Raw genomic sequence first — 71,901 nt, forward strand, 5'->3', positions numbered from 1 at the left:
TTTTGCGTTAGAGGCACAGATTTGCTTCCTCGAAAGGCATGGCCATGCTGTTGGGGATCGTTGCAGAAATTAAAATAATTCTACGCAACACCAAGATCAATCTATGGAGAGACTAGCAACGAGAGAGAGAGGGGAGTGCATCTTCATACCCTTGAAGATCGCGATGCGGAAGCGTTACAAGAACGCGAATGAAGGAGTCGTACTCGTAGCAATTCAGATCACGGTTGATTCCGATCTAAGCGCCGAACGACGGCGCCTCCGCGTTCAACACACGTACAGCCCGGGGACATCTCCTCCTTCTTGATCCAGCAAGGGGGGGAGAAGTTGAGGGAGAGCTCCGGCAGCACGACGGCGTGGTGGCGGTGGAGCTCGTGGTTCTCCGGCAGAGCTTCGCTAAGCGCTACGGAGGAGGAGAAGGTGTAGGAAGGGGGGAGGGCTGCGCCAGGAGAAGGGGTGCGGTTGCCCTCCCACCCCCCCCCCACTATTTATACAGGGAAAGGGAGAGGGGGCCGGCCCCCTAGATCAATCTAGAGGGGGGGCGGCCCCCTTAGGGTTTCCAACTAGGGGGGCGCCCGCCCCGGGTGGGGGCAGCGGCCCCCTAGGGTTTCCAACCCTAGGCACCTTGGGCCCTTGGGGGGGCGCACTAGCCCACTAAGGGGCTGGTTCCCACCCAACTACAGCCCATTAGGTCCTTCGGGGCAGGTGGACCCTCCCGGTGGACCCCCGGAACCCCTTCGGTGGTCCCGGTACAATACCGATAAACCCCGAAACCTTTCCGGTGCCTGAAACTGGACTTCCCATATATAAATCTTCACATCCGGACCATTACGGAACTCCTTGTGACGTCCGGGATCTCATCCGGGACTCCGAACAACTTTCGGTAACCACATACAATTCCCATTACAACTCTAGCGTCACCGAACCTTAAGTTTGTAGACCCTACGGGTTCGGGAACTATGCAGACATGACCGAGACATCTCTCCGGCCAATAACCAACAGCGGGATCTGGATACCCATGTTGGCTCCCACATGTTCCACGATGATCTTATCGGATGAACCACGATGTCAAAGATTCAATCAATCCCGTATACGATTCCCTTTGTCTACCGGTATAGCACTTGCTCGAGATTCGATCGTCGGTATACCGATACCTTGTTCAATCTTGTTACGGCAAGTCTCTTTACTCGTTCCGTAACACATCATCCCGTGACCAACCCCTTAGTCACATTGAGCTCATTACGATGATGTCTTACCGAGTGGACCAAAAGATACCTCTCCATCATACGGAGTGACAAATCCCAGTCTCGATTCGTGCCAACCCAACAGATACTTTCGGGGATACCCGTAGTGTACCTTTATAGCCACCCAGTTACGTTGTGACGTTTGGCACACCCAAAGTACCCTTATGGTATCTGTCGTGGAGTTGTCACGGCAGATGTCCTTGTGAAAGGACTTAGTCGTGGAGCCATCGCAACTAGGAAGCTTAAAGGGGTTAATGTGGGACAAAGGACACGAGGGTTTATACTGGTTCGGCCCCTTGCGGTGAAGGTAAAAGCCTAATCCAGTTGAGGTGGAATTGCTAGGGTTTCGATTACCAGGGAGCAAATCTGCTATGCCCGGTTCTCGATTTGATGTTCCTTGCCCTAAGCCGCCGGCGGGTCGTCCCCTTATATACACGGGTTGACGCCCTGCGGCCTACAGAGTCCCGATGCCGGCTCATAAATAGTGTCCGGCTCGGTGACTAGTTAATCTTGCCTTACAACACAAGTCATGCCATTACGGCGGTTTATCACTACGGGCCTTAAGTCGCCTGCGGGCTTTAGGCCCTTTATTGAACCGCCATCTTCAAGCTTGATATTGGGCTTCATATGATGAATCGCCATAGCATAATCCGGCCCCTCCTGGGCGGGTCACACCAGTAGTTATATCCCCAATATTAGGCCCCAGATTGAGTTGAACCGGTTCATGTCAATCCTCAATGCCTTAAGAAAAAAGGCATTTTGTCTTCTATCTGTGCAAAAATTATAACCCGCCATGACGTCATCTTCTGGATTCATGATAACCCGCCATGACGTCATCTTCCATTAAATTCATATTTTATTCTATCATATCCCAACGGATCCTTATCTTAATGACCATCCCGAAAATCGAGGCGTCGGAGTAGCTGGATGACCACGTCTGGCCTCCTCGTTTCTCGCGCCCGCTCTGTCTGTCTTTTCCTTATAAATAAGCATGACCTTTAGGTATTTCTTCATTCTCCCCCTTTCTGTCGTCTTCTTCCTCTCGCGACTCCGCTGCTGCTCGAGCTCCGCCGCCGCAGAGCACCTCATCTTCGTCGATCTTGGCCGCTGCATCAACCTAAATCGACCAGAGAACGGCGGTGTTCCTCCGCAGTAGATCTGCAGCTGTAAGTCTTCACCTTCCCGCACTTTAGATCTTCATTTAGGGTTTTCAAGTTATTCTGTGTTCTTCATGGTTCTTCATCGTTTCTTCGCGGCTCCTCCACCGCAGCTTCTTCTGATCCAAAAAGAACATATAACTTGTGCGGTAACCGTTTCGCATCCATTTCAGATGCTAGTAGATTCCTTTCTCTAGTTCAAAGGCCTCATTAGAACTCTTGAACTCATCTGTACCAGTTTTTAGATCTAGAATATTTTCTTTTCTGAACGATTGTTTGATCCAAAATAACAGCTGCAACCTGCGAAACTTGTTTGTGCGACACTTAGGCAAAAAACGTATCTGTTAGCCATGGCGACTCTTATCGCCGGCTTAAAAAGGAAATGCTCAATCAATAATCTTGACCACTCAGTGGTTTTAAATAACTTAACTACTTTTGACGCCCATGGCGGCTTGAATAATCTGACACAATTAGCCATACGTCATTAGGCCCCTTCATAAGCCGCCATCTTGAATATGAATTGAAATATTTTCTCTGGCTTAAATTTGAGCCGGAAATTTTTATTTTGTCATAGGCTTCCAACTCCATAATGCCGCCCAAGGATCCCAAAGCACCCGTTACATGCAACTGGGTTAAATCCATCGTCACAGATAACACCTTTAAAGAGTTTGTGAAGACGGGTTATCTTCCGAAGAAGGAAGTCATGTCCTATCGTGCTCCTGATCCGACAGAAGAAAAACCTCAACCCAAGGAAGGGGAAGTTATTGTTTTTACTGATCACATGAACCGGGGCTTTTCTCCACCTGGCTCAAAGTTTTTTAGAGATGTCTTGCACTTTTTTGACCTGCGACCTCAAGACATCGGGCCTAATTCGGTGTCAAATATCTGCAATTTTCAAGTGTTTTATGAGGTGTACCTTGGAGAAGAACCCAGCTTGCTACTCTTTAGAGAGTTATTTTATTTGAACCGTCAAAATGAACGTGCCAATGGGCCCAGCTTGGAGCTTGGTGGAATCTCAATCCAGCGACGGAGGGACTGTCTCTTCCCGTATGCCGAACCGCCGAGTCACCCTAAAGATTGGAACCAGACGTGGTTCTACTGTCAAGACACTTCTCCGACTAATGAGAACCCTCTGCCCGGCTTTCACGCCCTGCGCCTGGAGTCAACTCACCCCTTGCCAGATAAACTGTCTCCGGCTGAACGTCAAACACTTGCCCCCACCATAAGCAAGGTCAAAGCTCTTCTGGGGAATGGCCTAAACGGCATTGATCTGGTCCGGGTTTGGCTTGCCTGGCGGGTTATTCCTTTGAGCCGCCGCCTCGGCTTGATGTGTGATTACACAGGCCAAAAGAACGTTCCTCTGCGGCACAGCCCTGATGACTTACCTGAGGACGTTCTTGATGATATGACCAAATCTCTTCTGAATGAGAGCCTGGCAGATTGTGGGAAAGTAGGCTTAAGTCCCTTCTGCAATGCTAACCCGGCTCCAGCCGTAAGCTATTGACTTGAGCATTTTTACCTTCAACTTTAACAATTTTGTCTTTACTCAAAAACCTTTGTTATAATTCACAGGCTGATGACGAATTTTGGAAGGTCAAGTATGACCATGAGGCTGCCAAGAAAGCCAGAAAAACTAAGAAAGCCGCCAGGAAAGTTGCTGCCCGGAAAAAGGGGAACAAACCTAGCGCCTCGGATATGCTTCATTTGGAGGATACCTCCGAGTCAGAGGTAGCTCTTGACTCTTTAGGCTCCTTTTTTAACCATCTTATTGACACTGATTATCATCAGGAGGATACAGGAGCGAGTCATGTAGCGATTGAAGAGGTGACTATAATTTCCTCCGACTCCGAGCCTTTGCCGAGACAGAAAGTCTGAAGAGTAACCCAGAAAGTAAGATTTTCACATCCTTTAGCTTACCAAGATCCTCAATTTCTTTTGAAGCGACAGATTCACGAGAGCCGAAGGCAGACCCGGACTAGTAAAGATGCAGAACTCTCCTCCGGCTTACCCGATGTAACAAGAAAACGTCGTACTGAGGTCATCTCCGATTTACACTCTTTGTATCCTTTGGCGGGTTTCACTCGTCAGCCACTCAATTCTTCTGACTCAAACTATCAGGGAACTTCACCTTCCTCCGGCGAATCAATGCAGTCTAATATGTCGTCTTTCAAAACCGCTCCAGGGTAATGATAATATGTTTATCTTGTGCTTATCTTACTCATGTTTTTGCACTAACCTTTTGATTTTTCACACAGCGTACAAGTAAAGCCCAGCAAGAGGGCGAAGAAGAATAAGCCGGCCGAAGAGCCGATCTTGACTGAACCGGAGCTCAGAACGGCTGCTCCTGGTAACTCCGCTCATGAGCCGCCGCCTAAACCAGCCCACGATATTCCAACGCCTACTGCTGATCCGCCTGTCGAGCAAGCCATTGACGGTTCTGAGAACCCGGAGATCCCTAGCCCGGCCAAGGCGGATGACCCGGACGTCGAAATCATCAAAACTGACTTTGTTGAGCCGGGGAGACCCACCGTGCTAGCCAAGTGCTCCGCCAAAGAAGAACTTCTGGAACGCCGCAAAGCCAAGCTGGATGTCACTGATTATACTCATCTGAGTATTGGAGAAATCGTCTCTGGTTATATCAATCAAGTGCACAACAGCCGTGACATGGAAATTGACATGGTGAAACAGATACACCAAAAATCTTAGGTATAACTCTTGTTGCTATATTTTATTTATCCTTACTATACCAGCCCCCAAGTCTATTGCTTATGATGAAATATGCTGTAGACTTAATGCCAGTTTAGTAATACATGCAAGAAACCCGGCTTATCCTGTAGCACCCAAGGGCCGGCTTAGACAGCCTGTTTGAACCGGTCCTTATCATGTTTTAATCAAGTACTTGAACAGCAATATGCATTAGCCCCCAAGTGCCAAGTACCTTTGCCTGCAAAGTGCTTGGGACTTATTTCCATGAACCGCCACTGTAAATAGAGTTCTTCAGCATACATTAGCCCCCAAGTGCCAAGTATCTTTGCTTGCAAAGTGCTTGGGACTTAATGTTGCATTATGATGATCCTGACTATAACCCGGCATTTATACAGGCCACCATTAGTCAATATGAATCAGAGATTTCTGACTTGAAGAATCGCCTGGAAGCCCAGAAGAGTGAGACCCAAAAGGCCAACTCCAAGTTTGAATTCAGTGTACCTGAACAAGAGAAACTGGAAAAGAACTTTGAAGCAGAGAAGAAGGCCTGGGCTGATGAAAAGATCGCTTTGATCAACCGGGCTCAGAAGGCGGTGGCGACTCTTGCAGAGACAACCGCCGAGTTATCCGGTTTAAAACGCCATGTATCCCAGATGGTCTCAGCAATCTTTGGTAAGTTACTCTGCAAGTGTTAGATATTTTAAATCGTTTTCAACAAGTATCTCAATTGTCATCAACTCACCTGACTTTGTAATGCAGGCCCCAGGAGTTCTAATCTTAACCAAAGCATGCTGATAAAGCTGAAGGCAGTTTATACACTGGTGGAACAACTCTACACTAGGTCATAACGTGCTTTAGCCGTCGTGGCTTTGTCAAATGAAGTTCCCACTCTCCTGGCGGATGTACTAAAACGGCTTGCCGTGCTACCCCAGCGGTTCCAGGAATTAAGACGAGCTTCTGCAAGAGTCGGAGCCATAGCCGCATTAAGCCGGGCCAAGGCGTGGCTACCGGAGCTAGACCCGGCCGACATCGCCCTTGGGTATCCAAGCCTGAAGGAGGACGACACCCCATTTGACCAGAAGAATTTCGCCGCTTGCGTGAAGGAAATACGCCTTGTGGCCACTCTGATCGGTAACGACACGGATCTTACCAAGTACCAACCGGGTTATGACACCGAGAATCAGAGAATCCCAATGCCACATTATGAAGCAATCAGCCTGATCCCTCCAATTCGTAAGCATACCTTCGCCCCTGAAGTTGATCTGGCCGGGTTAATTGATGATGAAGCTGAATTTGAAGCTTTGAGTGGCATTGACTGGTCATCATCAACCTTCCGGGACAGGGAAACAGACGGAGGAGCGGAAAGGGATGAACCGGAAGCTTCAGGCCAACAACACATTTGATCCCTCAGGCGGCCCATTTTTATGCCTTGCTGAAAACAATGTTTCATTATTTGGACTCGGGGAGTCATGTAATAGGGTAGAAAAACACTTAGTTTTGTCGTTCCATCGCGCACGTGTCTGGCGCTCAAACATTGTTTAAGCCGCCATCTTATATTCCTCCGTATTATGCTGATCTTCTGCTTTCCTTATGTTTAAAGAGCTGCTTTAATTGTCCTGCATAGAGAACAAATCACAAGTCCCTTGGCGGCTTACCGCATGGCGGGTCATATATTTTACATATAACCCGGAATATGAACAAAAATCATAAAGAAGCCGGTTCTCAATTATATCTTTGAGACATAACCATAACAGCATACCTGTGATCCTTTGATTACGCTGCCGGTTTATGTGATCCGAACAATGAGGGTGAGAACCCAATTCTGTAAAAACCGGCACATATGATGTTTGTTATGTGCTAACAACTTTATTGATCAAGGTTAAGCCGGTGGAATAGAAACCACCCCATAAACGCTTTCAAATATGATCAAAAAGGTATCAAGACAGTCAAATAATTGTGATTGCAAAACTTTTACGAGAAACAGACAAAATTTTGAGGCTTCTGACACGAATACGATCAGTAAACCGTTCCAAAGGGGTTAAGCTAAGATTCGAATACGATCATATAGCCCCCAGTGGTTTTGGCATTGCCGATCAAGAGGGTATCGACAGCTATGTTCTCTTTGGTTCGAATACGACCTATGTTTGAACAGGAAGCCCCCAAATGACCTTGAAAGTTGTTTAATGATGCTAATTCGAATACGATCCACGTCAGACTCAAAAGGGGTTGAGCTATGATTCGGATACAATCAAGAAGCCCCCTACTGGGTTTGGCAGTATGCCGATCAAGAGGGTATCGACAGCTATGTTCTCTTTGGTTCGAATACGACCTATGTTTGAACAGGAAGCCCCCTGATGATCATGGCTAGATTCAAATATGATCATAAGCCGTACCAAAGGGAAAGCCGGATTCAAATATGATCCGCTCCCTGTTGGTTTTTTTAACAATATAACAATGAAGACATATAAACATTTGAGGATGAAAAGGACAGAGGTCCTGCTTTATTACTTTTCATAATATATACATCGTCAAAATAGGTACATCCTGAGAACCGGTGGCTCAAGTGTAGTAAGGCCGAAGATGAGCGACATTCCACGGCCGGCGGGTCTCCTCTTCCGACTTACGTGAGTCTTTGTGCTCTCGAACATCGATGAGGTAATATGACCCGTTATTTAGGTTCTTGCTGACCACAAAGGGTCCTTCCCAAGGCGGGGATAGCTTGTGCATATCGGACTGATCCTGGATGAGCCGGAGCACTAAGTCACCTTCTTGAAAGGTTCTGGACCTAACCCGGCGGCTGTGATAACGGCGCAGGTCCTGCTGGTAAATCGCCGAGCGGGCTATTGCTAAATCACGCTTCTTATCCAACAAATCAAGTGCATCCTGACGAGCTTGTTCATTATCAGCTTCAACGTAAGCCGCCACTCGAGGCGAATCATGATGGATGTCACTTGGTAGGACCGCCTCTGCTCCGTAAACCATGAAGAAAGGCGTATAACTCATAGATCTGTTAGGTGTAGTATTGATGCTCCAAATCACAGAAGGCAACTCCTCCACCCAACAACCTGGCGTCCGTTGTAAAGGGACCATGAGCCGGGGCTTTATACCTTTCAAGTTCTCTTGATTGGCTCTTACAGCTTGACCATTGGATTGAGAATGAGCTACTGATGAAACATCAAGCCGGATATGTTCTCGTTGACAGAACTCTTCCATAGCGCCTTTGGACAGGTTAGTACTATTGTCAGTTATGATGCTGTGTGGAAAACCAAAACGAAAGATCACCTTTTTCATGAACTGAACCACCGTGGCTGCATCACACTTACTGACCGGCTCTGCCTCAACCCACTTTGTGAATTTATCAACCGCCACTAGAAGGTGTGTCTTTTTATCCTTGGACCTTTTGAAAGGCCCAATCATCCTTAACTCTGGAGAGGGCACGTGAGCTCGTTGCGAGAATTTTTTACAACCATCACATTTACTGACCAGATCCTCCGCGTCTGCATGAGCCGTCAGCCAATAAAAACCATGATGGAAGGCTTTGGCCACAAGAGATTTTGAGCCGGCATGATGACCACAATCCCCTTCATGGATCTCACGAAGTATTTCCTGACCTTCCTCGGGCGACACACAACGTTGAAACGCCCCAGTAACACTGCGATGATGCAACTCACCATGAACAATTGTCATGGACTTAGACCGCCGGACGATTTGTCTAGCTAAGGTCTCATCCCCAGGCAACTCGCCCCGGTTCATGTAAGCCAAATACGGCACTGTCCAATCTGGGATGACGTGAAGAGCCGCCACCAACTGTGCTTCTGGATCTGGAACAGCTAAGTCTTCCTCTGTGGGCAACTTGACAGAAGGGTTATGCAAAACATCCAAAAAGGTGTTAGGTGGCACCGGCTTACGCTGAGATCCCAGCCGGCTTAAAGCATCTGCCGCCTCATTCTTTCTTCGATCGATGTGCTCCACTTGATAACCCTTGAAGTGCCCAGCTACAGCATCAACTTCATGGCGATAAGCCGCCATGAGAGGATCCTTAGAATCCCACTTGCCTGACACCTGTTGAGCCACCAAATCTGAGTCGCCCAAGCACCTTACCTGGCTTAAGTTCATCTCCTTAGCCATCCGAAGACCATGGAGAAAGGCCTCACACTCAGCTGCATTGTTAGTACAGGGAAACATCAACCGGAGCACATAACAAAATTTGTCACCTCAAGGGGAAGCTAAAACAACTCCAGCCCCCGAGCCATCCAATTGCCTGGATCCATCAAAGTGAATAGTTCAATATGTGTTATCCGGCTTTTCCTCGGGCGTCTGTAGTTCTGTCCAATCGTTGATGAAGTCCACCAGTGCTTGAGACTTAACAGCAGTGCGTGGCACATACTTCAAACCATGAGGCCCAAGCTCAATGGCCCACTTGGCGACTCGTCCTGTAGCCTCTCTATTCTGAATGATGTCTCCCAAAGGAGTAGAACTTACCATAGTGATGGGGTGACCCTGGAAATATTGCTTAAGCTTCCGGCTCGCCATGAACACCCCATAAACAAGCTTCTGCCAATGTGGATATCTTTGCTTAGACTCAATAAGCACCTCACTGATGTAGTACACCGGCCGTTGAACCGGATGCTCCTTGCCAGCCTCCTTATGCTCAACCACAATTGCAACACTGACAGCACGCGAGTTAGCGGCCACGTACAACAATAGCGGCTCTTTATCAATGGGAGCCGCAAGGACCGGTGGCTCAGATAACTGTCTCTTTAAATCTTCAAAGACAGCATTAGCAGCATCACTCTAGACAAAATTGTCTGTTTTCTTCATCATCTGATACAGCGGTATGGCCTTCTCACCTAACCGGCTTATGAACCGGCTTAAAGCAGCGATACGACCCGCCAGTCGCTGAACATCATTGATGCACGCCGGCTTAGCCAAAGAGGTGATTTCCTTGATCTTCTCCGGATTAGCTTCAATGCCTCTGTTAGAGACCAGAACACCCAAAAGCTTGCCTGCTGGCACGCCAAACACACATTTGGCCGGGTTAAGCATCATTTTGTAGACCCGGAGATTATCAAAGGTTTCCTTCAGATCATCTATCAAGGTTTCCTTCTCTCTGGATTTCACCACAATATCATCCACATAAGCGTGAACATTGCGCCCAATCTGATTGTGGAGACAGTTCTGTACACATCGCTGATAAGTCGCTTGGGCACTCTTGAGCCGAAATGGCATAGATACATAACAGAAGGCTCCAAACGGAGTGATGAAAGCCGTCTTCTCCTGGTCCTTAACTGCCATTTTGATCTGATGATAACCAGAGTAAGCATCCAAGGAGCTCAAACACTCACAACCCGCCATAGCATCAATAATTTGATCAATACGGGGAAGAGCAAAAGGATCAGTCGGACAAGCCTTATTTAAGTCCGTGTAATCCACACACATCTGCCAGGTGCCGTTCTTTTTAAGTACAAGCACCAGGTTAGCCAACCACTCTGGGTGAAAAACTTCAACAATACCCGGCCGCTAAGAGCCGAGCCACCTCCTCACCAATAGCTTTCCGTCTTTCTTCGTTAAACCGCCAAAGAAACTGCCTGACCAGCTTAAACTTTGGATCAATATTAAGAGTGTGCTCAGCGAGTTCTCTCGGTACACCCGGCATGTCAGAAGGTTTCCATTTAAAGATGTCCCGGTTCTCACGGATGAACTCGATGAGCGCGCTTTCCTATTTAGGATCCAGATTGGCACTGATACTGAATTGCTTAGATGAGTCGCCTGGAATAAAATCAACAAGCTTGGTGTCATCAGCCGACTTAAATTTCATCACCGGGTCATGCTCTGTGGTTGGCTTCTTCAGAGATGTCATGTCCGCCGGGTCAACGTTGTCCTTATAAAACTTCAACTCCTCTGCTGCACAAACAGATTCGGCATAAGTAGCATCACCTTCCTCACATTCCAGGGCTATCTTCCGACTCCCATGCACAGTAATGGTGCCCTTGTGACCCGGCATCTTGAGCTGCAAGTAAACATAACACGGCCGCGCCATGAACTTGGCGTAAGCCGGCCGTCCAAACAGAGCGTGATATGGGCTCTTGATCTTGACCACTTCAAAGGTTAATTTCTCAGCCCTAGAACCATGCTCATCTCCAAAGGCTACCTCCAGCTCAATCTTACCAACTGGGTACGCCGACTTACCAGGCACCACTCCATGGAAAACAGTGTTGGATGTCTTTAAATTTTTGTCAGTCAACCCCATACGTCGAAAGGTCTCATAATAGAGGATGTTGATGCTGCTACCTCCATCCATGAGTACTTTAGTGAACTTATATCCACCAACCTGAGGTGCTACCACCAAGGGTAAGTGACCCGGATTGTCAACCCGGGAGGGTGATCTTCCCTGCTCCACATAATAGGCTGCTCTGACCACCTTAAATAACAGGGAACTGCCGGCTCAACAGCGTTCACGGCCCTTTTATGAGGCTTCTGGTCTCGTTTGCACAAGCTAGTGGTGAACACATGATACTGTCCACTATTCAGCTGCTTTGGATTGCTCTGATAACCCGATTGCTGCTGACCTCCCTGACCAGACTGCTGATTATAACCACCTTGATTTCCCTGAAAGCCGGAATTTGAGCCGCCACCCGGGCCATGAAAACCGCCTCCACCTGAGCCGCCACCAGACCCATGGTTGCCATCGAACATGTTGGAATTCTTGAAAGCCTTCATGATTGCGCAATCCTTCCACAGGTGAGTGGCTGGCCTTTCTCGAGTGTCGTGTCTTGGACAGGGTTTGTTGAGCAGTTGCTCAAGAGTAGGACCTGACCCGCCGGACCGAGGAGACGCCCCCCCCTTGCGTCGTTGATTGCTACCTTGTGAATTGGTGTTAGCCACAAACTCCGGGTTACCGTCGGCCTTACGCTTACTGCCTCCTTGATTCGCCGGGTTATGCTGCTGACCCTTTCCGTTGTCATTCTTCTTTCCCTTCCCTGTCTTCTCTTCATCAGACGCGGGATCCTTGGTACTATCAGAATCGACGTATTTGACTAGAGCCGCCATCAGCTGGCCCATGTCATTACAATCACGCTTGAGGCGCCCCAGCTTCTGTTTCAGAGGTTCAAATAGGCAATTTTTCTCCAACATTAAGACTGCAGAGCCGGCATCCATCTTGTCAGACGAATGTATAATCTCCTTGACCCGGCGCACCCAATGAGTGGTGGACTCACCTTCCTCTTGTTTGCAATTAGTTAAGTCCACAATTGACATGGGCTGCTTGCAGGTGTCCTTGAAGTTCTGGATAAACCGGGCTTCTAACTCTGCCCATGAACCAATGGAATTAGGTGGCAGCCCCTTCAACCAAGTGTGGGCCGTTCCGTCCAACATCATGGTGAAGTACTTGGCCATCGCCGCATCACTGACCTCCAACAGCTCCATGTCCATCTCATAACTTTCAATCCACGCCCCGGGCTGTAAATCAGCTGTATAATTTGGCACCTTTCGTGGTCCCTTGAAATCCTTGGGCAAACGCTCATTACGCAGAGCCGGCACCAAACAAGGGACGCCGCCAGTTCTGGTGGCCACTCCTGCCTCAACAGAAGTCGTTGGATAATCCAGGAAGGTTTGGTGAGCCACCTGCTGAGCCGCCTGGTGAGCCGCCTGCTGAGCCGCCCGCTCATCTTCTCGATGTATCCTGTCTTCTACCGGATTATACCCACCTGGCTGGTTACGGCGCTGGGCGTTGCTTGACAAGGCCTCCGAATCCATATGTCTGCTGTAACTTGGGCTCCGGCTCGGGCGAGGAGTCGAATGAATCCTGTCTCGACTATAGGAATAACACTACAAGAAGTATGTCAACTAGTGACCTTCTGTCAGTGACCCTGGAAGAATTGGTCATAGATCTATGACCAATTGAGACCAATTGGTCAAAAGCTGTTCGGGGGGCTCCAAACCCTAAACCATTGCGACCATTTTGGTCAGAAAGGTCATAATTTCCTTACACGAAATAGTCATAAAGCAAACAACGCTAGTCCGCTGCCTTATTTCCGGTTGTTAACGACCAATATAGATGGTCATAGCCTTGTAAATTGTGGTGGGTTGCGATGACTAGGCGCCATCTCATCAGTTTTGCCTATGTGTCATGTCCATGTGTCAATTTTTGCCCTAGGTTGTGAAGCAACCTATATTTCTGTTATTCCAAAAATTCCCAAAAAAATTCTCATAAATTGTTTGGATCATATCTTCATCAAATATGTCAAAAACCTTCCTTGCCTAGTTCAAAAATAATTCAACAATATTCATTTTCCTATTCTGTTCAGAGCAGCACTTTGTGAAGGAAGTACCACTTTGGCATGTCCAAATAGTATCCATTTTCTACAGTGCTTTCCTATGCCCAAATAATCATCCTCCACCAAATGCCAGCTCAATCCATTCATTATTTTGAGCCTAGTTTCAACATTCGTATTTATGTCCAGTGTGATACTTTGCAAAGCAAGTACCACCTAGGCTCCTCCTTTTGAGCTGAAAATTTGTGAAGACGGTCTTCTTAGTAACTGATCATCCTCAGCCAAAACTCACGCCCATTAGCCATGTACATTTCCCGTACCGCTAATCAAACACTTAGTTGCTAATTCATGTTTGAGCATCGATCGGTCTCCTCGTGAGAATCTTATGTTGTAATTTTCTTCCTAGCACCTACCTGGGGAGTGCCCAACCCACTAGACATGCCTAGGCCGCCCAGAACACATGGCAACGCCACGGTCACGCGGTGACCACGCGGCAGGCATGAGAGTTTACGCGCTCTAGAGTTGGGGCCCTCGGCCACCGCCCAAACCTCGACGTATCGCCACCAAACCATGTATTTATGATTAAATAGGTACTTATGTAACTAGAAATTATTTTTGGAAAAAATAAATAGCAAACTATGAGGCACCTGCAGTTCAAATTTGACCCGCTTCCAACTGAATCGGCGGAAATTTGTCTTTTTCACGAGAGGTGGATCAAAACTTTTTACACCCAACCATTTTGTCAATTATGCATTAAATATGTCCTAGTATTTTAGAAAATTGATTTGGTCCAATTTTGCAACAATTATTTGGGAGGTCCTTCACAAAAAAACCTCCTTTTGGGCACTCGAAAAATGGAAAATGATTTTTTCGTCCAAAGAAAACGAAAACTTCCTTAGGAAACATTCTTTGCCATTCCAATATGCACCCTTGTGCACAATATGATATCATTTGAACAAACTATGCCATGAATGTGGCCATAAGATTGATCATTTGGCTTGAAAGCCATTGATCTCCACACGTGATAGCTCGTTTCTGAGAACACTTTTTTAAGATAATTGCCGTATTACAAGTTTGTTATTTTTCCTGGGAACTTGGCCACATACAATGTCACAATGCGAAGGTTTCCCAGTTTTTTTGATTTTTTTGAATTTTTTATGCCCGTTTCAAAATGCGGTCAAAACGGCGGGAATGACCGTTCCTAGCTAGTGGTTGAATCTTGGAATTTTTTTGGTGTTTCTCTGATTAAATAGGTACTTATGTACCTAGAAATGATTTTTAGAAAAAATAAATAGCAAACTATGAGGCAGCTGCCGTTCAAATTTGACCCGCTTCCAACTAAATCGGCGGAAATTTGTCTTTTTCACGAGAGGTGGATCAAAACTTTTTACACCCAACCATTTTGTCAATTGTGCATTAAATATGTCCTAGTATTTTAGAAAATTGATTTGGTCCAATTTTGCAACAATTATTTGGGAGGTCCTTCACAAAAAAAACCTCCTTTTGGGCACTCGAAAAATGGAAAATGGTTTTTTCGTCCAAAGAAAATGAAAACTTCCTTAGGCAACATTGTTTGCCATTACAATAAGCACCCTTGTGCACAATATGAGGTCATTTGAACAAACTATGCCATGAATGTGGCCATAAGATTGACCATTTGGCTTGAAAGCCATTGATCTCCACACGTGATAGCTCGTTTCTGAGAACACTTTTTTAAAATAAATTGCCGTATTACAAGTTTGTTATTTTTCCTGGGAACTTGGCCACATATAATGACACAATGCGAAGGTTTCCCAATTTTATGATTTTTTTGAATTTTTTATGCCCGTTTCAAAATGCGGTCAAAACGGCAGGCTTGACTGTTCCTAGCTAGTTGTTGAATCTTGGATTTTTTTGGTGTTTCGCTGATTAAATAGATACTTATGTACCTAGAAATGATTTTTAGAAAAAATAAATAGCAAACTACAAGGCAGCTACAGTTCAAATTTGACCCGCTTCGAGCTGAATCGGCGGAAATTTGTCTTTTTCACGAGAGGTGGATCAAAACTTTTTACACCCAACCATTTGGTCAATTGTGCATTAAATATGGCCTAGTATTTTATAAAAATGATTTGGTCCAATTTTGCAACAATTATTTGGTAGGTTCTTCACAAAAAAACATTTTTGCCACAAGAAAAATGATTAAAAATATATAGAAAGATAAAAAATGCATGGAAATCGGTGATCATCCATAAAATGGGCTCTAACTTGAGTGAAAATTTTGGTTGTGCCATTTTGCAAAATATTTTGATAGTTGCTTCACAAAATTCCCCTAGTTTTAGTACTTACAAACTATTTTAAATCACAAAATTTCTGAACCAATCAGGGCTTCTCACGGATCACCCCACTATAGTCGATCTGAACCGTCCGCATCCGAAGGATCCAACGTCTATCATTCACCTCTCAGGTCATAGCGACCCAACCCAAACCCTAGCAGCAACCCAATCCCCCTCTCCCCCTCTCCCGCCGCCGCCTGTCTCTTCCCCTCTCCCCAATCCAGATCTCTCCGTCATCGCCCAAACCCAATCCCCAACCCAATCTCCTGAGTGCGGTGCCGCGCCCCTGCTTTGTCCCTCTCCATCGCCCGCATCACCCAGCACCATGGCCTCCTGCGTCGCCGGATCAGGGTACCACCACCGTGCGGGCCCCGAACCCGCACCCCACGGCGGCCGGAGACGATGGCGAGGAAGGGCTTGGTCCCCTGACGAATCCTCCTCCCTCCATGCCCGCACGCCTCGATCCCATCGACCCAACGCCCAGGCCCAGCATGCGCTGCCGCCATGGACTCCACCGCGGGGACGGATCTGGGGAAGATCGTGGGCGTGTTCTACCAGGCCGAGGACGGGGAGCACAGCCGCCGCCTCCTCGCGCTGCTCGCCACCTCCCTCACCGTGCTCGACGCCATGCAAGGTCCGCCTCTCTCTCCTCCTCCTGGTCTCTCTCTGTTGCTTGGTTTGATTTTGCTGATGCGGTTTCCTTCCTCCCCTCCCTAATGCATGCGCGCAGGTGCACAGCCTAGTAGGAGACCACGGCTCCGTCTGCTTCTTCCGTTGTTGTGTGGTCGACGACGACGACGATGACGCGGCCGTGCGGTCGGTGCCCTCTGAAGCCGCTCGCCCGGCCGTGCCGTGCCGGAGGAGGGGTCCAGATCCGGGCCTCACCAAGATCAATCGTCACTGGAACTCGGGGGGGACAAGATGGACGTAGGTGAGCCACTACCTTCCCCTCCTTTGTTTTCTCCAGTGCTCTTTCTGTCCATGCCCGGCCATCGAGCCCTGCTCTTTGTGGTCTGTCAAGCTTCTGTTTGACAGAATGCCTGAGAGCTGCTGCTAATCACTTGCATTGCTAGCTGCTGCTAGTGGTCTCATGTTCCTGAAAACTAACAAGAGTGGTCTTACTGAAAACTGACAATCTCAAGTCCAAATTTGAGTGGGTGCTCTACCAGCCATTGTTCCTCTTTCTGGTCTAGTACAGACACTGCAAACCTGCTATTTCTTCAGTACTACTAACGTAATAGCAGCTCTCCCTTGAAAAAATGTTCAGAGCAGAAGCATTCCTGGAGCGAAAACTTGAATAGCTTGTCGTGTCTGGATCAGTAAGCATAATCATGGGCTTATATTCGTGTGTAGCTTGATTGGTCACTTTCTTGCTTCAGTCTTCTATTCAACGGAACGCTTGCAAGCTCGGTTAATCCAGTAGTTAGAGAAGAGGTTCCAAGCTTTCATCTTTGAGTGTTACTGGAAACTCGATGCTTATTACAATCTAATTACAAAATGATAATCACCAATTTTCCTCTAGTGCACTGTAAACCTTAGAGTTCGTCGGTGATAAGTAGCCTTCGTTTATACAATAATTTAGAAAGCATTCCTAGAGTGAACACTTGAACAGCTTGTTGTCTCTTGTGTGTGTATAACAGCAAGCAGTATGGGTTGAGGGGCAATTAGTAAGCCTAATCACCGAATGCTCTCTTGCAGGACGATGTATGATGCAAACGTATTTTTCTCTCTCACTATCAGCTTCCTTTCTCGCATGCATGCAACTTGTAATAAGGATTTGTCCATAAAAACTTTTGTAGAAACTTTGCGGACCGCAACTCTTTCTCTCTATTTTAAATCAAAATCTTGTATGCGGCAGATTACCTCTTTCTCTCTATTTTTAAACGTATTTCTTTCTGTCCAAGTGCTCTTCATCTTGTGTGTCATCTGCAAGGCAATCAAGTTAATTAGATGTTGCTCTTTTCATGATCTGCTTCATACATACATGCATATGTCATTGCTTCCTGCCTTCCTGCCTGCTACATCTCTGCTAGCATAAATCAAAGAGAAGAAAGAGATCTACCTATTTTTTACCTGTAGCCTTTAATAAATTATATGAATCTATAGCCTTTAATGAATTCAATGTATGACTGTGATGGGAATTATGGTACTACTTGCTGTTTGCATCCTATACTTTGCTTGTGAATGATGCTATGTTGTTCTGCAGACTGTCATATATTTTTGTGTTGTTTTTGCTGAATAGATTGAATATCTTTGCTACACACCATAGCTTGTAGCTTTGCAAACTAACCTTCTCTAGTTCTCTTCCTTTTCTGCAGACCTCCCATGGCGTGGACGGCGACGACGACAGGAGGACGCCAGTTCTGGCCGGGAACATGGCCTTGTCCTACTCGAGGAGGGACGCACCTAGGCACCGGCCCTGTCCCGCAACAAGGGGTCTGCTCCTCTGCTTCCAAGGCAACCAAGTTGCCCTGCCTGAGCTCGACGAGTCAAGCCCGGCCACGACCATGCACCACTCCCAGCAGGTAGCACCTCCCTCTCCCTCTGCTCACTAACCTGCTGCTAATCTCCCTGCACGGCCTGCTGCTATCGTAATTTTTATAATGGTTGATGTTTGTTAGCCAGTTATAAACGGCTTGCTTTCTGCTAATGGCCCATTAGGTAGAGTAGCTATGCACCTGGTGGTGGTCATGGCCTTGCTGCTTCATCAGTTTTTTTCCTCTGGGTCATTAGCTAGCTATGCTATGCATGTGTTCGTTAATTTGCAAGAAAGAATTTCTATCCTTGTTTTCATTTCCTTGCTCTAGTCAAATTCATCCTTTTTTATTACTAGCACTAGCACATCAGAGTACTAACACTTGTTAGATTTTGAGTATGCCACTACTGCTAAAACAACAACAGCAACCATCAATTACCATAGCATGCCTCTATTTTGGTAACTAGTTGCTGCACTCATTTAATTTGCCTACCGACTAATCTAGTACATTATTAATTGTTCCTCTTCCACTGTTTTGGTATCTCTTGGTTTGCAATGGTACAGCTATAAATGTCATTTTCTTGAATGGTCTGTTCATAATATATTTGCCCTAGTTTTTCTAATTCTTCTCTCATTCATGTAACAGGGTGACAGAGGAAGCCATGTTGCCATTTTGTTCGTTCCCAGCCCCGACTGGTCGTCCGACGAGTCCGTCATGTTGTCATTTTCTTGTAAAGTAGTACTATATCATACTTGTAGAGCTCGTTACACTTGTAGAGCTTGTAAAGTACTGTATTACACACGGTCATATGTATTGGCACTGATAGAGCTTGTTGTTGTTGTTGCCAATGTATTACTTGATCTGGTTGCTCTTATTTAAAGTATTATGTGTGCTTTTTGTCTGCCAATTTAAATACTGGTTGAAATATGAAGAATATGAGCCTGATAGATGGGACCCACTTACCAGAACATGACAAATGGGACCGACCCATCTGACTAGTGGACCCATTTAATAAAAAAAGGAAAATGAAATAGTTTAGACAAAAAGGCCATGGCCCAACAATAAAAAAGCTGCAATGTTGGGCTTGGCCCATGAAGCCATCCAATAATGGACAGGAAAAAAACACAAATAGGCTGAATTGTTGGGCTCGGCCCATGTAAAACACCGAACTGGACCGGGCTGATTCTTATCCGCGTCGGCTTGCCACGCTGGATCCTACGTGGTCTGGGGAGGCTGCTAGTGACCAAAATTTTGGTCGAAGAACCAAGGACCTTTTACAGAAGGTCGTTAATTTCAGTTTACGACCGCCAGCTTTTGACCTTCTGTTTTTGGTCAAAAAAAGGTCGCAAATGAAAAACAATGACCTTTCAGCGGCCAATAGTGAGGGTCACAAGTTGACATATTTCTTGTAGTGTAAGCCTCCTGCTGAGCCAGAGCCGTCTGAAGAAGTTCTCTGACCCTTCGCGTCTCAACTGCTGTTGGAGAGTCGCCATCCATCGGGAGAGCCGCCAAACGTGCCGATGCAGCGATCAGGTTCTCCAAGGGGTTGGAAAAATGACCCGGTGGTGTTGGTACGTAGCGAGGCGGGGCCGTATTCATGTGAGGAGGTTCCATCACCCGGGGCTGAACCGGTCCCCCTGCTCCGGATGTGACAAACTGATTTGCCTCCGGCGGGTTACTAGGGCCGGCTCCGGGCGTGCAGAAAAGATTCCGAGGATCATAAACCGGAGGAAAACGGGATTGAGCCTTATGGTGCCTCCTCCTCATCACCTCGTTAGATGCATTCAGGCTCATCGTAAGCTGGAAAGCCTCTGATTAGATCTGCTGAGCCCGAGCATTCAAAGCCGCCCGCTCCGCGGCCAATCTGGTGTCCTCAGCTGCTAGGGCTTCTTTGGCTCGGGCTATCTCTTCGTGTACCTGTGCCAGCTCCGCATCATGCTCAGCTTGACTCGCTGGAATAACTGTGGCGGTTAATAGGGCCGTCAATTTGTCCATGAGATCAATCAGCACCTGAACCGGCGGGCGCACAGGGCCTCCTGCCCCGACCGCTCCTGACCCGGAAGTTATTGCTGCCGCAGCCGTAGAGTTTTGTCCGGGTTGAGTGCCAGCCATGAAGATCCCTACTCTGCTCGGCGGCTCAAAGGGGTCCGGAATACTGCTGCCATCGGAACAGCCCCCAAGCCCGCCATCCTGCAACTAGTATAACGAATCCGTCTCACCGGTGGACGACTCACCACCGAAGTAGACGACCGTCTCACCGCCGTCCACGGACCCTTCAAAAAGTTCTCCTCCATGGATACAACCCACGAAGGCATGTTTCACGGCGGGCTGAGCCCGGGCGGGTCTCGCACGCTGAGCCGTCTCGATGATGTCGGCGCAGGTGTCCGGCTCAGGGCCCGGCTCGCCGATCCGGCCGATGAAGACGTGGCTTCCGCTGAAGGGGACCCGGTGCCCGTACTCAATTGAGCCGGCGTCGTCGATGTAGAGCTTGCCGCGACGACTCTTGGTCATCCGGCCCACAGCGTATCCCTTGAGCCCTTCGAAGTTGCCCTTCAAGAACTCAAATCCACCGTGCGCTGGCCCCATGGTGAGCGCCAACTGTCGTGGAGTTGTCACGGCAGATGTCCTCGTGAAAGGACTTAGTCGTGGAGTTATCGCAACTAGGAAGCTTAAAGGGGTTAAAGTGGGACAAAGGACACGAGGGTTTATACTCGTTCGGCCCCTTCCGGTGAAGGTAAAAGCCTAACCCAGTTGAGGTGGAATTGCTAGGGTTTCGATTACCAGGGAGCAAATCTGCTATGCCCGGTTCTCGATTTGATGTTCCTTGCCCTAAGCCACCGGCGGGTCGTCCCCTTATATACACGGGTTGACGCCCTACGGCCTACAGAGTCCTGACGCCGGCTCATAAACAGTGTCCGGCTCGATGACTAGTTAATCTTGCCTTACAACACAAGTCATGCCATTACGGCGGTTTATCACTACGGGCCTTAAGTCGCCTGCGGGCTTTAGGCCCTTTATTGAACCGCCATCTTCAAGCTTGATATTGGGCTTCATATGATGAATCGCCGTACCGTAACCCGGCCTCTACAACAAACTCATTCAGAAGAAAATGGGGTACCGTAACCCTAACCCTAAACCCTAACCCTATGTCCATGGTTAGGAAACCGTAACCATCTATTGATCAACGAGCTAGTCAACTAGAGGCTCACTAGGGACATGTTGTGGTCTATGTATTCACACATGTATTACGATTTCTGGATAACACAATTATAGCATGAACAATAGACAATTATCATGAACAAGGAAATATAATAATAACCATTTTATTATTGCCTCTAGGGCATATTTCCAACAGTCTCCCACTTGCACTAGAGTCAATAACCTAGTTACATTGTGATGAATCGAACACCCATAGAGTTCTGGTGTTGATCATGCTTTGCACGTGGAAGAGGTTTAGTCAACGGATCTGCGACATTCAGGTCCGTATGCACTTTACAAATCTCTATGTCTCCATCTTGAACATTTTCACGAATGGAGTTGAAGCGACGCTTGATATGCCTGGTCTTCTTGTGAAACCTAGGCTCCTTGGCAAGGGCAATAGCTCCAGTGTTGTCACAGAAGAGAGTCATCGGGCCCGATGCATTGGGAATAACTCCTAGGTCGGTAATGAACTCCTTCATCCAGATTGCTTCATGTGCTGCCTCCGAGGCTGCCATGTACTCCGCTTCACATGTAGATCCCGCCACGACACTTTGCTTGCAACTGCACCAGCTGACTGCCCCACCATTCAAAATATACACCTATCCGGTTTGTGACTTGGAGTCATCCAGATCTGTGTCGAAACTAGCATCGACGTAACCCTTTACGACGAGCTCTTCGTCACCTCCATAAACAAGAAACATATCCTTAGTCCTTTTCAGGTACTTCAGGATATTCTTGACCACTGTCCAGTGTTCCATGCCGGGATTACTTTGGTACCATCCTACCAAACTTACGGCAAGGTTTACATCAGGTCTGGTACACAGCATGGCATACATAATAGACCCTATGGCCGAGGCATAGGGGATGACACTCATCTTTTCTCTATCTTCTGCTGTGGTCGGGCATTGAGCCGTGCTCAATCTCACGCCTTGCAATACAGGAAAGAACCCCTTCTTGGACTGATCCATATTGAACTTCTTCAATATCTTGTCAAGGTACGTGCTTTGTGAAAGACCAATGAGGCGTCTCGATCTATCTCTATAGATCTTGATGCCTAATATGTAATTATAAGCAGCTTCTCCAAGGTCCTTCATTGAAAAACACTTATTCAAGTAGGCCGTTATGCTTTCCAAGAGTTCTATATCATTTCCCATCAATAGTATGTCATCCACATATAATATGAGAAATGCTACAGAGCTCCCACTCAATTCTTGTAAACACAGGCTTCTCCATAAATCTGCGTAAACCCAAACGCTTTGATCATCTCATCAAAACGAATGTTCCAACTCCGAGATGCTTGCACCAGCCCATAGATCGAGCGTTGGAGCTTGCATACCTTGTCAGCATTCTTAGGATCGACAAAACCTTCCGGCTGCATCATATACAATTCTTCCTTAAGGAAACCATTAAGGAATGCCGTTTTGACGTCCATTTGCCATATCTCATAATCATAGAATGCGGCAATTGCTAACATGATTCGGACAGACTTCAGCTTCGCTACGGGTGAGAAGGTCTCATCGTAGTCAACCCCTTGAACTTGTCGATAACCCTTAACGACAAGCCGAGCCTTATAGATGGTTACATTACCATCCGCGTCTGTCTTCTTCCTAAAGATCCATTTATTTTCTATGGCTCGCCGATCATCGGGCAAGTCAGTCAAAGTCCATACTTCGTTTTCATACATGGATCCTATCTCGGATTTCATGGCTTCAAGCCATTTGTCGGAATCCGGGCCCGCCATCGCTTCTTCATAGTTCGAAGGTTCACCATTGTCTAACAACATGATTTCCAGGACAGGGTTGTCATACCACTCTGGTGCGGAACGTGTCCTTGTGGACCTACGAAGTTCGGTAGCAACTTGATCTGAAGTTTCATGATCACCATCATTAACTTCCTCTCTAGTCGGTGCAGGCACCACAGAAACATTTTCTTGAGCTGCGCTACTCTCCGGTTCAAGAGGCAATACTTCATCAAGTTCTACTTTCCTCCCACTTACTTCTTTCGAGAGAAACTCTTTCTCTAGAAAGGATCCATTCTTGGCAACAAAGATCTTGCCTTCGGATCTGAGGTAGAAGGTATACCCAATAGTTTCCTTAGGGTATCCTATGAAGATGCACTTTTCCGATTTGGGTTCGAGCTTTTCAGGTTGAAGTTTCTTGACATAAGCATCGCATCCCCAAACTTTCAGAAATGACAGCTTAGGTTTCTTCCCAAACCACAATTCATACGGTGTCGTCTCAACGGATTTCGACGGAGCCCTATTTAAAGTGAATGCGGTAGTCTCTATAGCATAACCCCAAAATGATAGCGGTAGATCGGTAAGAGACATCATAGATCGCACCATATCCAATAGAGTGTGATTACGACGTTCGGACACACCATTACGCTGAGGTGTTCCAGGCGGCGTGAGTTGTGAAATAATTCCACATTTCCTTAAGTGCGTGCCAAATTCGTGACTCAAATATTCCCCTCCACGATCTGATCGTAAGAACTTTATTTTCCTGTCACGTTGATTCTCAACCTCACTCTGAAATTCCTTGAACTTTTCAAAGGTCTCAGACTTGTGTTTCATCAAGTAGACATACCCATATCTACTTAAGTCATCAGTGAGCGTGAGGACATAACGATAACCACCAGGAGCCTCAACACTCATTGGACCGCACACATCAGTATGTATGATTTCCAATAAGTTGGTTGCTCGCTCCATTGTTCCGGAGAACGGAGTCTTGGTCATTTTGCCCATGAGGCATGGTTCGCATGTGTCAAATGATTCATAATCAAGAGACTCCAAAAGTCCATCTGCATGGAGTTTCTTCATGCGTTTGACACCAATGTGACCAAGGCGGCAGTGCCACAAGTATGTGGGACTATCATTATCAACCTTACATCTTTTGGCATTCACACTATGAATATGTGTAACATCACGTTCGAGATTAAACAAAAATAAACCATTGACCAGCGGGGCATGACCATAAAACATATCTCTCATATAAATGGAAGAACCATTATTCTCGGATTTAAATGAGTAGCCATCTCGCATTAAACGAGATCCAGATACAATGTTCATGCACAAAGTTGGTACTAAATAACAATTATTGAGGTTTAAAACTAATCCCGTGGGTAGATGTAGAGGTAGCGTGCCGACGGCGATCACATCGACCTTGGAACCATTTCCGACGCTCATCGTCACCTCGTCCTTCGCCAATCTCCGCTTATTCCGCGGTTCCTGTTTTGAGTTACAAATATGAGCAACCGCGCCGGTATCAAATACCCATGAGCTACTATGAGCGCTGGTTAGGTACACATCAATAACAAGTATATCACATATACCTTTGGTATTGCTGGCCTTCTTATCCGCTAAGTACTTGGGGCAGTTCCATTTCCAGTGACCGTTTCCCTTGCAATAAAAGCACTCAGTCTCAGGCTTGGGTCCAGTCTTTGGCTTCTTCCCGGCAGCTTGCTTATCGGGCGCAGCTATTCCCTTGCCGTCCTTCTTGAAGTTCCTTTTACCCTTGCCTTTCTTGAACTTAGTGGTTTTATTCACCATCAACACTTGATGTTCCTTTTTGATCTCCACCTCCGCTGATTTCAGCATTGAATATACCTCAGGGATGGTCTTTTCCATCCCCTGCATATTGAAGTTCATCACAAAGCTCTTGTAGCTAGGTGGAAGCGACTGAAGGATTCTATCAACGACCGCGTCATCCGGGAGATTAACTCCCAGCTGAGACAAGCGGTTGTGCAACCCAGACATTTTGAGTATGTGCTCGCTGACAGAACTATTCTCCTCCATCTTACAACTGTAGAACTTGTCGGAGACTTCATATCTCTCGACCCGGGCATGAGCTTGGAAAACCATTTTCAGCTCTTGGAACATCTCATGTGCTCCGTGCTGCTCAAAACGCTTTTGGAGCCCCAGTTCTAAGTTGTAAAGAATGCCGCACTGAACCAGGGAGTAATCATCACTACGCGACTGCCAGGCGTTCATAACGTCTTGAGTTACTGGGAAAACAGGTGCTTCACCTAGCGGTGCATCAAGGACATATGCTTTCTTAGCAGCTATGAGGATAATCCTCAGGTTACGGACCCAGTCCGTGTAGTTGCTACCATCGTCTTTCAGCTTGGTTTTCTCTAGGAACGCGTTGAAGTTGAGGGCAACATTAGCGTGGGCCATTTGATCTACAAGACATATTGCAAAGTTTTAGACTATGTTCATGATAATTAAGTTCATCTAATCAAATTATTTAATGAACTCCCACTCAGATAGACATCCCTCTAGTCATCTAAGTGATACATGATCCGAGTCAACTAGGCCGTGTCCGATCATCACGTGAGACGGACTAGTAATCATCGGTGAACATCTTCATGTTGATCGTATCTTCTATACAACTCATGTTCGACCTTTCGGTCTTCCGTGTTCCGAGGCCATGTCTGTACATGCTAGGCTCGTCAAGTCAACCTAAGTGTATTGCGTGTGTAAATCTGGCTTACACCCGTTGTATGCGAACGTTAGAACCTACCACACCCGATCATCACGTGGTGCTTCTGAACAACGGACCTTAGCAACGGTGCACAGTTAGGGGGAACACAATTCTTGATATTTTAATGAGGGGTCATCTTATTTATGCTACCGTCGTTCTAAGCAAATAAGATGTAAAAACATGATAAACATCATATGCAATCAAATAGTGACATGATATGGCCAATATCATTTTGCTCCTTTTGATCTCCATCTTCGGGGCGCCATGATCATCATCGTCACCGGCATGACACCATGATCTCCATCATCATGATCTCCATCATCGTGTCTTCATGAAGTTGTCTCGTCAACTATTACTTCTACTACTATGGCTAACAGTTTAGCAATAAAGTAAAGTAATTACATGACATTTATGTTGACACGCAGGTCATAAATAAATTAAGACAACTCCTATGGCTCCTGCCGGTTGTCATACTCATCGACATGCAAGTCGTGATTCCTATTACAAGAACATATCAATCTCATACATCACATATATCATTCATCACATCCTTTTGGCCATATCACATCACACGGCATATGCTGCAAAAACAGGTTAGACGTCGTCTAATTGTTGTTGCAAATTTTTACGTGGCTACTATAGGTTTCTTAGTAAGAACGTTTCTTACCTACGCCAAAACCACAACGTGATATGCCAATTTCTATTTACCCTTCATAAGGACCCTTTTCATCGAATCCGATCCGACTAAAGTGGGAGAGACAGACACCCGCTAGCCACCTTATGCAACTAGTGCATGTCAGTCGGTGGAACCTGTCTCACGTAAGTGTACGTGTAAGGTCGGTCCGGGCTGCTTCATCCCACGATGCCGCCGAATCAAGATAAGACTAGTAATGGCAAGTAAATTGACAAAATCGATGCCCACAACAACTTGTGTTCTACTCGTGCATAGAAACTACGCATAGACCTAGCTCTGATACCATTGTTGGGGATCGTTGCAAAAATTAAAAAATTCTACGCATCACCAAGATCAATTTATGGAGAGACTAGCAATGAGAGAGAGGGGAGTGCATCTTCATACCCTTGAAGATCGTGATGCGGAAGTCGTACTCATAGCGATTCAGATCGCGGTTGATTCCGATCTAAGCGCCGAACGACGGCGCCTCCGCGTTCAACGCACGTACAGCCCGGGTACGTCTCCTCCTTCTTGATCCAGCAAGGGAGGAGGAGAAGTTGAGGGAGAGCTCCGGCAGCACGACGGCGTGGTGGCGGTGGAGCTCGTGGTTCTCCGGCAGAGCTTCGCTAAGCGCAACGGAGGAGGAGAAGGTGTAGGAAGGGGGGAGGGCTGCGCCAGGAGAAGGGGTGCGGTTGCCCTCCCACCCCCCCCCCCCCCCACTATTTATAGGGGGAAGGGGAAAGGGGGCCGGCCCCCTAGATCCATCTAGAGGGGGCGACGGCCCCTCAGGGGGGACGCGGCCCCTTATGGTTTCCAACTAGGGGGGGCGCCCGCCCCCGGGGGGGCAGCGGCCCCCTAGGGTTTCCAACCCTAGGCGCCTTGGGCCCTTGGGGGCGCACCAGCCCACTAAGGGGCTGGTTCCCACCCAACTACAGCCCATTAGGTCCTTCGGGGCAGGTGGACCCCCGGAACCCCTTCGGTGGTCCCGGTACAATACCGACAAACCCCGAAACCTTTCCGGTGACTGAAACTGGACTTCCCATATATAAATCTTCACCTCCAGACCATTCCGGAACTCCTCGTGACGTCCGGAATCTCATCCGGGACTCCGAACAACTTTCGGTAACCACATACAATTCCCATTACAACTCTAGCGTCACCGAACCTTAAGTGTGTAGACCCTACGTGTTCGGGAACTATGCAGACATGACCGAGACATCTCTCCGGCCAATAACCAACAGCGGGATCTAGATACCCATGATGGCTCCCACATGTTCCACGATGATCTCATCGGATGAACCACGATGTCAAGGATTCAATCAATCCCGTATACGATTCCCTTTGTCTACCGGTATAGCACTTGCCCGAGATTCGATCGTCGGTATATCGATACCATATTCAATCTCGTTACGGCAAGTCTCTTTACTCGTTCCGTAACACATCATCCCGTGACCAACCCCTTAGTCACATTGAGCTCATTACGATGATGTCTTACCGAGTGGGCCCAGAGATACCTCTCCATCATACGGAGTGACAAATCCCAGTCTCGATTCGTGCCAACCCAACAGATACTTTCGGGAATACCCGTAGTGTACCTTTATAGCCACCCAGTTACGTTGTGACGTTTGGCACACCCAAAGTACCCTTACGGTATCCGGGAGTTGCACAATCTCAAGGTCTAAGGAAAAGATACTTGACATTAGAAAAGCTTTAGCAGACGAACTACACGATCTTGTGCTATGCTTAGGATTGGGTCTTGTCCATCACATCATTATCCTAATGATGTGATCCCGTTATCAATGACATCCTATGTCCATGGTTAGGAAACTGTAACCATCTATTGATCAACGAGCTAGTCAACTAGAGGCTCACTAGGGACATGTTATGGTCTATGTATTCACACATGTATTACGATTTTCGGATAACACAATTATAGCATGAACAATAGACAATTATCATGAACAAGGAAATATAATAATAACCATTTTATTATTGCCTCTAGGGAATATTTCCAACACATGCCTCTCGGAAAGGAAAGAAAGCGTGCCTCTTCAGAAAGGGAAAAAAACATGCTTCTAGTTTATTTTTTTGTCAAATAAAAATTCGTCAAAATCTATTAATATTGGGTCTAGTTTTGAAGACGTCGACGTGAAGAATACATCGGTGAAAACGGTTGGAGATTTAAACGCACGGTTTGAAAGATAAAACATTTTGAATAAATGAATGTATGAAAAAAGAAAAAAAACTTTCAGATTGCGACAAGTGACGGACGGCGCGTCGCTTTTCGCAACCTGACAAGTTGAAAGTGATGTTTGAAATGAGTACTCCTTAAGGTCTTGTACAATGCTAGGTGCTTAGGGAGGTGCTTAGAAAAATAAATCGGGTTTTTGTGAAGCACCGGTGCCTATTTCTACAGGAGAGACGCCTAACTAAGTGTCTACCCTGTACAAATAAGCACTGGTGCTTAAAGAAAGTCTGGTTTATTTCTCTAAGCACTTCCCCTAAGCATCTTGCATTGTTCGGCAGCAGTCCTGCGCAACTAGTTTTTTTTAAGGAATCTCCTGCGCAACTAGTTGAGGAGCGCTGCTTCCGTAGCCGACACTTGGCGTGTTCTCAATCGTCGCCACGTGTCGCGTCCTGAGTGTTCCCTTCGTATTTTATTTTTTATTTTTTCGCATGTGTTTTTGGCTTTTTAAATGGTTTTTTGTCTTCATTGGTCTTTTTTAGCTTTTTGATAAAAAAAATAAAAAAATATGCGAAAAATGTGTTTTTTTGTTCCGCAAGAGGTACATATTTGCTTTCATGAGAGCCACCATTTTGCTTCCGCGTAGGCACAACCGTGCCTCTCGAAAACGGAAAAAATATATGTTTTCTCTTTTTTCCGTGAGAGGCACGGCCGTGCTCTCTGAAACGAAAAAACATGTTTTATTTTTTTTCCTTCCGCGAGAGGCACGACCGAACAAAAAAAATGTGTGTTTTTTTTCTTCTGGGCCGTGTCTCTTGAAAACGGAATTTCCTTCTGCGAGAGGCATGATTTTGCTTCCGGAAGAGGCACGGATTTGCTTCCTTGAGAGGCACGAGGAAAAAAATTATTCAAAACCTATCAATATGGGATCTAGTTTTGAAGATCTCGACGCGAGGAATCCAACGGTGAAAATGGTTCGAGATTTGGACGCACGGTTTAAGAGATAAAACATTTTGAATAAATAGATCTATGAAAAAAAGGAAGAATTCCCAGTTGCGACTTGCGACAAGTGACGCACCAATGGGAGTGATTTTTGGAAGGAGTACTCCTCAATTAATGATTTCGCATACGTAAACCTGGCAAATTGGGCCGTTATCGGCATACCCGGCCCGTCACGGGCCTAGCATAGCACGTGGCTAAACGGGCCATGCCCGACATGTGACACGCCCTGGGCTGCAAAGCGAGGCCCACATGCCAGCACGACATGACCCGTTTATTATTTTATTTTATTACCCCTCAAAAAATATTTTATTTTATCTTATATTCTTCTAAAAAATATTAGTTTTTTATTTAATTTTTACATATAGCCCCAAAACAACCAAAAAACTACCTTAGCCCAAAAACACGTGGCCCATTAGGGATAAACGTTTCAAGGGCCGGCCCATTTATTAAGTGTGTCTTGCGTAGGCCAGGAGGCACAGCCCGCTTGCCATCCATTTGGTATCCCCCCCAGCCTGCTTGCCATACTGGTGAACGGTCTAATGTCGAACCCGGGTAAACAATAAAATTAAAAGAAAATGAAAAAAATGGTACTATCAAATGTTTTAATAGCTTGCAAAATTACAGCATTTGCCAATGTTTCACACCAAAAAATGGGATTTTTTGAATTTTTATTTATTTTACTGTTCACCCGCGCTTACGTGAGCTCAAGATTAGAACATCACTCGTTCTTGAGAGCCTTCAACCACATAGATATCTTCAAGAGTTGTACATTATAGGGCATGGAGGCTCATCTTGACTTCTTGTCCATCCTAGATGGGTGATGAGCTTGTTGAAGTTCTACAATATGTTCATCTCTCTGATGTTTCTTGGGAACATCCCCTCCTTTAGGGAAGACTTGTGCTCTTGTTAAAGTACTCTTGGAGCATATTACCACAATAGAGGAGTTAGTTATAGAGCATAGCTTTTCCAAGCTAATAGGGCTTGGACTTGTTGGTTGGGAAGTTCCGAAAAATGGATACCATCACACGACACTCATCATATGTTGCATCGTTCTGATGCAGAGGCCGGGGAGTCCCCCTTTTCGAAAAAAAAGAAAAAAAATATGTTTTCTATTTTGCAAGTACCAAGTATTAGAATTAGAGACTCTTGGAGTTACCATTTTCAAACCACATTGTTCACCCTACACCGGATCAAGACCAAGACATATATGCTAGGGCTGTGTTTTGGCAACAAAGTATTTTTGCAGTTTTACAAGAAATACCGTGGTTTTCGATAAAGCCACTGTTTTATATATGTGTTTGACACTAACAGATGCGGCAGTTTTAGAAACTGTAGTTTTCTTGAAACCGTGTTTTCTTTTTTGCTGTATTAGAAAAAGAGGTTGGGACCACTTTTTCATAAACAGAGAAACGCTAGCGTTACTTGGCTCTCCCCTGCTATTTTTTCTTGTGAGCCCATCTTCCAGCCATCCTCGTGCAGTTCATCCATCTTCTCTGCTACCATGGAGAAATGAAGTTCACGAGAAAGGTATGCGCTACCCTGCTCGATTGATTGAGCCCATCAACACAATTCCATGCACACGATGTAGTATGATTGATTGCGCCCACGACTTCCTAGATCAGCGATCAGCTAGGCGTCCTTTAGCAAACTCTGATTGAAACTGTAGTATGTGTTGCCTAGGCATTGCAATACCAAGGTCTCAAAATACTACGGTATTTTAAAAACTATGCTGCCAAACTAGGCCTAGAATGCATGCAGGGCACTCCCCGGGTATGCATATAGTATATCTGACTTGGGTAATGTTTGATCTCACTTGTTGGCATTCAGTGGTATCCTCGGTCGGTGATTCACTAGGTCCAAGCGTGCATAGTGGCATTCTTACATTCAGCACTGTTCTGTGACTCCCGGTTGGACTTAAAAGAGGTTTATTTATGATAAATAAATTTTCAATATGGTCATTAATCTTATTCTCTGTCCACCCAAGACTAATTACATGCTGAGGACAAGAAAGAAATCTATGTTGGAGGAACTCACAACCACCGGGGCGCATAGGTCGGAAGTTTGATCTTAAGTGAAAAGAGGATGCCCAAACAAGAAGACCGGTGGCATAGCTAGGGGGTGGACAGGGTGGTCCATGGACCATCCTGAAATTTTCCTATAGCCTATATATTATAAAAAAATTGCTGTTTTTAGTATATATAATTAAATTCAAATGAAAAGTTCTACTGTTGGACCACCCTAGCTTCTTGGGCTAGCTACAGTACTGCCAGTGTCATCCACACAACAAGGGCGCTAAACTTGCAAGTACCCTTTGTTATTACAGATCGGCCCCTCGGATGTTGAGGCCTTTGAGGTTTCCTAGTTAGTATTCTACTCCCTCTGTTCGTTTATACAAGATGTATTTTCTTTGGCGCGGTGACCAAGGCATAGAATTGAGAAGAATTTTGGATAAAAATACCCTTAACAAATTAGATAGTTAGCGACAACTAAATAACCATCGACGTAATAAAAGGCAACCAAATCTCGCTGCACCAGAATAAAATCAATCGGTGGGAGTGGAGAGAGAGAAATGTGAGTGCATGTAATCAGGGATAGAGATTCTTTTTTACTACCTTTCTGTTGAAAACTATGTAGTTTTTTTTTATCTAAGGCAGGTAATGGATGGTGCAAGGGTACGCACGGAAAACTGAAAAAAAAAAAGAAATACACCTTACATTGTGGAATTTTTGGGAAAAACAAATACACCTAATATAAAGGAACGGAGGGAGTATATACGTGGGGAATATCAGGTGATACAATTCCTTAAATGCTCCCTTGATATCAACTTTGAAAAACCAAATTTAAATGTTTCAAAAAAAATCTGTTTTTTTGGATGTTCACAAGGTATGTCTACGACCCCTAAAAAGCAGATCCAAATTTAAAATACACAATGAGAAATAAAAAAGGCAAATCTAGCATGAATAGTGCCACAAAAAGTCAAAAGCAAAATTGACCCTATTCACATCAGGATTGCCTTTTTTCTCAATGTGCATTTCGTATTTGGACCTGAAATTTTAAGGGATTGTAGACACATTTCTTGTGAACATTCTTTTTTTTCCAGAATTTTTTAAAACATTGAAGATTGTTTTTTCTCGAAATGGGAGCATGTGGGAGTTGGTATCACCAGATATTTCCCCCTCTACGTACCGTTCAAAGCGAAAACAGAGCATTTACGTCCAACGAAAATATTTAGACATAATTCAACCGATCCACTGATCCAGCCACATTGATTCATCCCGTGAACATATGCACCAACGACCCAATCCATGTGAGCAAATAAAAACACTCTTTATATACGTACTCCCTCCGTTCCGAAATATATGACGTTTTAGAAAACGTCCCGACCAGGTGAAAAGGGAGGAAAGTACAGAAGTGCCCCTAATTTAAATCGCTATTGCCGTCGTCTTCCTCGCCGAGCAGATCCTCTCCATCCCAGTCGCCGCTGCTGCTTGCTTCCTGCCGCCAGGGTCGCCCCCCATCCCAGGGCCGCCCCTCTCCCAGGGCCACCCCCCTGTCGCCTGCGCCAATCCAGCCCCCTGTCGCTGGAGGGGGCCTCACCAACTCGCCTCGTCGGAGGGGGTGCTGCTGCAGACCGTTGTCCCCCTCCCAAGGCCTCGCCAGCTCCAGAGAGTACTGCTTCAGATCGAGGTACTGCTCGCCGGAGGGGGTACTGCTTCAGATCGGCAGCCCCAGGTCCAGATCGCCGCGCCCTCCCATGCAGCTCCAGGTACTGCTGCAGATAGCCTCCCCACTTGGTCCAGATCGCCTCCTGAAGTAAAAGTTTGAAAAGGAAAAGCTCAAAATACTCCAGACAAAGTTTGTTGGTAGAGTACTGTATCAATCAAGACAGTTTCAATGTACAGGTACTGTATACAGTAAAAAATTGATGGCAAAGTATCAATCAAGACAAAGTTTCTGAGTACAAGAACTCTAGCAGGCATACAAGACTGAAATCGTGCTCAGATGAATATGGAATTGGCAGTACAGAGTACCTGGAGGGCTTGAAGTAGGCAGCAACAGCAATAGCTCGAAGCAGGCAGCATCTCCAGCACGACACAACAACCTGCAAGAGAGAAAGACAGTAATCAACATGGAATTTGATCTGAACTGTACTCCCCCCGAAGAAGAGGACATACCTAGAGGAGTCGGTCCCGATGAAGATGATATCGATGATATCGACATGCACGAGAGCATTGATCCTGGTGAAGATGACATCGACATGCACGATGGCATTGATGCCGACGAAGATGCAGTCGGTGAGCTTCCTCATCTTCCCTATAAAGATGATGTCACTGTCAACTCAAATACTCAATGTGAAATGATCAAAATACAGAATAAAATGGATTAGGAGTAGAGTATAGCAATGATCATTTTAGTTTGTACCGTACTCCATTTTGGTAACATGAGCCTGTACCAAATTAAACAGTCAAAAACATTCAGTGTGAAACGCATTAACATGAAAGACAGTAGACAGAAACATGACACTAGTGGCTAAGCGTTGAAACAGACCTCGCTGAGCATTGACAGCATGTAAACATACAGTACAATGTGTGTTGACAAACAGCAAAACAGAAGGGGCATGGATGGATCATACACAGTGAACAAGCTCATCCTTCACCACCTTGTCGGTCCATCGAGCATGTCCGCTTTCCTCACCCACATCCTACACAGCAGAATATTTTCAGTTTTAGTTAACTGAATACTTTCAGTTTTAGTTAACTGAATATTTTCAGTTTTAAGTTAACTGAAAATAATATTTTCAGTTTAAGTTAACTGAATATTTTCAGTTAAGTTAATACTCCATTTGACCATTTCAATCAAGGAGTATTTTCTTAGTTGTACTATATTTCTTGTTGCAATTCATTTGATCATTTGATCATATGATATCATTTCATACCATTTGATCATTTCAATAGGACTAATATTTTTTCATTGATGTGTTTCTTGCTGCAGTTGTTGAACAAGCAATTAAAAAAAGGAAAACCCTCACTGACGAGCAAAAATATGCTGCTTATGTGGCATTGCATGCAGTGTGCATGAGTAGAGGTGGCAAATTCAAAAGAAATGATAAGAAAGACCTTGCACAATTTTTTAAGGTAGGAGTGAGGAGTATACAAAGAGTTTGGCAGAAGGCAATGGAGCAAATCGCAGAGGGTTTAGAGGTAGATGTTTCCAATCAGAAAAAAAGAAGATGTGGAAGAAAGCCAAAAGACATTAATCTAGAGAAAATCCCTACAATACCACTGAACAAGAGGTCCACTATCAGATCACTCGCTTGGCAACTGGGATGTAGCCCTGCCACACTGCACAGAAAGTTAAGCTCAATTTGATAAAGAGGCATACAAACTGTGTGAAGCCAGCTCTGAAAGAAAAAAAATAAGAAGGACATGATGAATTTTTGTTTGTCAATGCTTGATGAGACAACGATAGAAACTTCAAGGCCTAAATTCAAGACAATGCATAATGTTGTGCACATTGATGAGAAATGGTTCAATATGACGAAGAAAAATAAGACCTACTATCTGTTGGATGGGGAGGAAGAGCCTACGAGGCATATACATGGAAACTGTATTGGCAAGGTGATGTTCTTGACGGCCGTTGCTAGGCCAAGGTGGGACAGTGAAGGAAACGTGACCTTCTCTGGGAAAATCGTATCTGGCCATTCGTGAAAGAAGTTCCTGCTCAGAGGAGAAGTGATAACGGGCCCAAAGGTACAATAGAGACAAAGTCAATAAAGGTCGATAGAAAAGTGATGAGGGAGTTCCTGATAGAGAAGGTCTTGCCAGCGATACAGGCCGTTTGGCCCGAAAGTAATGCTGGACAGACCATCTACATTCAGCAGGATAATGCTAAGCCCCATATCTTGCCAGATGACCCAGAATTTCTAGCCGCTGTTGCAAAAACTGGACTTGACATCAGAATAATACAACAGCCCGCCAACAGTCCTGATTCGAGTGTGCTTGACCTCGGTTTTTTCAACTCGCTGCAATCCCTAACAGATTGTCTGAGTCCTAAAACACTACAAGACCTTATTACGGGTGTTCTGGAGGAATTTGAAGGCTATGAGGTTTACAATCTCAACAGAATTTTCCTAACTCTGCAGACATGCATGATTGAGATCTTGAACCATGCAGGGGGCAATGAGTATAAAACACCACATGTGAACAAAGAAAGGCTTGAGGGTCTTGGGCAGCTACCTCCAAGACTATCATGCCCTCGAGAGGTTTACGCAAATGCCCTACACAATCTAGAGCTAATGGAAAGGGTTCAGATAATGGAAGAAAAGGCCTGAGATGCTTGTTGTCATGAGACGGGAGATGCTTGTTGCCATGAGACCTGAGATGTTTGTTGTCAAGAGACCGGAGATGCTTGTTGTCATGAGACTGGAGATGCTTGTTGTCATGAGACCTGAGATTTTTGTTGTCAAGAGACCGGAGATGCTTGTTGTCATTAGTCCGGAGATGCTTGTTGTCAAGAGACCGGAGATGCTTGTTGTCAAGAGACCGGAGATGCTTGTTGTCATTAGTCTGGAGATGCTTGTTGTCATGAGACCTGAAAGGTTTGTTGTCAAGAGACCGGAGATGCTTGTTGTCAAGAGACTGGAGATGCTTGTTGTCATTAGTTCGGAGATGCTTGTTGTCAAGAGACCGGAGATGCTTGTTGTCAAGAGACCGGAGATGCTTGTTGTCATTAGTCCGGAGATGCTTGTTGTCATGAGACCTGAGATGTTTGTTGTCAAGAGACCGGAGATGCTTGTTGTCATGAGACCTGAGATGTTTGTTGTCAAGAGACCTGAGATGAGGCTTCTGGAGTATATTTGTTGCATCCTTGTGGTTATTTGTGTGGAGATAACTCCTTGTTTTTTAATTTTCTGATTTGTATGATATTTGTATAACTCCTTGTTGTGATAAGTTTTCGAATTTTCTGATTTGTATGATCATTTGAATAACTCCTTGTTTTGTAAAGCCTCTGTATAACTTCTTATGAGGAGAGGAGTAGGAGGGGAGAGGCTCCAGTTAATTTAAATCTAAGAAATTGGTACTGGAAATCAGCTTGCTTGTTACTCCTAATTAACTGAAAAGGTTTCAATTCGGTATCTCTAAAACAAAGTACTCCTTCTGCAGTGCTATAGTACTGCTGTCCTCCCTAATTTGAACAAGTACAGTATGAAATACTCCTATCTACTCCTAGCATTTCCTAGCAAGAAATTTCAGCAAGCAATCCAAGCAAGAAATTTCAGCAAGTACAATTTCAGACTGCCGAACGGACCGCCGGCTATGGGACATTACTATGGGATACTTATGGCAAAAATCTCTCTGACCATCTAGCTTAGTTGCTCTAACACATGTTAAATTCAGTTAAATATTGGCAGCAAGCACTACTCCATGTAAAGCACCAACAAATTTGGGGTGCACAAAATTTACTGAACGGGCTATAGTTTTCGAATCAGAAACGCTAGCATTTCCTGTAGTTCTGCATATCAAATTGATAGTTTTCGAATCCATGTTGTTGTACACATAGGAACTACTCCTAGCATTTCCTGTAGTAGTCGGTTACTCCAAATAAATTTGATATGTGAACAAACAGGTGCCTCTTCAAATAAATGGAAGCACAAATATAATAAGTGTCCTATGTTCTTCTTTATACTCCAAGTCTCCAGGTATAGCTGTGCAAGATGAAATCCTATCATTGGTTGTTACTCTGTTGACTGAAAGAAAATGGCAAGCTACTACTGTACTGTAGAGGAGGCCCTTAAATCTCTAACTCATTTTTTTACAATTCAGTTAGTCATCCTGTGTCTGAAACTCTGTGTTGACTTAAAGAAATGGCAAGCTACTACTGTACTTTACAGGAGGTTTCTCTCTCTCCTAGGATATCAAATTTACACAGTTAACATATCAGCAAGGTTAACTACTCGGCAGCCAATTTGATCTCGACGGCCACAACTCAGAGCAGCAAGCAAGCACGAGAATTGAGTAGCACCGCATCAGGGGAACGAAATCGAAATTGAAACGAGAGAGTGGTAGAGGGAGGCGTGTAGGAGAAGGGACCTTCAGTTGCTGCTGTTGGTCCATGGCGTCGGAGCAGGTGTTGGTGAGTTGTTGCTGCTGGGCATCGTCCCTAATTTCACCCATGACCATCACTTTGACCTTAAACTTGAGTTGTTGCTACTCCATGGCTGGGGTCGTCCTCCTCTCCCTGCATCGACTGTGCATGTGTGAGTCTAGGGAATGGAAGGGAAGGGAGGAAGGGGGCGAACCTTGGTGGCGTCCCGAGCAGGGGGGGAGGGAAGTTCCATGGACCTACCTGTCACGGCGCACGACGACGGGCACGCATGAGAGGGAGGAGGTCATCGATGTGCAGCGGCATCACCGCCGCCGGCTTCTTGGTCTCGATGAGGTCGCCGCATAGACGCGCAGCCCCACCCAGGGTGCCCGCAGCCGGCCAGGCATCCTTCCCGGGGGCCACTCCGCTGCTCCACTCCGTCGCCGCTCCGCTCTGTCCAGGCCGCTCCGTAGCCCAGATCTAGCGTACGCGCACGCGGATCCGGCGTCGGCGCCCACACCAGCTCCGCCGCCCAGAAGCTCTTCACCGGCGCATAAAAAACCACTCTTTTGACCTCGGGATGGGAAAGGAAGGAGAGGAAGCAAGCAGTGGGAAAGGAAGGAGAGGAAGCAAGCGCTGGGCTGCAGGAGGAAGAACACGGTGGGCTGCCGGAGCGAGAACGCGATGGGCTGCGGTGGCCGGCGACGATGCGGAGAGGCGACGAGGGAGGGGAATGAGAGGGTGTGGGTGAGAGTGGGCAGCAAGTGGATGGGAGTGGGCAGGTGGGAGGGCATTTTTGGAAACTCGGGAAGTTTCGTAACGTAGCCAGATTTACACTATGATCGCTAAAACGTTATATATTTTGGTACAGAGGGTACATTGCAATATGGAAAGGCAGTCTTAACGACAAAAGCAACCTGCTTTCCACTGGAGAAATACATGGACAACAGAAACCAATCGCATCAATTTACATTTCGTAGTCTGAAACCTCATATATAAAGTCAATGCATTCAGCATAAACGTACCAAGCTACTGTAAATGATGTGGAAGTGAATGCATTAGCCAATCGACAAACGACTCGACCATAACACTGTCAGCAAACACATATGCTCACATCGCATCTCATTCGTAGGTTGTAGATTTGAAGTACCTCTGGTTTAGCCTTCTATTATCTCTTCAGGGGTTTACTCTGCTCAGCTTCACCAATACTGAAGGGCAGAGGCAGTCCACTGTGTATTGCACAGAATTTCTGGTAGCGAAAGAAACTGCCAGACAATAAATAGTACTGCCTTTCTTCAGATTCCAAATAGATGAATTCCTTAGCATAGATTACTATATATCTTCAGTCGTGGCACTATTTTCTAAAAGCCGATTTGTCTTTTATTTCTTGGAAAGCTGCAGCAAGTAAGCAATCAAAACTGACAGTCTTTTTTTCTAAAACGGAAGACAGTCTCTTCTAAATATTTCCGTTCGATGTGTATGACCAGTACTCGTTGACCAGTTTGCGGAAGAGAGATCCTTCCGTTTCCATGAGCTTTGTAGGTTTGTCATACTCCACTATTCTCCCTGGAAATGTTCATATATAGCTCATTAGTACGGGAAAGATCACAATACATTTGGTTTCAAGTATAATTCAGATATTCCATATTGATTGGTTCAGGTCAATAAGACAACCAGTCTTATAAGAAGGTCACTATATTTCTTATAAGTTGCCGGTAAGAGAAACATACCATCGCTCATTGCAAGTACCATATCGCAGTCCATAACTGTTGGTATACGGTGTGCAACTGTAATGACGGTGCAATATTTGAATTCTGTCCGGATCGTTTTCTGAAGGACAGCATCTGTTGCATTGTCAATAGAGGCTGTCGCTTCATCCAGAACTAAGATGCGGCATCTTCTCAAAAGTGCGCGTCCCAGACAAAAGAGCTGCCTTTGACCCATACTCCAGTTCGACCCGTCTTCCACAACTATTAAGATAAGATCTTGATCAGTATCATGAATGAGATAGTTCCAAACATCATGCTAGCAAAAAGATGAGAGCCATTAAGAGTCCGATTCGTGGTTGGAGATAAGTCTATTTGTGGGTTCGAAGTACTTGGGACCGCACCCTCCTCTATTGTTGAAGAATACGCCTAGGACTAATAACAGTTTGACATATTTAGTGGCACATGTATCGTCACAGCTATTTCAATTTCTGAAATGATTAGAGCAGAGTTTCTGTTTGCCCAAGTTATGAGCATCAAAAAATGAACTCCGGAAAAGAAACTATAGATAGAAGTGAAGTTTCCTACCATGTGAATCCAGTCCTTGGTCCTTCTCCTGGACAGCTTCAAGAAGTTGACATTTGTCAAGAACCTGCAGCATAATAACAAATAGAGTAACCACTTTAGCTAGTGATTCCCTTTGAAATGTACATATGCCATAAACTGAGAAACAGGGGCTCTAAGCCTAAGCACAGTTTCAAGAGGTGTGGCTTTACACTCCTACCAGGCCATCACCCATGTTTGAGTTCTCCCCAACTAAAATTTGGGTGCCTATTTCTTCAATCAGTGAAAAGTTGTCTGATCATTGGGTAAGACAAGAAAAGGCAACATTTATATCTGTGTACATCTTACCTCCCATATTTGTTGATCTGAGAATTGCCCAAGAGGATCTAGATTGTATCTTACTGTACCCTGAAAAAGTGTTGGATCTTGTGGAATGATACCCAAACGCGAACGCAGGTCATGCAAGCCTATTGTACTGATGTCCACAGAGTCTATAATTATTTTCCCATCGGCGGGTTCAACAAGACGAAACAATGCACCAATTAATGTTGTCTTGCCACTTCCCGTTCGACCAACTATACCAATCTTATTTCCAGCTTCAAACCTGCAAGTGATTCCATGTAGTACAAGGGGAGCATCTTTCCTATACCTGATCTGTCAGATGAAAATCAATCGCATAAATTTGTTAGAAGTGTTAATAGGATTTTACCTTGTAAGGCGGACATGTAAATATATCTGATTACCTTCAAATCTCTAAGCTCCACATTACCATCTTGAGGCCAATCTGGTGATGGTCGATTTTCCTCAACAACTTCTGCGGCTTCACTTTGTATGTCCATGTACTGGTTCACCCGTTCCACCGAGATTATTTGATTCGCCAGGTTGCATTGGTTTTGAATAGAGAAAACAAATGACATATTTAGGGAAAGACCATAGGACAATGCCATTCCCACAAAACCTGTGCAAGTACGAAAAGCAAGGAATTAATTCTACTGTTTGTAATGGTGATATTCATAAACTGTACAATATGATAAGAATTAGGACTCAAACTGTATTTTCATAGAAGATACAAATCTATCCATAAAATCATCAGAACAAGTGGTAGCTTGAGAATGTTATGGTGTTTTTATATTACCGAGAAAGGCTTTCGCCCCACTTTATATATAAAGCAATACGACCGAACCGATACAAAGTGGTGAGGGAACCCTCTTACAAAGCAGATCAAAGATAAACACCATATTCACCATACAAAGTCGTGTTTTTATATTCACCATATTGCAGCAAATATAATTTTCATGCAACAATAACATTACTACCTTAATTAGTAATACAGGACATCCTAGAAAGGATTCAGTCAGACGTTTATAACTTTGATTACTATTATAAAAAAGATCTGGACTAGCAAGGTCAAAATACTAACATCAGATTTTTCATCGATATTATTTTTGCAATACAACTCTCTTCTAGTTTTCTACAAATATATACATACAAAAAGTATCGGTGAAATAAGATTGTTGGAGACCCATGTCCTCTCTAAAACGTCATCTATTTACGACTGGATGGAGTATCAAGTATGTTCTCATAACAAAAGCTTCTCAAAACAAACAGAAGGCGATAAAAATGTATCTACATTTACATGGCAATGCATCTAACATTTGTTGCAAATTAGATGCAACCACCGATGGCCATAGAACGGGCTGACTACTCAACTTTGTCCAAATATTTGAAGCAACATGACGTTCATATAATAGGCTTACCAGGGCTAAAAGTTCCTTGAGGAAGAAGGGCCATGACAAAGGCAGAAAAAGAAAGAACTGCGGCGCTCATTATCTCCAGACGTTGAATCAACCATTCAGTTGATGCAAAATTATAGAAATATGGGCTGGCATTCTTGTCAACAAGGTCAAAAAATTTAGCAAAGAAACGATCTTCTTCCTCAAAGGCCCTTATGGTTATAGCCCCTGCAATCGATTCACCTAAGTGATTCGCTAGAGCAGACTTGGTGGTACCATTGATCCGCATCAGTTCCTTGGCCGAGGCTAGATAGTACCTCTGCATGACCAACCATAATAGTTTTCAGTTAATGAGAACTTTGAATGCAAACTGTGGGCTCGTTCACTCTCAGACAAAAACAGCAGCAGAGAACATAAATTGGTGAATGAAACCAAATAATCATAGACATAATGCTTAACAATAAAGAAACAAAGTCATACCAATTACCTGCAGCCTAATTGCCAAAACTATCATTGGAACGGATACAAACAGAACTTGCCATGTAACAACAGCCAGTACCCCTAGATTGCTATATGCGTTTAAGCTGGCACCAAGGCTAAATACGAAGGCAAATGGAACATCAAGGTCAACGATACTCAAATCTGAAGAAACCTGCATTAGAAGAAAAAGGGAGTGAGTTAATCTATCATGAGAACATTCTCTGGGTGTAAAACGTAACTGAAATTTGTTGTATTTGCCATTGGTTTAAGAATTTATACCCGGCTAAGAACCCTTCCTAGCGGAGTAGAATCAAAAAAGGACATTGGTGCACGGAATAATGAATTGAGTAGCTGGGAAAATAAGGATCGTGATGTCTGGATCCCAAGAATAACGACTGCCAAAGATCTTGATAGCAAGAAGAACATTGTGCAAACTCCGATAATAATGTACACAGAAATTAACTTCAGTGTACTAACATGAGGATTTTGGACATTAGCAGCCATCCATGAATTCTGTGATATTTGCCCAGCTACGAAAATTATGTGAGAAATAATACAAAGAGAGAAATACAGGAGGCCTTTGTTCTGGCACAGGTAAAGCATATAAGGCTTAACACCTGCGTCCCCTGTTTCTCTTTCCTCTTTCTTGATCAGTTGATCTGCCGGTGATGGCTTCACAGATTCTGTATGAATACCATCTGTCTCCTTTACTGATACTTCCTTAGATCTTCGAGTTGTTATATTGTTACTAACATCGGAAACACCAATTGTATCTTTATGGGCATTTACAAGGTCTTTAAATTCTTCACAATCTGCCAATAGATCTTGATAAGGTGCAGACCTAATGACCTCTCCATCTGACATTAACTGCCAAAAATCACCATTAGTTTTAGATGACATCAATATATCAAAAAAAAGCTAATTAAAGATAAATATAAATCAGACATGAATATCATCATATGGTGATTTTTCCGAAGTGAAGAGAGGTACCAAAATGGAGTCAAATACGGGTAGAAAATCCACTTGGTGCGTCACCAAGAGAACAGTCTTGTCCGATAGAGCGCTCATGACATATTCCTGTTGCAAAGAGCTTTGTAAAACAGTTCATGAATCAAATAGTAATGCGATCTGCATCTGCTGATATGATCCTTACATTGAATAGACTTGTGGCTGTATGGGCATCGACAGCACTGAAAGGATCATCAAGAAGATAGATGTCTGCATTTTGGTATAGTGCACGAGCAAGCTGGACGCGCTGCTTCTGACCCCCACTAAGGTTTACTCCTCTCTCCCCAATTTGAGTACAATCTCCATATGGCAACATTTCAAGGTCCTTGACCAACGAGCACCTCGCGAGTGTGTTGTGATATCTTTCCCTGTCCATTGGCGATCCGAAGAGAATATTGTCTTGCACGGTTCCTGTTTGGATCCATGCATTCTGAGAAATATATGCTATTTTCCCACAGACTTGGATCTGAAATGTTTATGCAAAGTTTAAGAGTTTGATATTAATTTGTATGAAAAAAATAACATCATGTTTCCAAATATTGTCCTTTTTAAGAAAGTGCAAAAGCTTTGCATATCATTGTATTGAAAAGGCATGAACAATGTTATTTACATGCCCAAGCAGGCAGGAACAGAACAAGAAACAGAGCAAGGAAAGGAAAAGGGGGGGAAAAGGTGCTGCACAATCCAGCAATGGTTCATGACGGCCAGCTAGAAGAAGAATTTCACCTTCCTGGGCGCCCAGGACTTCTTCCATGTGAACTTGCAGGAGCTGCAGCTCACAGAGCCAAGGAAGGTTGCCTTGTAGCACGACCGTGCAGAGTAAACTCTGTACTCTGTCAAGCGCCAACTTTCATAACGACTTTGCAAACTGAACATGATGCTGTTGTCAACAGGCTATGTTTCTTTTAAACATGTCTAAATGTCTACATTCTGAATATGGCAGCTATCTTCACTCTTATAAAACTCGGAGTTGGCGGTGGTTCGTTCACCCTAAGAGATTACCTCTTAAGTTGTCAAGAAATTAATTGCCACAATTATCATACATTCTATATAGTACACAGATGTATCACGATTAATTGTATATTTTGGGATATTTTTAGTGTATATTTTGAGATATTGTTTCAGTTGCAAAAACTAGAAACTACGACGACCCAAGAGTTTAAACAAATCATGCAATAAAAATAAAATTCTTAGCAATGCAGAGCAATTAACTTCTGTAGCAATGCATGAATGCTAGCTAGTTTCATTAAAAGATAAAGTTAGTAAAAGCATACCGTGCCTTCAGTCTTGGGGACCTCTCCAAGCACAGCAGCCAAAAGCGTGGACTTCCCTGATCCTACCTCTCCACAAATGGCAACCTTTTCTCCTGCTTTGACTGCCAGATTTATGTTCTTCAGAGTTGGTTTTGATGGATTCTCATCCCATGAGAAACTGCACGAATTCATCGCTATAGGGTAATCAATGCCAACATAGTATTTCTTTCTAGCTTGCCCGTTTAGCTCAGGAGCATCAAGAAACTTCGATATCCGAGTGAACGCGACCTTAGCTTGTATCACGACGCCAATAACATCTGGTATTTGCCTGATTGGGTCTTGCACGAGACGTAGAGTTGCCACGAAGGTGAATACATTGCTAGCATCAAGAGGAATTTTCAGAAGATAGCATGTTAGAAAGGTCGCTGCCGAAACCAGAACAGGTGATGACCAGAACAGGAAACTGTTGTATGCCCTCCTAAGCTGAAATGCTGTCAACCACTTGTACTCAACCTCTCTCAACCCCTCAATGACCTTCTTGAAGTGAGCTTCCCATGCATAAAGTTTCAAGACCTTCATATGAACTAGTGACTCGGTCATGGCCTTCAATCTCACATCTTGTGCTTCCATAAGCTTACTCTGGTATTTGTGTTGCAGTTTGGCCAATGGCGCGTTGCAAAGCACTGTGATGATGATTACAACTAATGATGAAAGCATTGCAGCGCCGACCGCATTGTATAGAATCGCCAGAGCAATGCAAAGTTGAACACTTGTTGTCCATGTTTGATGGAACCAGTATGGGAATTCCCCAATCCGGTAGGCATCGACAGTCACATAGTTCATAATTTCTCCAGAAGAGTGCTTCATTTTTGCTGCATTTGATAGCTTCTGCTGTTTCTTATAAATAGCTGCTGACAGAAATGACCTCACCTGCAATCCTAATCTCCGAGTGCGGAAATACCACTGCCTCTGTGACAACGATTCACAGAATTTGCAGACGAACATTACTGCAGCAAGCACAAAGCCTTCGTATTTAAAGGACCCTTTCCCAAGTGATACATTGATGAATGCCTTGAGAAGTATTGGGCCAGTAGATAAGGTGAGAACTTTTAGCAAAGCACAGAAACCCGAGACCAAGATGGCACGCTTATGACAAGAAACAATAGTCCAGAAGAATGATGGTGTGGCGTGCGATGGCGACTGCTTTTCGCGGTTCAGCTTCTCCATGAACACCAAGTACTGGTTCTGTGCTCGATCTGTGGCGCCTAAAAGCGGCATGTCTTTGTCCTCAAGGGGCTTCTCATAGCCCATCTTCATCAGAGGATTCAGCCACCAAAACGACATCCTGCTGAAAAAACCAGCTTTAGCAAAGGGGGTTACCTGACTGTCAGAATCAGCTACCTCACTGTCTGCCTCCGTGTTCAGGGGCTTGTATAAACCATTGCCACTTCTTCCATGACCCTCTTCGTCATGGCTGTGCCGAATGCCGTAAATAAGCATGAGAATTGCACCTGGTAGGGACAAAATATCTAAACAGGACTTAACAGTCAGCGCCTTCTCTGCAACAATATCAACGACAGAAGAAGAACAGATGAATGCCGCGTAGAGGACCAGCAAGACCGGCCAAAATCGAACGAATGCCGCTCCAAGAAACCGAGGCCTGATGCTGAAAGCGAAGCTGGTGAGGATCAAGTTCAGTCCCTGACATGCTGTCACAAGCCACCAATGTGGAAGGTAAGCAGAAGCATCCTGATTGAAGCCACTCCCCAGCATCCACAGTCCAAGCCCAAGATAAACCAAACCCAGGGTGCCACTGAACACCACAGCAGACGAGTGCAGCGGTGAGCTGAGCGTGACGAGCTGCCGCGCCGACGCTCTGCTCTTGGGAATTTTCACAAACAGCTGGAGCGCGAGCGCGAACAGGAGCAGCGCCGCGATGCCGGTCGCCGCTAGATGGTTCGTGCAGGTGGAGGCGTCGAATATTTGCTTGAACGCACATGAGGCCACGTCTTGGTGGGAGCATATCGGGCTCCCACACAAGCTCATCACCCAAGAAGAACCTGAAGTACAGTTACAGAGTAGTACTAGAGTGAGATGAGATTTCAGTTTTGGCAAGCGCCGAATCTGCAAAATTATTTAGACATGTACTACAGTACTAATAGAGTGAGGTGAGATCTTGAGATCTCCGGATTTCAGTTCTGGCAACCCTCCAACACAGTGGTTGATGGTCAGCAAGGTAGCACCAATTATTCAGCTATGTGCACCCTGAAAACAGAATTTTAAAATGAGGAGGTTGGGGAGGCGAAATTACTTGTGAGGTAGCCCATCTGTCCGATCGATCTCACTGATGTATCGCACTTCCTCGTGGATCAGATCAGCTCTGTTGTTTGCGGCCCTGCAGCGACCAAACCATGGTCAAAGGAAGAAAGCAGTGAGGACAAGGGGCAGATACTGTTTTTAATGAAGATACGGACAAGGAACAGAATCTCCTGAAAAACGCTAGCGAGATCAGAGAGTTGAGATTCCACGGAAAACAATCCATGTGGACGCAGGAGCTTCCTGGCTCTCACGGCACAGAGATCACAGCGGCAGCGGCGATCATTGAGCGCCTCACCGTTCGCAATCAATCAAGAAGAAGAAGAAGAAGAAGAAGAAGAGTAGGTACAGCTCTGGCTTGAGAAAAATAAAATCAACAAGAGCCGCGAATCGCGGCCCTACGATGAATTCGCGGGGAACCTGGGCGGAAATCTCGCGCAATGCTCGCTCGCCGGCCGCGGCGGGAGAAGGCGGCGATCATCGGAGAAACAGGGGAGAAGACCGAACCCCCTGCCGCATTGACCCCCAACCCCTGCCAGTCTCAGAGCGCCCACGGCCGGAACAGGAACCCCGGACACCCGTTCCAAGAAGATGAATCAAATATAAAAATGAACCCCCCCCCCCCCCCCCCTTCCCCTGGATCAAGCACGATTCCCGAGAACGAGAAGACCTTTCTAGTCCAAAGCGATGATGCCAGTGTTGACCTCTGTAGCCGCCGCTGCCGCCGCTGGGGGTCGAGACTCCGTCGCCGGCCGCTCTTCTTCGGCGCAAGCTTATCAGTGTGTCGACGAACGGGAGCCGACCAACGGAACCGTCCGTCCCAATAGCCGCTGCAGAGCTCGGCGCCGCGAGCGAGCTGCTTATTTATGGGGGGTGGGGGCGGCACGAGGCGTGCGCTGCGGGCGCGCACGTGACGGGGCCGGTGAGGAGTTTTGAGCCGACGACGTGCCCCGCATCGCTTCTCCTCCTGCCTCTGCCGGGCGGGGGGTAGATGGCCCGAAATAACTGCGGGCGGGCGTCGGTCGTGGTCACCACGACGTGTCGTCGCACGGCCGGGGGGGCAGGATAAAAAACGATCGGACGCCTGGCTCTCGCGCGCGAGCCGGCCGCTCGTTGTGCAATCGTCTACCGAGTGACCGGCCACCGTACTTGTCTAGCGAGCAGGCCGAGCCAGACTTTGTTCTTGTCCATCGACCGAGACCGTCCAGCGTCGAGTGCCCTGTATAGTTCTTCACCGGTAACAAAATGTAGGCGTCAATCGCGTCCAAATTACTGTACTCCATCCGGCCATATTGATTTTCGCAAGTTGTACAAAATCAGCGGCAATTAATACGAATCGGAGGGAGTAACGCATTTACACTGATCCAGGAAAACGCATGTGGCTACAGTTTTCCCTTCTTGAAACTGCATCACACCTGTAAGATCACATCATGCAAGGATTCAGACTAAACTACCCTTCTCCATCCATTCTTCGTGTTCTCATCTCATCTCATCTCATGTCTCCTCAAATTAACCATTTGCGACGGCCTTCTTGCAGACGTCATTACAAAAGATGCGAGTTGGACATATGAATCCTTTTCATATCTTGTCCTCACATAACCCAAAGCGTTTTCTATTCTTCTTTTTTCTTTTTTTGCGCAGGAAAAGGAGCTTTATTCCAATTTGAGAGAGTTACACTTGAGAGTCAGAAGATTCCTCCATTCCCAGATGCATCCACACAACCGTGGTACACTTGATACGACTATGATTTGCCAGACGATCTGCAACTCTATTATGATCCCTGGTCATGTTACCGAAAAAGGCTTTCGCCCCGCTTTGTAAATAAAGCACCCACCAAGCACAAAGTATCAAGGTAACGACAGAACACAGCACACACCCACACACAACGCCACCGCAAGTCAGGTACCACACATACACGCACAAACAGACATACACAACCCCAAGTTCCGCTGTGGGCACAGCACAACACGCCCACACACAAATGCCCGACGAAACAACCCAAGACGGGGGCGGCGGAGGCGACGACATGACGATCTAATCTGGTTCCGGAGGTGGTGGGGGAAGCGGCGGCGCCAACCGGAGAGCCATTGCACGAAGCTGGGTGATGATGGAGGTGATGGCGTCTCTCTCCCTGGGCCGGCTAAGCGGCCGCCAAAGCTGCAAGTAACCAGACCATTTAAACAAAGAGTCAGTAGCACGACGAAGAGGGATATGCTGAATCACAAGTTTATTCCTAACAGTCCACAGCGTCCAGGTCGGGACCCCAATGGTCAGCCACCTAGTGTGGCGCAACGCGGGTGGGATCGCCTGGAGTTTGGCAAAGAGAGCGGGGAAATTGTTATGGTCCCAGTTTCCACCCACAATCTTGCGGAAACAGCTCCAAAGGAACTGCGCGGACACGCGGGTGAAGAAGATATGGTTCGAATCTTCTTCAGGCCCACAGAGCGGGCAGCGCCCATCCCCAGGGCCATTGCGTTTCAGAACCTCAACGCCAGATGGGAGGCGGCCGCGAATCCATTGCCACAAGAAGATCCTAATTTTCAGGGAGAGGCGGATCTCCCAAATGGAGGAGAGCGCCTCATGGCCAAGCGAAGGGGCGATGGCCAGGTATAGAGATTTGGTGGAGAATTGCCCAGAAGGCTCTAGCCGCCATCTGGCACGGTCATCGTCCGTCGAGAGCTCAGGTTCGTGGAGTGCAATGCAGTCGAGCAGCTCCTGCCAGTCCTCGATCTCAGCCGGGCCGAAAGGTCTCCGGAACGCTAGTTGCCCTAAGTCAATAAGGGCGGTCGCCACGGAGATCTGTGGCGCAACCGCGATGGAGAAGAGGTCCGGAAAGCGGGCCGCAAGGGGCGAGTCGCCAGCCCACCTATCGAACCAGAACAGCGTGGCGGTGCCGGAACCAATCTCGATCGAGGTTCCGATCCGAAGGACAGGGAGGAGCTGAATGATGGGCTGCCAGAACTGTGATCCCCTAGAACGCTGGCAGAAGGCGAGAGGCTGGCCACGGAGGTATTTCTGCTGAATCATGCGGAGCCACAGTCCACCTTCACCATTAGCGATCTGCCATAGCCACTTAGTCAGAAGGGCAATGTTCACGCGTTTGGAGGACATGATACCCAGACCGCCCTGGTCGCAGGGTTTGCAGATCTCCGACCACCTGACCATGTGGTACTTCTGCTTATCTCCCTCGCCTGCCCAGAAGAAACGCCCCTGGATGGTGGCAATATCATGATGGAGGGTCTCGGGAAGGCTGTAGAAGCTCATGATGAATAACAGTAGGCTGGAGAGGGATGCGTTAATGAGCACCGTGCGGGCCGCTTTCGAGAGCCATCTACCCTGCCAGGGCTCGATCCGGTGTTGAAGCTTTCCCACCGTGGGGCACAGCTCGGCCACCGTAAGCCTGGAGTCGCTAATGGGGATCCCCAGATATGTCGTGGGGAAGCACCCGAGGTGGCAGTTAAGCCGATCCGCAATGCTCTTGCGCTCTTCTTGGGTGTAGCCCAAGACCATCACCTCACTCTTGTCGAAGTTGATCTTAAGGCCGGCCATTTGCTGAAAGCACAGCAGGAGGAACTTGAGGTTGGAGATATCACTTTCCGAGCCCTCCACCATGATAATGGTGTCATCCGCATATTGGAGGAGGGAGACTCCGTCCCCCCCAACCAGATGCGGTACTATTCCTTTAATGTGGCCAGCCGCCTTGGCCTTATCTAGGATGGCCGCCAGGGCATCGACCACCATGTTAAATAGGAACGGGGAGAAGGGGTCGCCCTGACGCACCCCACAAAATGTGGGGAAGAATGGGCCGATCTCCCCATTGATGTTCACCGCAGTGCGACCCGAGGAAACCATCTACATCACCCTGGTCACCCACCGGTCGTCGAAGCCCTTACGAAGGAGACATTCCCGAAGGAAGGTCCAACTGACCGTGTCATAGGCCTTGTGGAAATCCAGTTTCAGGAAGACTGCCTTGAGGTGTTTGGAGTGCACCTCATGGAGCGCTTCGTGGAACACCAAGACTCCATCAAGGATATAACGGCCCTGAATGAAGGCTGACTGGTCCGGGTGGGTGATCCGGTCGGCGATAGGGGCCGCCCTAATGGCGTACCCCTTGGCAAGGATGCGGAAGATGACATTAATCACCGTAATCGGGCGAAATTGTCGGATGTCGGACGCCCCACCCACCTTGGGGATGAGAGTGATTACCCCATAGTTCAGCCCGGCGAGGTCAATGGATCCAACAAAAAACTCGTCAAATAGGGCCATCACCTCAGGTTTGATCACCTCCAAGAAAGTCTGGAAGAACTTGACAGGGAGTCCATCCGGGCCAGGAGCCAAGGATGGGTTCATGCCCTTAATTGCCGCCCATACTTCAGCCTCAGAGAACGGGGCCGTGAGGGCCGCGTTGTCCATAGGCGTGACGCAGCAGTGGGCTGGCCAAATGTCTTGCGCTAAGGCAAGACCTCCCCGAGGGGAGGCAGAGAATAGGTCTCTGTAAAAGCCGTCTACATGGGCCCGGATCTCCTCAGGCCGCTGAAGGAGGGTCGCTCCGTCCCACAGGAGGGGGATGGAGTTACGGCGTCTGCGGCCATTAGCGATGGCCTGGAAGTAGGCCGTATTGGCGTCCCCCTTGAGGACCCAATTCTGCGTACCTCGTAAGCGCCAGTATGCCTCCTCGTCAGTGTATATGACCGTGAGCTGATCTTCCAGGTCGTATCTAAGCATCCATTCGTCTGCCGATAGGCCGACGGCGTCAGCCCGCAGGTCAAGGGCCTGGATGCCCTCAAGGAGGGCTTTCTTCCGCTCATGGATATCCCGGCCCACATTGGCGCCCCACCCTTTCATGAATTGCCGTGACCGTTTGGCACAGAAATTGTTGGGAATCGTAGCATAATTTTAAAATTTTCCTACGTTCACCAAGATGCATCTATGGAGTGTACTAGCAACGAGGGGAAGGGAGTGCATCTACATACCCTTGTAGATCGCGAGCGGAAGCGTTCCAATGAACGTGGATGACGGAGTCGTACTCGCCGTGATCCAAATCACCGATGACCGAGTGCCGAACGGACGGCACCTCCGCGTTCAACACACGTACGGTGCAGCGACGTCTCCTCCTTCTTGATCCATCAAGGAGAAAGGAGAGGTTGATGGAGATCCAGCAGCACGACGGCGTGGTGGTGGATGTAGCGGGTCTCGTGCAGGGCTTCGCCGAGCTTCTACGAGAGAGAGAGAGAGGTGTTGCAGGGGAGGAGGGAGGCGCCCAAGGCTGTTATGTGTTGCCCTCCCTCCCCCCTTTATATAGGCCCCCTGGGGGGGGCGCCGGCCCTGGAGATCAGATCCAAGGGGGGGCGGCCAAGTGGGGGGAAGGGGTTGCCTTGCCCCCCAAGGCAAGGGGGAACCCCCCCTAGGGTTCCCAACCCTAGGCGCATGGGGGGAGGCCCAAGGGGGGCGCCCCAGCCCACTAGGGGCTGGTTCCCTTCCACTTTCAGCCCACGGGGCCCTCCGGGACAGGTGGCCCCACCCGGTGGACCCCCGGGACCCTTCCGGTGATCCCGGTACAATACCGATAACCCCCGAAACTTTCCCGGTGGCCGAAACTGGACTTCCTATATATAATTCTTCACCTCCGGACCATTCCGGAACCTCTCGTGACGTCCGGGATCTCATCCGGGACTCCGAACAACTTTCGGGTTTCCGCATACATATATCTCTACAACCCTAGCGTCACCAGACCTTAAGTGTGTAGACCCTACGGGTTCGGGAGACATGCAGACATGACCGAGACGCCTCTCCGGTCAATAACCAACAGCGGGATCTGGATACCCATGTTGGCTCCCACATGTTCCACGATGATCTCATCGGATGAACCACGGTGTCGAGGATTCAATCAATCCCGTATACAATTCCCTTTGTCAATCGGTATGTTACTTGCCCGAGATTCGATCGTCGGTATCCCAATACCTTGTTCAATCTCGTTACCGGCAAGTCTCTTTACTCGTACCGCAATGCATGATCCCGTGACTAACGCCTTAGTCACATTGAGCTCATTATGATGATGCATTACCGAGTGGGCCCAGAGATACCTCTCCGTCATACGGAGTGACAAATCCCAGTCTCGATCCGTGCCAACCCAACAAACACTTTCGGAGATACCCGTAGTGCACCTTTATAGTCACCCAGTTACGTTGTGACGTTTGGCACACCCAAAGCACTCCTACGGTATCCGGGAGTTGCACGATCTCATGGTCTAAGGAAAAGATACTTGACATTGGAAAAGCTCTAGCAAACGAAACTACACGATCTTTTATGCTATGCTTAGGATTGGGTCTTGTCCATCACATCATTCTCCTAATGATGTGATCCCGTTATCAATGACATCCAATGTCCATAGTCAGGAAACCATGACTATCTGTTCATCAACGAGCTAGTCAACTAGAGGCTTACTAGGGACAGGTTGTGGTCTATGTATTCACACATGTATTACGATTTCCGGACAATACAATTATAGCATGAATAATAGACAATTACCATGAACAAAGAAATATAATAATAACCATTTATTATTGCCTCTAGGGCATATTTCCAACAGTCTCCCACTTGCACTAGAGTCAATAATCTAGTTATATTGTGATGAATCGAACACCCATTGCGTCCTGGTGTTGATCATGTTTTGCCCTAGGGAGAGGTTTAGTCAACGGATCTGCTACATTCAGGTCCGTATGTACTTTACAAATATCTATGTCTCCATTTTGAACACTTTCACGAATGGAGTTGAAGCGACGCTTGATATGCCTGGTCTTCCTGTGAAACCTGGGCTCCTTCGCAAGGGCAATAGCTCCAGTGTTGTCACAGAAGAGAGTCATTGGGCCCGACGCATTGGGAATCACCCCTAGGTCGGTAATGAACTCCTTCATCCAGACTGCTTCCTGTGCTGCCTCTGAGGCTGCCATGTACTCCGCTTCACATGTAGATCCCGCCACGACGCTTTGCTTGCAACTGCACCAGCTTACTGCTCCTCTATTCAAAATATACACGTATCCGGTCTGTGACTTCGAGTCATCCAGATCTGTGTCGAAGCTAGCGTCGACGTAACCCTTTACGACGAGCTCTTCGTCACCTCCATAAACGAGAAACATATCCTTAGTCCTCTTCAGGTACTTCAGGATATTCTTGACCGCTGTCCAGTGTTCCTTGCCGGGATTACTTTGGTACCTTCCTACCAAACTTACGGCAAGGTTTATATCAGGTCTGGTACACAGCATGGCATACATAATAGACCCTATGGCCGAGGCATAGGGGATGACACTCATCTGTACTATATCTTCTGCCGTGGTCGGGCATTGAGCCGTGCTCAATTGCACACCTTGCAATACAGGCAAGAACCCCTTCTTGGACTGATCCATATTGAACTTCTTCAATATCTTGTCAAGGTATGTACTCTGTGAAAGACCAATGAGGCGTCTTGATCTATCTCTATAGATCTTGATGCCTAATATATAAGCAGCTTCTCCAAGGTCCTTCATTGAAAAACACTTATTCAAATAGGCCTTTATACTTTCCAAGAATTCTATATCATTTCCCATCAATAGTATGTCATCCACATATAATATGAGAAATGCTACAGAGCTCCCACTCACTTTCTTGTAAACACAGGCTTCTCCATAAGTCTGTGTAAACCCAAACGCTTTGATCATCTCATCAAAGCGAATGTTCCAACTCCGAGATGCTTGCACCAGCCCATAGATTGAGCGCTGGAGCTTGCACACTTTGTTAGCATTCTTAGGATCGACAAAACCTTCCGGCTGCATCATATACAACTCTTCCTTAAGGAAGCCGTTAAGGAATGCCGTTTTGACGTCCATCTGCCATATCTCATAATCATAGTATGCGGCAATTGCTAACATGATTCGGACAGACTTCAGCTTCGCTACGGGTGAGAAAGTCTCATCGTAGTCAACCCCTTGAACTTGTCGATAACCCTTAGCGACAAGTCGAGCTTTGTAGATGGTCACATTACCATCTGCGTCCGTCTTCTTCTTAAAGATCCATTTGTTTTCTATGGCTCGCCGCTCATCGGGCAAGTCAGTCAAAGTCCATACTTTGTTTTCATACATGGATTCTATCTCGGATTTCATGGCTTCTAGCCATTTGTCGGAATCCGGGCCCGCCATCGCTTCTTCATAGTTCGAAGGTTCACCGTTGTCTAACAACATGATTTCCAGGACAGGGTTGCCGTACCACTCTGGTGCGGAACGTGTCCTTGTGGACCTACGAAGTTCAGTAACTTGATCTGAAGTTTCATGATCATCATCATTAACTTCCTCCCCAATCGGTGTAGGCACCACAGGAACATTTTCCCGCGCTGCGCTACTTTCCGGTTCGGAAGGGGTGACTATCACCTCATCAAGTTCCACTTTCCTCCCACTCAATTCTTTCGAGAGAAACTCCTTCTCTAGAAAGGACCCGTTCTTGGCAACGAAGATCTTGCCTTCGGATCTGAGGTAGAAGGTATACCCAATAGTTTCCTTAGGGTATCCTATGAAGACGCATTTTTCCGATTTGGGTTCGAGCTTTTCAGGTTGAAGTTTCTTGACATAAGCATCGCATCCCCAAACTTTTAGAAACGACAGCTTAGGTTTCTTCCCAAACCATAATTCATACGGTGTCGTCTCAACGGATTTCGACGGAGCCCTATTTAAAGTGAATGCGGCAGTCTCTAAAGCATAACCCCAAAATGAGAGCGGTAAGTCGGTAAGAGACATCATAGATCGCACCATATCCAATAGAGTGCGATTACGACGTTCAGACACACCATTTCTCTGCGGTGTTCCAGGCGGCGTGAGTTGTGAAACTATTCCACATTTCCTTAAGTGTGTACCAAATTCGTGACTTAAATATTCTCCACCACGATCTGATCGTAAGAATTTTATTTTCCTGTCACGTTGATTCTCAACTTCACTCTGAAATTCCTTGAACTTTTCAAAGGTTTCAGACTTGTGTTTCATTAGGTAGACATACCCATATCTACTTAAATCATCAGTGAGAGTGAGAACATAACGATATCCTCCGCGAGCCTCAACACTCATTGGACCGCACACATCGGTATGTATGATTTCCAATAAGTTGGTTGCTCGCTCCATTGTTCCGGAGAACGGAGTCTTGGTCATCTTTCCCATGAGGCATGGTTCGCACGTGTCAAATGATTCGTAATCAAGAGACTCCAAAAGTCCATCTGCATGGAGCTTCTTCATGCGCTTGACACCAATGTGACCAAGGCGGCAGTGCCACAAGTATGTGGGACTATCGTTATCAACTTTACATCTTTTGGTATTCACACTATGAATATGTGTAACATCACGTTCGAGATTCATCAAAAATAAACCATTGACCAGCGGGGCATGACCATAAAACATATCTCTCAAATAAATAGAACAACCATTATTCTCGGATTTAAATGAGTAGCCATCTCGAATTAAACGAGATCCAGATACAATGTTCATGCTCAAAGCTGGCACTAAATAACAATTATTGAGGTTTAAAACTAATCCCGTGGGTAGATGCAGAGGTAGCGTGCCGACGGCGATCACATCGACTTTGGAACCATTCCCGACGCGCGTCGTCACCTCGTCCTTCGCCAGTCTCCGTTTATTCCGTAGTTCCTGTTTTGAGTTACAAATATGAGCAACCGCACCGGTATCAAATACCCAGGAGCTACTACGAGTACTGGTAAGGTACACATCAATTACGTGTATATCACATATACCTTTGGTGTTGCCGGCCTTCTTCTTGTCCGCTAAGTATTTGGGGCAGTTCCGCTTCCAGTGACCACTTCCCTTGCAATAAAAGCACTCAGTCTCGGGCTTGGGTCCATCCTTGACTTCTTCCCGGTAACTGGTTTACCGGGCGCGGCTATTCCCTTGCCGTCCTTCTTGAAGTTCCTTTTACCCTTGCCTTTCTTGAACTTAGTGGTTTTATTCACCATCAACACTTGATGTTCCTTTTTGATCTCCACCTCCACTGATTTCAGCATTGAATATACCTCAGGGATGGTCTTTTCCATCCCCTGCATATTGAAGTTCATCACAAAGCTCTTGTAGCTAGGTGGAAGCGACTGAAGGATTTTATCAACGACCGCGTCATCCGGGAGATTAACTCCCAGCTGAGACAAGCGGTTGTGCAACCCAGACATTCTGAGTATGTGCTCACTAACAGAACTATTCTCCTCCATTTTACAGCTGAAGAACTTGTCGGAGACATCATATCTCTCGACCCGGGCATGAGCTTGAAAAACCAGTTAAAGCTCCTCGAACATCTGATATGCTCCATGTTTCTCAAAACGCTTTTGGAGACCCGGTTCTAAGCTGTAAAGCATGCCGCACTGAACGAGGGAGTAATCATCAGCACGCTGCTACCAAGCGTTCATAACGTCTTGGTTCTCAGGGATTGGTGCTTCACCTAGCGGTGCTTCTAAGACATAATCTGTCTTGGCTACTATGAGGATGATCCTCAGGTTCCGGACCCAGTCCGTATAGTTGCTGCCATCATCTTTCAGCTTGGTTTTCTCTAGGAACGCGTTGAAATTGAGGACAACGTTGGCCATTTGATCTACAATACATAGTGTAAAGATTTTAGACTAAGTTCATGATAATTAAGTTCATATAATTAAATTATTTAATGAACTCCCACTCAGATTGACATCCCTCTAGTCATCTAAGTGAAACATGATCCGAATTCGACTAGGCCGTGTCCGATCATCACGTGAGACGGACTAGTAAAGATCGGTGAACATCTCCATGTTGATCGTATCTTCTATACGACTCATGCTTGACCTTTCGGTCCTCCGTGTTCCGAGGCCATGTCTGTACATGCTAGGCTCGTCAAGTGAACCTAAGTGTATTGCGTGTGTTCCGAGGCCATGTCTGTACATGCTAGGCTCGTCAACACCCGTTGTATTCGAACGTTAGAATCTATCACACCCGATCATCACGTGGTGCTTCGAAACAACGAACCTTCGCAACGGTGCACAGTTAGGGTGAACACTTTCTTGAAATTATTATAAGGGATCATCCTACTTGCTACCGTCGTTCTAAGCAAATAAGATGCAAAAACATGATAAACATCACATGCAATCAAATAGTGACATGATATGGCCAATATCATCATGCTCCTTTGATCTCCATCTTCGGGGCACCATGATCATCTTTGTCACCGGCATGACACCATGATCTCCATCATCATTATCTCCATCATTGTGTCTTCATGAAGTCGTCACGCCAACGATTACTTCTACTTCTATGGCTAACGCGTTTAGCAATAAAGTAAAGTAATTTACATGGCGTTTATTTAATGACACGCAGGTCATACAAAATAATAAAGACAACTCCTATGGCTCCTGCCGGTTGTCATACTCATCGACATGCAAGTCGTGATTCCTATTACAAGAATATGATCAATCTCATACATCACATATATCATTCATCACATCTTCTGGCCATATCACATCACATAGCACTTGCTGCAAAAACAAGTTAGACGTCCTCTAATTGTTGTTGCAAGTTTTTTTACGTGGTTTGTAGGTTTCTAGCAAGAACGTTTCTTACCTACGTATGACCACAACGTGATTTGCCAATTTCTATTTACCCTTCATAAGGACCCTTTTCATCGAATCCGTTCCGACTAAAGTAGGAGAGACAGACACCCGCTAGCCACCTTATGCAACTTGTGCATGTCAGTCGGTGGAACCAGTCTCACGTAAGCGTACGTGTAAGGTCGGTCCGGGCCGCTTCATCCTACAATGCCGCCGAAACAAGAAACGACTAGTAGCGGCAAGAAGAATTGGCAAACTCAACGCCCACAACTGCTTTGTGTTCTACTCGTGCATAGTAACTACGCATAGGCCTGGCTCTGATACCACTGTTGGGAATCGTAGCATAATTTTAAAATTTTCCTACGTTCACCAAGATGCATCTATGGAGTGTACTAGCAACGAGGGGAAGGGAGTGCATCTACATACCCTTGTAGATCGCGAGCGGAAGCGTTCCAATGAACGTGGATGACGGAGTCGTACTCGTCGTGATCCAAATCACCGATGACCGAGTGCCGAACGGACGGCACCTCCGCGTTCAACACACGTACGGTGCAGCGACGTCTTCTCCTTCTTGATCCAGCAAGGGGAAAGGAGAGGTTGATGGAGATCCAGCAGCACGACGGCGTGGTGGTGGATGTAGCGGGTCTCGTGCAGGGCTTCGCCGAGCTTCTACGAGAGAGAGAGAGAGAGGTGTTGCAGGGGAGGAGGGAGGCGCCCAAGGCTGTTATGTGCTGCCCTCCCTCCCCCCCCCTTTATATAGGCCCCCTGGGGGGGCGCCGGCCCTGGAGATCAGATCCAAGGGGGGGCGGCCAAGTGGGGGGAAGGGGTTGCCTTGCCCCCCAAGGCAAGGGGGAACTCCCCCCTAGGGTTCCCAACCCTAGGCGCATGAGGGGAGGCCCAAGGGGGGCGCCCCAGCCCACTAGGGGCTGGTTCCCTTCCACTTTCAGCCCACGGGGCCCTCCGGGACAGGTGGCCACACCCGGTGGACCCCCGGGACCCTTCCGGTGGTCCCGGTACAATACCGATAACCCCCGAAACTTTCCCGGTGGCCGAAACTGGACTTCCTATATATAATTCTTCACCTCCGGACCATTCCGGAACCTCTCGTGACGTCCGGGATCTTATCCGGGACTCCGAACAACTTTCGGGTTTCCGCATACATATATCTCTACAACCCTAGCGTCACCGGACCTTAAGTGTGTAGACCCTACGGGTTCGGGAGACATGCAGACATGACCGAGACGCCTCTCCGGTCAATAACCAACAGCGGGATCTGGATACCCATGTTGGCTCCCACATGTTCCACGATGATCTCATCGGATGAACCACGGTGTCGAGGATTCAATCAATCCCGTATACAATTCCCTTTGTCAATCGGTATGTTACTTGCCCGAGATTCGATCGTCGGTATCCCAATACCTTGTTCAATCTCGTTACCGGCAAGTCTCTTTACTCGTACCGCAATGCATGATCCCGTGACTAACGCCTTAGTCACATTGAGCTCATTATGATGATGCATTACCGAGTGGGCCCAGAGATACCTCTCCGTCATACGGAGTGACAAATCCCAGTCTCGATCCGTGCCAACCCAACAGACACTTTCGGAGATACCCGTAGTGCACCTTTATAGTCACCCAGTTACGTTGTGACGTTTGGCACACCCAAAGCACTCCTACGGTATCCGGGAGTTGCACGATCTCATGGTCTAAGGAAAAGATACTTGACATTGGAAAAGCTCTAGCAAACGAAACTACATGATCTTTTATGCTATGCTTAGGATTGGGTCTTGTCCATCACATCATTCTCCTAATGATGTGATCCCGTTATCAATGACATCCAATGTCCATAGTCAGGAAACCATGACTATCTGTTGAACAACGAGCTAGTCAACTAGAGGCTTACTAGGGACAGGTTGTGGTCTATGTATTCACACATGTATTACGATTTCCGGACAATACAATTATAGCATGAATAATAGACAATTACCATGAACAAAGAAATATAATAATAACCATTTATTATTGCCTCTAGGGCATATTTCCAACAGAAATGCCATGAATCAACGGCGGAGAGGGCCCGGTGGGGGGCATCTCGCGCCTCTCGCCATCTGGCAACCACCGCGGCAGTAAATCCAGGCTGGCGTAGCCAGAAGGTTTCAAAGCGGAAGCGGGGCGGCAGGGGTGGGCGTTCATTCTCCGAAGAGAGGAGTAGGGGGACGTGGTATGAGCCAATCCGCTAGGGGGCAACGAATATCCCACTCAGGGGAGGCGAAGACCCGATCGAAGACCCGATCGAGGAATCAGCGTAGGAAAGGAAGTTTCCCTCTGGAATGCTGTTCATAATTCCTGTGTTCCGAACCCAAGCAAAGGGATATATTCCAAAGGAATAGCTTTCCTGTAAAATTCCTGTAGAGTTCCCTTGTACCGAACGGGGCCTAAAATTCGATGGCCTAAAATTCGATGGACGGCATCGCTCGGTGAGTAGTTGGCGTGCAACCACGGTGACAGCGAGCCAGGCTTGATCCTCACAAGCCCACGCTCCAGTTCATAAGCTAGCAGTACGAGCCAACGGATCAGTTAGCAGCGATGCGTGGTCACTGTCACACGAGCTCGGCGTGGTAGACTTGCAGCAAAAAAAAAATAGTTGTCAGGTTTCGTGGGCAGGTCGGCTTGGAGATCACACGTCTCAGCAAACGTACTCCGTCTGTTCTTTTGTATTAGATGTTTATTAGATAATCCAGAGCTAAAAACAGTTCAATGTCAACCGTCCAAAAGGTCTTATAAGAAAGAACGGAGGGAGTAGAATCCACTAGCCGATAGCGATGCGATGATCGATCGTTGGACGGCCTGGATTGCATTGCACTGTAATTCAAAGCTTATTTGTAGAGTACTCCCTTGGTTCCATAATATAGGAGTGTTTTTAACGAGAGCGGACGTCCTGGACGCAGCGGCAGCTGAACGCAGCTATCCGACCGCACGTCCAGGCGATGTGATCCGCGCGTTAAAACTCCGTCGAAATGCAAAAAGGCGACATACATCGCTCCATACACGTGAATACAGTGTTCACGTCGTGTGGAAGCTGCTGTTCTGACACGCTCTCGGTTTGCTTTTTGACCGCGCGGGCCATTGCCAAGGACGCTAGTGCACGCGTCGCTCTGCAGTTCATCGGTAATTAATGCTTAAAAGTTCCGTGCGACAGCTGCTGCAGGGGCCTTGCCGGAGTGGAGCGCTGCAAGGGACGGCGGTGGAAGGCCGGAGGCGGCAATATCAAGTGGAGTGGAGTCGGAGGGCGCCATGGGCGTCTCAGACTGGCGCGCTGTCGGGGGCGGGGGTGGAAGGACGGAGTCAGCAGTAGCACGTGCAGTGGAGGCGGGGGCGCGCCATGGATGTCGCAGACAGCGTCGCTTCCTTGTGCAGTAGCATGCCGGTTGCAGCTCAGGGCGCCATGGCGGGTGGCGGAGCAGCAGTGGCCGTCGCCAGAGGGAGCTTGTCGCGGAGCCGCAGTGGGCGGCGAAGCTAGCACGGCCGCTGCTGGAGGGGGCCGTGCACTCGGCTTGATCCGCCCCCAGACGGCATCGAGGCGGCCAACTGCGGGGGGACAGAGAGAGCGCACAAGGCGGACGCCGGATCTGACCTCGGACAGCACGAGGATGCCCGGGGCTGGGAGATCAGGCCGGCGGCGGCTTCGTTTTTACCTGGCGGCGGCGCTGTCGCAAGAGCTCCTACGCGAGTGTCCCGGTCGTATTTCGTCCTCGCGTCTGGAGTGCGTAGTACTGCGTACCTTCCTTGTGTCAGATCGTGCTGTCAGTCCGTGGCCCTTCAAATACGCATGTAAGTCACAAGCATCAGCTATACTCTAACTAGCACGCTTCCCTGATTCAAATCGCGAAGTTGCTAGCGCCGTCGATGCACTGCGTGCAGATGCCACTGCGTGCAGCGATGGACTTCTCTGTTTTTAACACTTCATTAATGTAAAAAACGCTTTTATAGTTTGACGAGGGGGAGTACAAATTGCAGGAGGGTAGGAGACGGCGTACCTGCTCTGCTGATTGATACCGTGACTGGATCACAATCAACGACCTTCCGCCACGAAGCCTTTCACCAGTCCGGCGAGTCGATAAGTACAGAAGAGTGGTTCAGAAGAGAAAAGTGTGATGCCTTTTTGGAGTTTCGTTGTCGGCTTTAGTGTAAGCTCTACTAGGTATCGGTCATGAATCGTGACAGCCCATTGAGAAACTAAGAGCAACTCCAATGAGGCGACCCATTTTGTTCGCCGCGTTTGTTTAGATCGGCGCGGACAAAAGTGGAGGCCCAACACGTCGACCCAAACTCAAATCGCGTCCGTCTGGCGTCCGCGCCGACCCATTTCCGGCCCAAAATTGCGTCTGGAATGCGCCGGCGCGGACGCGAAGCGCGTCTCCTCACCGTCCGTCGTGTCCCCACTTGTAGGCCACCCAACCGTCATCGGTCGTCTTATTTATGACGACTACCGACAGCGGGCTCACGCGCCAGCCAGTGGAAGCGTCCTTTTTTAAGCACGCGTGCGGCGGGGGCCGGCCTCATCCACTTCTCCCGTCCACATCTGGCCCCCCACCACTCCCTTTGCTTCCTCGCCGGCGACCGCAAACCCTAGCGCGCCCATGGGCCTCTTCGGCAGCAGCAAGGGCAAGGGCACCCCTGGCAACTCGTCCTCCCGTGCTCCCCCTCCCCCTCCTCCTCCGGCGGCGCCGCGTTTCCGCCCTGGTCGCCAGCGCCTGCACATCCCGGTGCACCAAGCGCAGTGGCATTGGGAGTACAGGCAGCCGCTGTCGTACCCCGATGTCACGCTGCCGCAACATTGGCATCTGGATCCGCAGCGGATCCCGGTGCCGGCAGTTCCGCATAGCCAGCGGGCGCACGACGACGAGGTGTGTAGGCGCCACGTGCAGCTCACGCCGGAGCAGCGTCGGCTGCCAGAGTACGCCGCCGACTCTCCCAACTGGGAGGCGTGGTTCGCCCTCGAACACGAGGAGCAACGGCGCTCGGGTGTCGACGCCGTCCCACCGCTGTTCCCACCGCCGCCCCCACAGGTAGAGCCGGAGGACATGGAGGCGGAGGCGGAGTACCAAGCCGCCTCTCGAGGAGGCCCTGCAGCACGCGCTAGAGGCTAGCCGCCTCAAGGAGGACGCGCATTGGGATGGGCTGGAGCAAGCCCTTGCCCTGTCGACGGCGGGGGACTCCGTCCACACCCCGTTGTTCGTGCCGCCACCGTCGCCGCCCGTCCAGCCCAAGCCGGAGCCGGAGCCGACGCGGAAGCGCTCTCCGCCTCCACCCACTTGGCCGGAGGAGGCCTACTCGTGGACAGGCCAGTACCGCGAGTGGGTGAGCGCGCCTCCCGTCCACTTCGCCTCGACGCCGGCGCAGGAGGCGGCCCACCTCGAGCGCTGGAAGGAGCACTGGCTCTGCCAGGAGCAGGCCGACGGCGAGAAGCAGATGCGCTACGAGGCCATGCTCCAGCGTGACGCGGAGGCGCTCCGGTTCGAGGAGGAGGAGCGCGCGCGGCTGGCCGCAATGCCGCCGCCCCAGCAGACGCCGGAGGAGGCTGCCCTGGCAGCGTACCAGACGGCGTTCAGGTGGACTGGCCCTGCTCCGGTCTTCATCGACCTCATCGATGACGGCGGCGTCGACGGTAAGGGCAAGGCCGGCGATGTCTGTGACAGCGTGCGGGGCGGCAGCAGGCGGGCGCAGACTTTTTTAATGTTTTATTTAATGTTTAATTAGATTTAAGTGGACTTTGACCGGCGTTTGACCGGCCACTTATGTTTAATTATATTTATTTTATGTTTATTTCGTGCGAGTTGTTTCTTTTTTTCACGCCGGCACATTTGGGTCGGCCTTCCCGTTGGGCGGTCAAGCCGACCCATTTTAAAATGCGGACGCGCACGTCCGCTTGGCCGACCCAAACGAACAAAAAACGAACAAAACGCGCCTCCATTTGGGTCACCCGTCGAAGTTGCTCTAATCTAGTGCAAGCGACAGCAAAGATGGTCCGTAAATTCAGGATCATGTTATTAGATCAGGACCAACGACCTCTGCAGCTACGAAATACTAGTACTATTGGCCACCTAGAACCTGTCCTGACCATCAAAAAAGATGTCCCTGTCAGTTTAGCACAAGGACAATCACCGGTCCTCCCTACGGTCCTTTTTACTTCGTATATAAGATTTGTGTCTCAAGTTAAACTTCGTAAAGTTTAACTATATATTTATGTAAAATAAATTAACATCAAAAACAATAAAGTAATACAATATAAAATTAAGTTCATGAAGAATCAAATAATATTAATTTCGCATTGTGAAGTAAAAAGGGACATGATGATCTCGGTTGACTAAGGCATCTCCAACCCGGCTCAACAAGTGCAGACATGATGATCCTAACATTTTTAGGCCACCAACGCGGACTCTCATTTTGGGCTGGATCGGTGTCATGTTCGAAATTCCCCCGGTCGGCTTAAACCGAAGGCCGGTCTTCGGGAGTTCGGAGGTCCGCCACATCGCATGTGACAATCAAACCTTTGCCAGCTCTAGCACCCTCGCCACATTAACACCATCGCAGCGGCTAGCCACCTACCAGCATTGAAGTCGAACGAGCCGACACGTTGTCCGAGAAGCCTACTTGGCTTTGAAGTCGGCCGACTTCCCCCTTGATGCCAAAACCCCATCCACCCACTCCACCCTCTCCCACAGCTGTCAAAACCACAACTCCATCGGCCTACGCAATTGGGCAAGAAGATGGTGGAGGCGGAGGAGTGCCGGATACTAGTCATGGTGGCCGCTTGGCCCAACGTCCACCACGCTAGGATGATGGTACGGGGGAGAAACGGATCCAAACCGCCCCATTGCTTGGCCCGTCTTTGTCCATCGCTTCTCGTCTGTCGTGAAGGAGGAGTTGGTCGACGATGACAATATCAATTGGGCTATCAATTGGGCCAACAAAGGGCTCGACGGAGGAGAAGCCGCCCCCGCCCACTCCATGCGCGTCGATGGACGACGAATTCCAGTGGCACCTCTAGGCTGTGTTGCGGAAGTCGTTGGTCGACCGGGGTCCAGTGCCGTAGTACCCTCTGCGCAACGCAGTGTCCAGATCGGAATTCGCATGCAGCCGTCCCCACCGCGTCGCCGATATTTTGGCCTTGATTTGTTATGACTTGGTTCTACCATTGTTGTCCATATCACTTCTACACCAACTTTAAAACTCCCTTCGTTTTAAAATGTAGTGCACATTAGGTTTTTTCAAAGTCGAACATGCATGTCTCTGTTTGATCAAGATTATTGGAACTATCGACATCAATGACTTCATGTTGAATCTAATGAATAGTAATTTTATATAGTGAATGCATTTTTGTTTCCCCCCTATAAGTTTGATCAAACATAGAGATGATTGAGATTGACTTTAAAAAACTACTAATATACACGGAGTTTAGAGACAGAGTGAGTATGATACTACGTACTTATATATGTTGTGTGCATCCGAACAAAGACTGAGAAATTTAACCTTTTCATTTGGAAAAGAGAGTACATCACTGGTGTGACTGGCGACAACAAGATTAATACGTCGATGTAGACGTGCCAAGTCATCAATATTCCCGTTCGTGTGCATCCAGCAGGAATTGAATCCGCAAATTTACCGACTATGAGTTGGGCTGCTACCCGTGGTTCTTAAATGCCACCAGTGCTACGCAGTACGTACTACAAGTCATACAGCGGGGACATGTGGTGCCGACTTATTGCGGGGAGACAACAATGAGCGATCGACAATGATTTGCTCGTTGGTGTAAGTAAATAAAATACAGTACAGGCATGGCCCAAAACAGGCCGGAGTAGTTGAGAAGGCACTCGTCGGCATCTCGTCGGTCCCTGTCGATGAGGCCATGTAAAACTTCTCCACCGCGTGCGTACGTACTACAGCCCCATTGTCTTGTTTTTGTGGGTCGTCACGACTGACGACGCTATAAAGTTGGATGGACGACATCGCTCGGCGAGTAGCTGGCGTACAACCACGGTGACAGTGAGCATGACTTAGATTCTCACAGAGCCGACGCTCCGGTGAGTCCACAAGCTACGAGCCAACGGAGCGATTGGCAGCGACGCGGCCACGCGGGGCGTCATTGTCACACGAGCTAAGCATGGCGGATTTATTATATCAGTCTTGTTAAATCTCAGTCGACTAAAACTTGGTCGATGTTATATCCATGCAAAATTACACTAAAAACAACTGCTAGGCTACATGCATGCTTAATCGTCGTTGTGGAGTCCTGGTCGACCGCTCGGGTCGTACTCCCTTCATCCTAAAATAAATATTTTAAGTTAATACAAAGTTAAGACATTTATTTCGAGGCAGAGTGAGTACTTCGCAGCTTATTTATGAGTATTATGATGCAAGCGGCGGGTAAATGTTCCATAAACTCACGATCAGGCAACCATCGTTATTACTCCCTCCGTAAACTAATATAAGAGCGTTTAGAATACTACTTTAATATTCTAAACGCTTTTATATTAGTTTACGGAGGGAGTAGATCACGATCAATGACCTCTGCAGCAGCTAGATCCTGTCCTGGCAACCAGAAGGGGTGTCATTGTCAGCTTGGCACCAGGACAATCACTAGTACTGTAGTTGTTTCAGGAGCGCAGACGTGTTAGGTCTGGTCTCAGGTTGATTAGAGCTCTTCGTTGGTCCTCTCATCTTTGGAGTGTGCTTCCCATGCTTGAACTTTAAAACATTGATTTTAAATGTTTCAAAAATTTCAGGAAAAAGAATGTAAATACTCACAAAAAATGTGACTACAACCCTAAAAATTCCAGATCCAAACTCGAAATGTATGTTGAAAAACAACAAAGACAAATTCAAATGTAAATAGTGTCTAATGTTGCTTTTGTCTTTTTATGACACTATTCATGCTAGATTTCACTTTTTTTCTCAATTTTCATTTAGACTTTGGATCTGAAATTTTTAGGACTTGTAGTTACATTTCTTGTGAACATTCATAAAAAATTTCAGAATTTTTTGAACAATTTTTTTTAAGTTGGAGTAGGGGGAGCACCCCAAGAATGGGAGCACCTGATATTTCACCGCCGTCCTGCAGTAACCAACGCATGAACAAGAAACCATTTAGGACAATGAGCATGAGAAAATTGCACAAACCATTAAGCTGATTTTGCACGGAAAACTTGATGAGTGCATCCCATTTGTAAGTGCACATGAGGCAATAAAAACTGCTAATATACGCAGTTTTAGTTAGCCCGAGCGAACTATCAATGCATGTTTTTATACCACGTTTGCACTTGGAAGCAGGACTCCATATTAGAAATTATGTCAACGTCATAAAATGATTGATTATATCTATCTGCAACAGATTACACCAATAGACGATGTCTTGTGCAACAAATTTGAAAAGTAGGTGTTCATTGCAAATTCGTCTTCAGCCGTTGGTTTTTTTTTTTGAAATGGAGGATGACCCCCGGGCTCTGCATCTGTGAGATGCATACGACCATTTTATTAATTATTCTCGAGGACCTTACAAAGTATTACAGACAATATTCCTGAATCCACCATCTCGGCAACATATGCCGCTACTCTTATCCATATGATGAAGGGATGCTAGTTGGGCCACTACCCAAACCACTCACCTAAACCTAACATCAAAAGCCGGAAGCCCCAGCCGAGCCACATACCGGGTTTGGGGCACAATCCGGTCAGACACGCTCTTGTGTCGTCCCAGCCATCTTCCACAGGTCCGTCTTCAGAATATATTGAGTCTTCTACCTTGTGTAGGCCACTCCGCCATCGACGTCACCATGACGCCAGACAGCTACCTCCTCCTGCGCGAGTCCATCTCCGCGCATCGGGTGGCGAGCCTCCACAGCGCCATGCCGCCGATCTTCGCCGCCATCAATGAGTGAGATGAAGTATCGCTCCACCACGGCATGTACAAGGTGAGGAAGGGTGAGGTCCCCATCGGAGACATGGCCGGAAGAGAAGCACCGCAGCCACGAGACACTGCCCGGAGCTGCGACGCGGTAGATCAGACGGGCCGCCACCAGGAACCAGACAAGCTCGCCATGCACACCCAGCATCCCCATGCCCAAGTCGGCAAGGAAAGTAACTTTTCCCCCGCGTCGCTCTCCCGAGAGCGACTCGGGGGCGATCTAGGGTTCCCCCCCGCCGCCTCCTCCCCCTCCTCCTCGCCGCTGCCGGAGGCGGTCGCCGGGACCCCCGCGCGGCTGCCTGTGAGGGCGGCGGCGAGGCCTCTGGCCGCTCCCTTTCGGTGGTGAGGGCCCGGATCTGAGGCGGCGGCCTCGCTGGTGCGGACGGCGCTCCTCCGGCGGCGGGGAGTGCTCGTCGGTGAGGTAGGCCGGATCCCCTCGGCTGCGCGGGCAGCGAGATCCCGGTGGGCGCTGGTCATGGCGCGGGGAGGCCCCGGGTTCCCCTCGTCAGATCGGAGGCGATCTGGTCCGCTCGTGATGCATGACCTCCGGCCGGCCTGGATCTCCGGCGTGCACGCGCCTGCTGATGTTGTGGCTATTTCGGAGGTGGCGGCAGGGTGCTTGGCCGGGGGAAACCCCTGGCCACCGGTGGCGGTCACGGCGTCGATGGCGTCCCGGACGTCATTCTCTCCTTGGTGGCGGCGCCGAGGCCTCCCCTGCCTCCCCCCCTTCCCCTGCGCCCGGGTGAAAACCCTAGCCCCGGTGGCTAAGCGGCGGCGGCGCCACAGCGTCGTCACCTTCTTGAAGGTCTTCAGCAGTTGGTGATTTGTACAATTTTCTCCAAAGACCAGATATAAGAAACCGACAATGAGCAAGAGAGTTTTTACATTACTTTGATACTCCCTAAAGCATCTGCAGCATATCCCTTTTTCAAAAGTTGTATAAAATAAGTTGGCCCAAAAAATGCTCCAGCATATTTTTGATGATAAAAAAACATCTTAACTCACCCTGTAGGGGGGGGGGGGGGGGGGGGGGGGCTAATCAGCGCCTTCAGCATTCTTTGGCTAGCGGGCGCTCGATCACGAGCGTAGCGGGTCGAGGCCCAACTTGCCACTTCACTCGGCTGGACGCGCTAGCTCACCCCGCTAGTTTCTTTCCAGAAAAAAAAATTGCATCACTAGTAAACGAGGAAAGAAAAACAGAGTGTCGGTATACTAAAAACTAGAAAAAAATACTCTGGTTTCTGTCTATCAAATAAATTCATAAATTTGTAAAAATTAAAGAAAGTTTACAGGAACTTAAAAAAATGTTCATGAATTTTGGAAAGTAGTTCTCGAATAAAATTTCACAAATATAAAAAATTTCATCAATTTTTAAAAAAGTCCATGGAATTATAAAATTTCATTGATTTTGAAAAAAATTCATGAATTTGAAAACAAATTAATTAACTTAAAAAATCACAACTTTGAAAAGAATTCTTCAAATTGTTTGAAAAAACCTGGATTTTGAAAATAAGGTCATCAATTTTGAAATAAAGGTTCACAAAAAATAAAAAAGTTCATCAAATTTGAAAAAGTACATTCTTTTGGAAAAATGTTCATCAATTTTGAAAAATAATTAATAAAAACACTAGCTTTTTGGAAAAATCATTTAATTTGAAAACAAGTTAATCAGTTTTTTAAAAATGTTCACAAAAAATAAAAAAGATCATCAATTTTGAAAAAAAATCACGCATTTAGAAAATGGAAATAAAGAAAACCCTGGTGAGAACACAGAGAAAAGAAAAACTAGCAAAAAGAATATGGGCCGGCCGGGGGTTTCGCCCTGGCAAATACCACCACACTGCCATCACCGTCCACGCGCCACCCCCATTGTCACCGTGTGCCTCCCGTCATCCCCGCCGCGCACGACGTCGTCCTTGTCGCTGCCCCGCGGCCCGACCACCAGCTCCGCCGCTGCCGGCTCGCCACTCCGTGGCCCGACGGCCTGGTCCGCCGCCCCGGTTGTCTTGCACTCAAAAAGAAAAGCCCCAGTTTTCCTATTCTTCCACACGCGCGCGCATGCATGGGTCGTGCCGACTGAAGGTGCTATAAAATTCGCTGGACGACATCGCTCGGTGAGTAAGTTGGCATACAGCCACAGTGACAGTGAGCGTGACTTGATTCTGACAAAAGCCGGCGCTCTAGTCCAATTAGCTACGAACGAACGGAGCAATTAGCAGCGATGCGTCGTTATTGTCACGCGAGCTCAGCGTGATTGACAGACTTGTGGCCAAAAATTAGTTGTAAGGTTACGTGTATCGCTTGATCCTCGTGCATGCAGACAATCGAGTGGTTCAGAAAAGTGTACTACAGTACTGACTTTGGAGTTTCGTTGCCGGCTTGAGCCCATTGAAAAGTAATGAAATGCAAGCGACAGCTAAATGCTCCGTCCGTAATCTCGCGATCAGGACAGGCAACCTTGTCATTAGATCAGGATCAACGACCTCTGCTGCTACGAGATAGCGCCACTGGCCTGCCCTAGATCCTGTCCTGTCCTCCAAGAAAAAAAGGGTGTCGTTGTCAGTTTGGCACCAAGGACAATCACTAGTGGAGTAGTAGTTTCAGGGACGGACGTACGTGGAGGTGTCAGGGTTTTGGTCGCGGTTGATTAGGGCTCTTGGTTCGGTACGTTGGTGCTATCTTGTGCAACGCGCGTATGAGGGCGCGGAGCGGTGTGCGCTGCGGTGAGCCCAGTGGCCCCGGTACAGGCCCAAGTATAGCTGGCATCTCATGATTCTCATCCCATCTGTCAGTGCAGTGAGTCGGTCGCTGTCGACGAAGAAGCCATGTAAATCTTCTCCACCGCGTGCGTGCGTAGATCTGCGATCTCATCGTTTGTTTTTCCACATGCCTCCATTTTTTCTTGGCAAAATGGAGCGTGGAACGTCACGACTGACGACGAGGCATGACTTTACCCTGACAGAGCACACCGCTCCGGTCCATCAGCAGCGACGCCGACGCGTGTCACTGTCACACGAGCTCAGCGTCGTAGACTACTTTTCCCTTTGAGCTGCAGCGTCTTAGACTTACAGGCTTAGATTACCCAGAGAGAGTAACACTAGATAAAATAGATGATGTGGTAAGCAATAAATAAAGAAAGAGAGGCATGTGGTAACATAGCTAGTTACTACTAGTATGAGTAACATCACACATATCAAAACAAGATGAGTCTATAGCCTCATAAATAAAGTGTTGCATGTTACCACACATATGTTACTTCCCACTATAGAGATAGTAACATAGAGTAGTAACATGGGCACTCTATGTTACTACCCATTGTGGCTAGTCTTATACCAACGCCACGTCGCTCGTAGAGAAAAGAAACTCATCATATCTATCGGGTACGGTGGCGGCCCTGTACGTGCCTATACTGAAAGTGTAGTGCAGTACCATTTCTGGGCAGTGCATGCGTGACACACACGTACTCCTACGCAAGTTAATAGAGTCCCGAGCTGA

At 47.3% G+C, this 71,901-nt stretch overlaps 2 protein-coding genes across 6 annotated transcripts; both read right to left on the bottom strand.

Annotated features, from left to right (window-relative positions):
• Positions 1-32,919: 32,919 nt before the first annotated feature.
• LOC141027974 (uncharacterized) lies at positions 32,920-38,723 on the bottom strand. 3 transcript variants are annotated; one of them, XM_073505691.1, is made up of 6 exons: positions 38,058-38,723; positions 37,802-37,958; positions 34,260-34,413; positions 34,134-34,158; positions 33,887-34,025; positions 32,920-33,813 (listed from the first exon to the last, which is right to left on the bottom strand). In XM_073505691.1, exons 3-6 carry the CDS (start codon positions 34,359-34,361, stop codon positions 33,681-33,683), a joined length of 399 nt encoding a protein of 132 aa, XP_073361792.1. In that variant the 5' UTR covers positions 34,362-34,413; positions 37,802-37,958; positions 38,058-38,723; the 3' UTR covers positions 32,920-33,680. The 3 variants fall into 3 exon arrangements, with proteins under 3 accessions (XP_073361792.1, XP_073361790.1, XP_073361791.1); XM_073505689.1 differs by lacking the exons at positions 37,802-37,958; positions 38,058-38,723 and having other exon boundaries at positions 32,920-33,519; positions 33,743-33,813; positions 34,347-34,435; XM_073505690.1 differs by lacking the exons at positions 37,802-37,958; positions 38,058-38,723 and having other exon boundaries at positions 32,920-33,519; positions 33,743-33,813.
• LOC109777346 (ABC transporter C family member 10) lies at positions 38,697-47,896 on the bottom strand. Of its 3 annotated transcripts, none has more exons than XM_045231977.2 (13): positions 47,561-47,896; positions 46,852-46,935; positions 44,562-46,600; positions 43,433-43,753; positions 43,270-43,356; positions 42,559-43,146; positions 42,287-42,451; positions 41,824-42,118; positions 40,810-41,024; positions 40,415-40,720; positions 40,091-40,154; positions 39,527-39,766; positions 38,697-39,362 (listed from the first exon to the last, which is right to left on the bottom strand). In XM_045231977.2, the coding sequence occupies exons 2-13, from the start codon at positions 46,865-46,867 to the stop codon at positions 39,253-39,255; spliced, it is 4,446 nt and encodes a 1,481-aa protein (XP_045087912.1). In that variant the 5' UTR covers positions 46,868-46,935; positions 47,561-47,896; the 3' UTR covers positions 38,697-39,252. The 3 variants fall into 3 exon arrangements, with proteins under 3 accessions (XP_045087912.1, XP_045087913.1, XP_045087914.1); XM_045231978.2 differs by having other exon boundaries at positions 47,527-47,825; XM_045231979.2 differs by lacking the exon at positions 47,561-47,896 and adding an exon at positions 47,277-47,316.
• Between the last annotated feature and the right edge of the window lie 24,005 nt (positions 47,897-71,901).

This window comes from Aegilops tauschii, chromosome 7 (genome assembly GCF_002575655.3).
Source record: "Aegilops tauschii subsp. strangulata cultivar AL8/78 chromosome 7, Aet v6.0, whole genome shotgun sequence".
NCBI classification, from domain to species: domain Eukaryota; kingdom Viridiplantae; phylum Streptophyta; class Magnoliopsida; order Poales; family Poaceae; genus Aegilops; species Aegilops tauschii.

Coding starts and splice junctions, on each gene's coding strand:
- LOC141027974 (XM_073505690.1), bottom strand. CDS start 34,361: ATGAGCTTGTTCACTGTGTATGATCCATCCATGCCCCTTCTGTTTTGC. Junction 33,814..33,886: donor ATCGGGACCGACTCCTCTAG/GTATGTCCTCTT, acceptor TCTCTCTTGCAG/GTTGTTGTGTCGTGCTGGAG. Junction 33,520..33,742: donor GCCTACTTCAAGCCCTCCAG/GTACTCTGTACT, acceptor CTTTTACTTCAG/GAGGCGATCTGGACCAAGTG.
- LOC109777346 (XM_045231977.2), bottom strand. Junction 43,147..43,269: donor CCGTATTTGACTCCATTTTG/GTACCTCTCTTC, acceptor GATTTTTGGCAG/TTAATGTCAGATGGAGAGGT. Junction 40,721..40,809: donor TGGAGCTTAGAGATTTGAAG/GTAATCAGATAT, acceptor TTCATCTGACAG/ATCAGGTATAGGAAAGATGC.